At 35.7% G+C, this 69,268-nt stretch overlaps 10 protein-coding genes across 15 annotated transcripts in view; 7 read left to right on the plus strand and 3 right to left on the minus strand.

Moving 5' to 3' along the window:
• The window catches only part of LOC110419820 (putative lysophospholipase BODYGUARD 3), a 4,121-nt gene extending 2,522 nt beyond the window's left edge, over positions 1-1,599 (minus strand). Inside the window, exons 1-2 of one of the 2 annotated variants that reach the window (XM_021432940.2) lie at positions 209-1,596; positions 1-85 (exon numbers count right to left, since the gene is read on the minus strand). The exon at positions 1-85 is cut by the window's left edge and continues 244 nt beyond it. In XM_021432940.2, the coding sequence (XP_021288615.1) occupies positions 1-85; positions 209-785 (662 nt within the window). In that variant the 5' untranslated portion in view covers positions 786-1,596. Of the gene's footprint in view, positions 86-208 lie in introns of both variants that reach the window. The other variant, XM_021432950.2, reaches the window with a different exon arrangement.
• Positions 1,600-6,532: 4,933 nt separating this feature from the next.
• LOC110424070 (GDSL-like Lipase/Acylhydrolase superfamily protein) lies at positions 6,533-9,488 on the plus strand. Its single transcript, XM_021438564.2, has 5 exons — positions 6,533-7,104; positions 7,845-7,975; positions 8,048-8,293; positions 8,619-8,877; positions 9,024-9,488. The coding sequence occupies exons 1-5, from the start codon at positions 6,837-6,839 to the stop codon at positions 9,263-9,265; spliced, it is 1,146 nt and encodes a 381-aa protein (XP_021294239.1). The 5' UTR covers positions 6,533-6,836; the 3' UTR covers positions 9,266-9,488.
• A 3,126-nt stretch (positions 9,489-12,614) lies between these two features.
• LOC110420559 (beta-carotene isomerase D27) lies at positions 12,615-15,063 on the plus strand. The gene is made up of 6 exons (XM_021433918.2): positions 12,615-13,222; positions 13,581-13,673; positions 14,002-14,063; positions 14,275-14,381; positions 14,486-14,581; positions 14,691-15,063. Exons 1-6 carry the CDS (start codon positions 12,845-12,847, stop codon positions 14,738-14,740), a joined length of 786 nt encoding a protein of 261 aa, XP_021289593.1. The 5' UTR covers positions 12,615-12,844; the 3' UTR covers positions 14,741-15,063.
• Positions 15,064-17,409: 2,346 nt separating this feature from the next.
• LOC110410559 (endoglucanase 1-like) lies at positions 17,410-20,325 on the plus strand. Its single transcript, XM_021420319.2, has 7 exons — positions 17,410-17,678; positions 17,770-17,979; positions 18,340-18,540; positions 18,634-18,726; positions 18,799-18,960; positions 19,041-19,152; positions 19,309-20,325. The coding sequence occupies exons 1-7, from the start codon at positions 17,463-17,465 to the stop codon at positions 19,803-19,805; spliced, it is 1,491 nt and encodes a 496-aa protein (XP_021275994.1). The 5' UTR covers positions 17,410-17,462; the 3' UTR covers positions 19,806-20,325.
• A 755-nt stretch (positions 20,326-21,080) lies between these two features.
• LOC110423694 (Lung seven transmembrane receptor family protein) lies at positions 21,081-22,860 on the plus strand. The gene has a single exon (XM_021437999.2). It carries the CDS (start codon positions 21,281-21,283, stop codon positions 22,589-22,591), a length of 1,311 nt encoding a protein of 436 aa, XP_021293674.1. The 5' UTR covers positions 21,081-21,280; the 3' UTR covers positions 22,592-22,860.
• A 5,498-nt stretch (positions 22,861-28,358) lies between these two features.
• BLT (branchless trichome) lies at positions 28,359-31,038 on the plus strand. Of its 4 annotated transcripts, XR_016351217.1 has the most exons (3): positions 28,359-29,707; positions 29,949-30,134; positions 30,245-31,038. XR_016351217.1 is itself a non-coding variant. In XM_021423165.2 (2 exons), the coding sequence occupies exon 1, from the start codon at positions 28,665-28,667 to the stop codon at positions 29,703-29,705; it is 1,041 nt and encodes a 346-aa protein (XP_021278840.1). In that variant the 5' UTR covers positions 28,359-28,664; the 3' UTR covers positions 29,706-29,707; positions 30,245-31,036. The 4 variants fall into 4 exon arrangements, 3 of the variants coding, with proteins under 3 accessions (XP_021278840.1, XP_021278857.1, XP_021278848.1); XM_021423165.2 differs by lacking the exon at positions 29,949-30,134 and having other exon boundaries at positions 30,245-31,036; XM_021423182.2 differs by lacking the exon at positions 29,949-30,134 and having other exon boundaries at positions 30,335-31,036.
• A 2,678-nt stretch (positions 31,039-33,716) lies between these two features.
• Positions 33,717-36,226, plus strand: GRF8 (growth-regulating factor 8). Its single transcript, XM_021432698.2, is given in 6 exon segments — positions 33,717-34,239; positions 34,242-34,394; positions 34,506-34,658; positions 34,743-35,052; positions 35,276-35,733; positions 35,736-36,226. Coding segments are annotated over 6 exon segments (1,425 nt in total). The 5' UTR covers positions 33,717-34,022; the 3' UTR covers positions 35,870-36,226.
• Positions 36,227-37,133: 907 nt separating this feature from the next.
• LOC110421018 (protein IQ-DOMAIN 17-like) lies at positions 37,134-40,048 on the minus strand. 2 transcript variants are annotated; one of them, XM_021434462.2, is made up of 6 exons: positions 39,688-40,048; positions 39,107-39,254; positions 38,690-38,986; positions 38,346-38,594; positions 38,108-38,245; positions 37,134-38,001 (listed from the first exon to the last, which is right to left on the minus strand). In XM_021434462.2, exons 2-6 carry the CDS (start codon positions 39,230-39,232, stop codon positions 37,222-37,224), a joined length of 1,590 nt encoding a protein of 529 aa, XP_021290137.1. In that variant the 5' UTR covers positions 39,233-39,254; positions 39,688-40,048; the 3' UTR covers positions 37,134-37,221. The 2 variants fall into 2 exon arrangements, with proteins under 2 accessions (XP_021290137.1, XP_021290128.1); XM_021434453.2 differs by lacking the exon at positions 39,688-40,048 and having other exon boundaries at positions 39,107-39,630.
• Positions 40,049-41,098: 1,050 nt separating this feature from the next.
• On the plus strand, positions 41,099-42,570 carry LOC110420949 (Glutaredoxin family protein). Its single transcript, XM_021434384.2, has one exon. It carries the CDS (start codon positions 41,291-41,293, stop codon positions 42,362-42,364), a length of 1,074 nt encoding a protein of 357 aa, XP_021290059.1. The 5' UTR covers positions 41,099-41,290; the 3' UTR covers positions 42,365-42,570.
• An 11,570-nt stretch (positions 42,571-54,140) lies between these two features.
• LOC110413004 (NAC domain-containing protein 43-like) lies at positions 54,141-56,261 on the minus strand. The gene is made up of 3 exons (XM_021423689.2): positions 55,823-56,261; positions 55,440-55,711; positions 54,141-55,249 (listed from the first exon to the last, which is right to left on the minus strand). The coding sequence occupies exons 1-3, from the start codon at positions 56,175-56,177 to the stop codon at positions 54,470-54,472; spliced, it is 1,407 nt and encodes a 468-aa protein (XP_021279364.2). The 5' UTR covers positions 56,178-56,261; the 3' UTR covers positions 54,141-54,469.
• Positions 56,262-69,268: the final 13,007 nt, after the last annotated feature.

A 69,268-nucleotide genomic window follows, 5' to 3' on the forward strand; every position in this document is an offset into this window, starting at 1 on the left:
GAAAAGTTGGGAAATAAAGTTTCAGTCCAAAATGCTGATGATGAAATGAAACCATGAATGAATAACACATCTTCTCGTGCTTTATCTGACATCACAAATCCAATAGCAAGCTTCAAAAAACTGAATGTAATAAATGAAAGGTTAATATGAATATGATGATAGTTATTTAATCTTATTTTTGGCTAATACTTGGTAGAACTCCATTTACCTTTTGGTCCCTGAGCTTTAACAAAAAGGGTGTCTTTGCTAGAAGAGGTCCAAGAATTACAGAGTTTACAATCGCAATCAGACCATCTAGGAATGGGATGCAATTGCTGCCCAACCATCTTGCCCTGAAGCATTTCCACAATGGTAGAGTTAATGGTGAACGTTGATCGCACTGTTCCTTTCTTGGTCTTCTCGCAAGATTGTATGATGGTGCCATCCAATTTGAGCTTCTTTAGCTCATTGACGGTCAGCTTTGAGACCTCGGTCACAAGAGAAGGACGTGAATAGAGGGTATCTGAAATGTCCTCCAGCTGTAACTTGCTTGGAGTGAGGCAAACAATCTTGGACTCGCCCTGTTCCGAGACTAAGATCTTGCCGCTGCCAGTGATGGCTTCTTTAGCAGAGGAGCAGTAACAAGGCTTCCATTCAGCTTCAATGCAGAAGTCAACCACTTTGTAAACAAAGCATAGAATGAAATCAACAAGGTCAAGAAAACAGAAGACAATGAAGCTCACAGCCTTGTTCAGAACTCCTCCTATTAATGTTAAGACCGATCTGATTTTGCACATTACATCCATTTGAGAGAACCCCTCTTCCCAACCCTGCCTCAATAGCTGATTACACTCCAAGAAGAAAGAGTTAAAAGAGGTCAAGAGAGAGACAGAGAGGAAGAGTTACAAGGACAATGTAAGCCGCTGCTTGGGCTTTTTAGACTTGAAATGACTGAAACAAGTTAAGGCGCCTCCGCCTAAAACTATCTCATCCCTCGTCTCTGTTCTCTCATAATATGTAAATCCTACACTAACATAAATAGAAAGCCAACGGTGGAATATATATATATATATATATATATATATATATATATATGTATAGGGGTATATAGGTCCTACAATAAGTTCTGTGAAAATGGATGACGGAGCTATTCCACCATATGCGACCTTCTTGACCTCTACCCTGATACCCAAATTTTTTGGTCATGAAATGGAATCGTGTGGGAAGCTTCTCTTAAAGCTTAATGGGCGAGAGAGAGAGAGAGCATGATACAAACTAACAGGTGCGGATAAATGAATTCATTGTTTCACTTAACATCGTTTGTTGGCCAAGGAAAAAAAAGGGTAGGTGGTGGTTGAACCTACAGGGGAAGAAAGAGTGGTTACAATTCTTCTCCTTAGCCAAATATTCAGCCTAAATTTAAGCTTTCTTCCCATACCTCCTCAAATAAATTTATTTTTTTATATTAGATGTACGTGTTTTTCTCCCCTTTTTCTCAAATCCAGGGGTTAATTAAGAATTAGGAAAAGATAAAAGAACTAAGGGCACAAAATCACTTTCTTGCCACCAGGAGATTCGATTGTAAGTCACCGTTTATCTTCTTTCTCATCCACAATGTCACAACTCATCCCTTGTTCTGGAGGCTTAAGCGAATCATTAATGTAACTATTATTTTTTATTTCAAAATGTACAATTTTCCTTTGTCCAAAAGCCTCTTGTATTTATTGCATGCTTTCTTCTCCACATGACTTTCATATTCCCTTTGGTAGTGACACTCGCCACCGTCTTTCTTTGGGGCTAATTAATGTTAAGTTATTTGTTTCTTCTTCCTTTGCTTTTGGGTTAGCAATTGGTGGATTCGTTTAGTTTGGTTTATCCTAATTAAAGATCAAATGAATTAAATATTTTTTTTAAAAAAATTGATTAAATTTAAAGAATGATCAAATTGATCAAACATTAAATTAGTTCGATCGATTTAATTTTAAATCAAAAGAACTAAAATTTATTATTTTTGTTTTTTTATAAATTACAAACATTGAAATTTATAAACTTCGTCTATAGTTATAAAATATACCAATAATCTAAATATAAAAAAATATAGCATTTATCCTTTCACTCATTTTGCCCATAAGCCATCAAGTTAACATTCAAAAGTTTTAGTCTCTATGTTTTAACATGCAAGATTTAACATAACAAAATTAATAAAATTAATGTCTACAAAATAAAACCATCTAACACAAGATAATCAACCATTGCACATCATTAACTTAGTAATAGGAAAATATAATTTTATACAAATTTAAAATATATAAAAAAAATATTAGTTTGATCTTAATTTTGATCAGTTTAGCTTAAAAATTTTAAGATCGAAAATCGATCAAATAAATCAATTGAATCAAACTTTTTGAACCAATAGAATCAATGGACTAATTGAATTGAAGCGTTTTATTCAAATTACATTTTATTCGGTTGGATTGTTGGTCCAGTCTAATTTTGCTGAGTGTAATTTACTTAAAGTAATGTCAGCAAGGAAGACTATATAATTGGTAATCGTGCGCCTAATATTTATGAGGATCAATGCTTCCTCTTAACCAAGTTTATTAACTCCCCTATGCTAAATTGCGAAAAACATGTGGTGCGTCCATACGAGAAACAGAGAGGCAGAAAATTTTCCACCAAGCGTGCTGCACATTCTTTCAAGGAAAAAAGTCTTGTATGGTACCGTGTTACTCGGGACCAAAATTAATTCAAAAGGATTTCAACATAAACTGCTTATGATCTCCATTCGTCCCCGCTCTTGCCAAACACATTACATACCCAAAGTGAAATCATTAATTAACTTTCAAACTAAGTTAACAACTAGGAGGAAAATTCCTAGTAGAATAAGGTTGTAACCGCTAAATTATTAGTCATATAGTATCATTGATTACTGTTGCATTTAGGGCGGCAACGGTGCGATGCATGCAACGAAATTAAGAAAATGGCACTGTCATATCTGTCGCATCTTTCCGAAAGCCTTGTACTTGTAATTGGTTTAATTAACTTAATATCCGGTCACTGTTTTGCAATTTGCTTTACCAAACTAATTCGGTTTTCCGAGATATCACTTCTTGTGATTATGATGTTTCAAGAACAGCAATCAGCAGATTTAATGAGCCTCTATTCGTGGTGAGCTATAGCCTTCAGAACCTTTAATTTCTTGTTCATCTAAAACACGGTTGATGTCATCGATCTTTCGTGTCTTCCTATGGGCCTAAAATGGTTATAATCTTGATGCTGACATGCAAATGGGCATTACCAACAATTTCCTGCGGATTTAACTGGCAAATAGATGATCTTGTTGATAGAACAACGTATGCTTTATAAGCCAATCGGTTGGATGTTTAAAGATATGCATTATATAATTTTAAGTATTTGTAATTAATAAAAGGTATTTTCTTATTTTTATAAAATCATTGATATCTGCAAGATTATATAAAGTTCATGAAATGTTTTATGTTTTGCAAAAGGAATTATATGGTGTTTTTTTTTCTAAAAAAGTAAAATTATAAGGTGTTATAATTATGATATACTTTTTTTTAAAAAATTATAATTATGATATACTTAGTGTTTCAAAGTATTATTCTTAATTAATATTTTATCAAGAAATAAATACTGATAAATAGACACATAGTTATATTCCTCACATGCAGGTTGAACTAACATATGGATGTTTATTACATGAATAAGTTCATATAAGAATTTCATTTGGTAAATAAATTCTTATATGGCAGTTTTTTAAATGATCTTTAAACTTAAAATTATCAAGTTACCTTATACTTTGATACTGTCAAAAATTATCTTAATCAAAGATACTTAAAAAATGGTGGATATTAGATACAACATGAAACACATGAAAGTAAATAAATGATCAATTAAAAATCCATCACCTTAAGTGAAATTAAAGAAAATATTCTATTGCATATTGACATGTAATAATTCAAGAAAGTCTCCGACCAAAGAAAATAGAGATGTAACAAAAAGGTTTGTCAATTCTCTAAAATTGAGTTTGACTGTGAGATTCAGGCGTTAACTTGTCAAAGACAATATATAGTAGATACTACATTTTATGTCTTATTAGGATATTAATTAGCCTTTGTCGAAGACAAAATATTAAGATAAACTATTGCTATGTGGATTCTAGACCCCAAAAGCTGCGAACAAAATACACCACACACACACACACACACACACACATATATATATACATATCTAGATTTTCTAGTTCTGACAGAATCAATTAATTGTGCCTTTGCTTTTCAAAAAACAAAAAAATTGCTTCTAGTTAGGACCATAATTCTCCATCAATGGACCTGCTTGCCATGCATAGCACTATAATAAAAGGGATATACGAAACTCCTGTTATTATATATGTTGTTTAGAAGATAGTGGTTAATTGTTCTATTTATTCAATTGGACAGCATTGAGTTGTATATTCTTTTATTTTAAAATCTAAATTATCAAGCCTATTAGATGAAGGTGTAAATAAGGGGGTCGTGCAAGATTTGAATGCTTAAATGTTGATAAAATACCCAAATCTTAATTTGTGTGATGATGCTTTACAAGGGTCTATAAATTAATTGTCAAAACTAGTTTCCATGAGGCTTTGTTTAATGGAAAGGAAAAAATTTGAAAATCTCTAAGTCTCAAATTCGAATATTATCCTATGTAAGTTTGGTCTAATTTTATATTGATTTTTTATGAATATAATATGTGATATATATTTGATTTTAAGTGAAATTAAAATAAATTGTGAAGACTAAAATACTCGCAATAATATTGGGAGTCTGCACTTTCGTCAGTAAGAGTGAAATAATGCTACATATGCTTGTAACAAAAAGATGTTAGAAATTCGGACCGTAGGACTGTTTATCGTATATGAATAAATATTTTACAGAAAATTGTGAGAAATAATTATTTTCATAAGTCTAATTTAAAAATATCATTTATTATAATTTTAATTATTTTTAATCAATTTTTAACATGACTTGATAATAATATCTTTTAAACAATTTCAGGTAAATTAAAATAATTTTGGTCTTTTTTATCCTGTCATTTAAATAAAAATTTCAAAATTAAATCTCGATATCTCTCTCTTATTAAATACTATCTATTTTGTCATCCAGTTCTTTCTCGTCATTTCAAAAAGTAGGGATGACATCAAAATATGTATTTTAGATTATTGAGTTTTTTGATTTATTCATAAAACTTCAAAATTAAAGAATTGAAATTGATTAGACATATCTGTAAATTAAACACTATATTACTTTAGTAATGTAAACTTGATTGAGAGCAGACAAATCATTTAGTTATTAAGTATTGCATTACTACTTTTTAGACATTGTGCCACTGGTTTTTAGGTATTTTAAGATTGATTTTTATACATTACATGACTTAATCATTATTTCTCTGATTTTTAGATATGTGTGGCTAGTTTTAGGCATTGTATTACTGATTTTTAGACATTACGTGACTTAATCATTATTTTTCTGATTTTTAGATATTGCGTGGTTGGTTTTAAGTATTGTATTACTGATTTTTAGGTATAACCTAACTGATTTTTAGGTAATACCTAAGTCACATATTGTTTAAAAGCTAGTCACGTAATACCTTTCTAATCACTCATGCAATATTTTAGTAATTGGTCACACATTGCCTACCAACCAGTCACGCAATGTCATATCAATTAGTCACGTAATATCTAAAAATCAATCATTTAATACTTAAAAATCGATTATGCAGTACCTAAAAATCAGTTACACAATACCTAAAAACCACCAAAACTATTGAATTTCATTGAACAAAATCAATAACTTCAAACAATGTATCATATTTCATTTAACAACATACTCAAAGGTTTTTTTCATATATCAAAATCACTTCAAAATGCTTAAAAATATTCAAAATGGTCAAAGATTTTTCTTCGTGTATCAAAACCATTCCAAAATGCTTAAAATGTTTAAAGATTTTTCTTTTTAGTAAAGAATACTCTAATGATGAATGATCTGTTAAGAAAAGCTTAAAGGATATGAATCGATTTGAAGCGTAAATCTAAACATATAAGTCGATTTTATTAAAGATAATTTTATTCAAAATTATAAAAATGACTATTTTTAAAAATATATTATATATAAAAAAATTTTTTGAAAACAACCCAATATGCTATATATTTGATTAAGACAGATGCCGAAAAGAGAAGGGAGGGCATAGAATGTCTCAAAATGTTGTTACTTTTAAAGAGCAATAGCTACTATACTATTCAATCTTAATTTTTCTTTCAGAAAACTAAATCATATATATACAAAAGAAAACTGCAGGAACAAACAAAACACAACAAAAAAAATAATTGTTTAAGAAACAAATTATAAAGTAAAAAATTGGTGAATTTTGACTTCAAGAAATCGCAACCAGGTAATGGTGCAAACAGGTTTCCACCGATCTGTATATCATCTACATCTAGACTAGTTAGATCTAAAAGTTATAAATATAGGGTTTGTTTGAAGGTAGGATGCGTGTTCAGACCTTCGGTACTTTTAACTTGTTTTGAACCCTTCAACAAGTCCTTTGAATATTATTGCTTGTAAGATTACGTTTTTTCTTTCATGGGCAACCTTATTTTTCTGTTGAACTTTTTTCAGGTAAACTTTTCTACTGGACCACATAATTGACCTAATCCTTCCTAGCTACATGACCAGTTCAAAATTTTACCTGCTCTCAAGGACACTGCAAACTGTGCTTCCCTAAGCAAGATATGAAATAATCTGCAAGGACAAAAGGCCAAAGCTACAATTTTATATAATCATGCAAAATAAGTAACAATGCACTTGAAAGAAAAAATGAAGACCCTCAAGATTATTCTAAATCCTGTTTTCTTCATTATATTAATTCTTCTCTCCTCGCATGTAGTGCCCAGTTTTTCTTTCACCTCTTTTGTGTTTGGAGACTCGTTGGTTGATGCCGGAAACAATGATTATCTGCTCACCCTCTCAAAGGCTGATTCCCCTCCTTATGGAATCGACTTCAAGCCCTCGGGTGGGCAACCCACTGGAAGATTTACCAATGGTCGAACAATAGCTGACATTGTAGGTAATGCCAACTTCATAATCTTTAATTTGTAATATTCCCGGTTAGCTTTGAGATCTTCAATTAAGATATGCTGGTAGAGAGGTATTGAATTAGAAATGAATGATTGTCTTCAATCATTAATTAGCCTATCGTCTAGGCACACTACGGTTTGGGCTGACTCGTATATATTTACCAAATCTCGTTCTTGGCTTGGAGGGCTCCAGTCCTGTACGTCTAATGTATGCAAGCCGATCACCTAAGCTTTGCGCCTTCCTAATGAAACCTAATTTGGCTTTGCAAAATCAACTGAAGTACTCTGGCAACACTAACTTTAGCTTAGCTGATATTGCCGGTGGTATTAGAAGTTTGTCGAGGTTCGGCCTTCCGGCCTCTAGCCTTTGGCTAGAATTGATATGAGACTAGTAACCAAACTAGAATAGTTGAATTAATGTCCTACGGTTCAGTAAAAAACATTAATTCCTTTTTTAAGTTTTATCTACCTGTACCTAGGCATCAGCTTGTATAGGAATTTAATTTGTCAAAAGCAGTGTTGAAATATGAAAAGAAATGCTGAAAGAACTTCAGAAGCAATTAATGCCAGGCCAGCTATTTGGTAGAGGGGAAGAAAGAAGGAAGTTGGGCACATGAAATTAATATCACAGTGTCACCATTTATCCTTGAAAGTGATGTTTCAAACTGGCTACGGTTTGTATTTTCTTTTTCTTTCAACATCAAATCTTTTTTTTTTTTGGATGAAACAGGTCAAGCTCTCGGAGCCAAATCTTTTCCACCACCTTACCTAGCCCCAAACACTCAGACTGAGGCGATTCTTAGGGGAATCAATTATGCTTCTGGGGCTTCTGGAATATTGGACGAAACTGGGTTTTTCTTTGTGAGTACTACATTAGGTTTGTTTAATTATAAGTAAAAAAAAAAGTTTTGTAATAAGAGCACTTGTATGCAGATTGGAAGAATTCCACTTAGGGAGCAAGTGAAGTATTTCGAGCAAAATCGAAATTATGTGGTGAATGCGATGGGTGAAAATCGTACCAGGGAATTCTTAAAGAAGGCGATCTTCTCTCTCACAATTGGGTCCAACGATATATTGAACTATGTCCAACCATCAATACCATTTCTGGGACATGACAAACTCTTCCCCACAACAATATTCCTAGATTCCATGATCTCCAACTTGACCATTCAACTAAAGGTAAGAACAATTCTCGACACCTTCAATAATTTTACTTTAGAGTTTGGGAGTCGGATAGGGGGTGTGCCCTGTCCACTTATTGGGAAAATAGCATTAACTCACTTTGATAAAATAGCATTGCTGAAAGGGCAGAGCCATATGTGCATTGTTCCCAAAACAATCAGTCCCAAAAATAAGCCGATAGAAATAATGATATTATGAGTAAATAATTTCAATATTTATTCGGACTGTAACTTTTTTTTACTGTTTAAATAGCTCTGTTATGAAAATAAGAATTCTTTTGATAAAATCATGTACATTTACTAATATGCCATCACTTATGTAGCGGTTGCATGAATTGGGGGCTAGAAAGTTGCTTGTTGTTGGGGTTGGACCACTGGGTTGCATACCTTTTGTTCGAGCGTTCAATCTATTGCCAAGTGGAAAATGCTCTGCTGAGGTGAACGCATTGATCCAAGGCTATAATGAGAAATTAAAAGAGCTTTTGAATCGTTTGAATCAAGAGATGGGACCTGAAGCAATATTTGTATTTGCAAATTCTTATGATATTTTCATGAAGATCATTGTTAATTATCATCAATATGGTTAGTGTATGTTATTTTTATTATTTAATTTTAATTTTATAAAAAAATGGAAATGATATAAAAAATTAAAATCAAGCATAATAATTTAGTCATAATTATCAAATTCTAGTTCGCTAATTAATTTTTATGCGTTTGGACATTTGTAGGGTTTGAGAATGCTCATGAGCCATGTTGCGGTGGGTATTTCCCCCCATTCATTTGCTTCAAAAGCCCAAATTCAAAAGCAAGTACTTCAGCATTGTGCAATGATCGATCCAAGTACGTGTTTTGGGATGCATATCACCCCACCGAAGCTGCTAATCTTATCATTGCAAAAGAGTTGCTCGATGGGGATGAAGGCAGCAGCTCCCCTATCAATATTCGGAAGCTTTACAACTACAATTCCTAGTGACCTGCTGAGAAGCCTAGAGCAGAAAGATTCGCAATGTTGTAAAATAATTGAAAAGAGTTCTTATGCATATAATTAATGCTTAATGACTGCTGGTTGACAGGTTGAGAACAAAATATGTAATGAGTGATGGGACTGTTTGATAAGAACATAAAACAATGGAGGTCTACCTAGGAATCCCTGTTCAATTCCTCACCTAGAAATTATACATTCTAGCTAGCAATTATCAAACTTCAGCTACAACAAAAGTCAACTACTGCTTTTCTGACTCAGCCATTTAAGTCCAAAGAGGGAGTCAAAACTCAAACACACCTCCCAAACCTTACTCTTTGCTCCTCGTTTTGATGCTCACTATCTTTATCAAGATTCCATAAATCAACTTATTACTCATCAATCATCAATGAATCATTCTCTCAAGCTGCCCTCTCCCTGTAAGGCAATTCCCGATTGTGACGCCTTTATGCGCTGTTCTTTTTCTTAAATTTTCAGTAGCCGTTGACTTCTTGTACCGAATCATGTGTCACTGTGCCATATAAAAAAATTAGACATTTAGAGCTAGAAGAAGCACTCAAGTAGCTGTTTTCATAAATTTTGCCTTCCCAATGCTTATGATGAACGGGAAAGAGAATTGATTGAATTTTCTGTAATTGGTCCAGCCCTGAAGTCCCTTGATTGTTTTCGATATCAACGGTGGTTTACTACTGTTAATAATGGGCAAAAACATTGACTGTTAATTGAAAGTGAAATGCAGGGGTTAGCTGTCCTGACCATGGTTGGGTGTTCAGCCTGCATTGGTTTACGGTGGCAGGGTATGGGACATATGGCGTACGTTAAAAAAATATTCAACCACAAAAATGAATGATGAAGAGCCAAAAGTCATGAACGGCGGAGAGAAAGAGAGACATCGGCATGTGATTTTCGGTGGCTAAATTGTTTTTCTCTATGCTCCTGAGAAGCTCAACTGTTTTCAGAAGATCATGTGCGTGGGTGGTTAGCAGGCTGGCCCTGGCCAATGCTTAGAATTCAAAGGTCAAATCAAATGGACAATTTCGTAGGGAAGGAACTACGATACCAACAGTCAATAGACGCGCTAGCAAGGGGCAGAGCAACGGCAACTGTGATTTTCAACTTTGGTGATTTGGGTGGGCCTTGCTCTGGGCTGTTTGTCCACAATCCAACCCAATACTAAAATCCAACACCATATAGGACTTTCGCTTTTGGGTCTACAGTCCACCTAAACCTAGAGAAAGGATTAGGGAGCCTGCGTATGGAAAGAAAACAAAAGGGAGCCCATGGTAAGTCAAAAGATTAACCCATGGAGGCTCTGAGTCTACATGGCGCCAGGCCTTCAGTGTCAGATCGGTTCTGATAGACTTTTGCGACTCCCAGGGTTAACCCCTGGAATTTTTAATGTCGATTGGAATTATCATGTGATAAGTCCAAACGGCAAGCGTTAAACCTATAGTCTCTTACCAAATATTTTTCCTTTTTAATAAATAAATGTAAAGCCTTAAGACACAGACATAGATATATTTATGTTAGTTGTTTAACCAGGTTACTATCCTTGAAAAATTATGCTGCTATTGTCAATCAGTTAGGGGTGAGTAAAATCAAAATAAATTATTTATTTATTCAAATTAAATATGATTTTATTAAAATAGTTTGATCTGATTGATTTATTTGATCAATTGATTTAATATATTTAGTGCAATTGATTTTTTAGTTGGTTCTAGGTTTTAAAATTTTTAAACTAATCTACTCAAAAAAAAAAACCAAACTAATTCTTTTACATATTTTTATATATATTAATAAGAATTGATAATAAATTTAATTAATAATATATTTAAAATATATTAATTTATTATATATATATAATAGTAATCATAGTAATTTAATTTTAGTTATATATATTTATTTAATTATAAATTATATATTTTAAATAATATAACTTACATGTTAATATTATAATATATGATAGTAAATATCCTATATATTAATATGTTATAATTATTACACCTTAATAATATTTTGTAATATAAAATGTTATGAATATATATATATGATTATATAAATATTATAATTACATATTTTTTTAATTTATACATAAGCATTACTTTAACTTATAATAAATTTTATTTATATGATTACACTTAATAACTTTATTAATTATCATCTTAGTTTTTATAACATATTGTTTATAATTAATTATTATTTATACAAATTTTGATATAAAACATTATAACATATAAATTATGTCATTAATTTTATTTATACATAATAAAGTAATATATTATATATATGTATATTTAATTTATACATAAGTATTATTATAACTTATAATAGACTTTATTTATATGATTACATTTAATAATTTTATTAGTTATCGTCTTAATTTTTATAACATATTGTTTATAATTAGTTATTATTTATATAAATTTTGATATAAAAATTAAAATATTATAACATATAAATTATGTCATTAATTTTATATATATAATAAAAAAATTATATATACATATATTTAATTTATACATAATTTGTACATCTTATAACTATAAATAAAATTTATAAATTTTAATATTATAATTTATAAAATAAATGATAAAATTTTGATTTATTGATCTAAAGTCAAACTGATTAAATTAATTTTATATTTAATTAATTTAAATTTTTTATATTTTATTAATTTTAAATAATTTTTTAAAATTATTTAATTTATTTAATTCTTAGATATGACTCACAAATCTATCAAATTCACCCATTTGCTCACTCTACTATTAGCTGTCCATCAACTAAGCTTTGATTGACAATTGTGAGTCGTGATGGACAATAGCAGAAACTGTGCACAACATGAATTTCTCTCATAGGTTTTTTCAACTATATAATTATTGGATGCAGATCTCACAGTTTTGATCGATGAGCATTTTGATATTTTTCATCCCCGTGTTTTGAACACAAGCCTTCCCGATATTTGAGTTCAAATTCGCGACCTCGAGGTTGGCTTGGCTCCTTCCCTGCTTCACAAATTCCAGACACCAGTTGACAGCAAAGTAAATGCGTGGCATCTCTTTAAGCCTCAGAAATCTACTTCTGATGAATTAGATCTTCTGAAGGATATGGGACCATCACACATCTCTCTACTGTTATCTTCTTCTCTGGAATTCCACTATTAGCCTTGCGAAAACAATTATTTAATTTTTATTGGCAAACTAAGCTTCGAGGATGAAATAAAATTGCTGGGGGTTACTTCAGCCATTCCAAAGATAAGGAAGTCAGTAACCAATGAACAAGAGGAACAAAAAAAGGGTAGTAATCTGCTCTCAGTGATATTAATGTATGGCCATCAATTTTTTTTATGGAAGCCATGCAATCTCATCCAACTATACAGTCTTTACCTTTCCTGAAATTTTGTCCTAAACTGCTGTTTCTAACTAAAGTCTCCTAAAACTGCACAGGTGTATAAGTTGTAAACAGAGTTTTAACTATAAAAACCCCGGCACTTTCTGCTCTTAATGGTTATGAAATAAAGACTCGGGCTGAGTTTTTAGTGTTGTTTCTGAGGAGAAAACAACAGATACCATGGTGGCTCTAGGCCTCCAAGCTGCACATTTTACTGCTCCTCAACAGTTTTCAATACGACGACACAGAAATTTTAGCAATTTTATCCACTGTGGTATTGCAGAGCCGTCTGGAGAGCCAGCTCCACTGGGACAGAAAACAAAATATAACGATGGGTTGTTTGAGAAAGCATTTATGACTCTTTTTGCCCGCAAGATGGAGAAGTTTGCGGCTGCACCAAAAGCTGGGGAGGTAGCAAAGAAGGGATGGTTTGAGTATGACTATGAGAGTTTCGTTGAGGTGTCACAGAGGGTAATGCAGGGGAGATCTCGCTTGCAGCAGCAGCAAGTGGTCCGAGAAGTGCTCTTGTCCATGCTCCCTCCAGGTGCACCAGCTCAGGTGAGCAATTCTTAATTCCCTACAATTAATCAGTAAATGTTTGTTCAGTCCTTTTGTCTTAAAGCAATTTTCATGTGAACTTTGGCGTGTGTCCTTATACACCTTCAGGATTGAGCTAGTTGACTGGGCAGTGGGCAGGAACCAATTTGTTCTGATTGAGTGTGATTATGGACATCTTAAAAGTTAGTAGTATAATAACAAATTATGAGAAAAATGATGAGACTGAAGTTTTGCCTTCGTTTATTTATTTAGTATTTATTTTCGGCTTATTTGATAATATGTTTCAAATTGTATATTTATATGTGTTTAAGTTAATTCGATCAAGACGCGTGAGAATAGCTAGTTGCTATTGATGCAGTTTCGGAAATTGTTTCCACCAACAAGGTGGGCTGCGGAGTTCAATGCTGCACTGACAGTTCCTTTCTTCAACTGGTTAGTTGGCCCTTCTGAGGTAATAATCTTCCTCAAATTCTTATATGATTACTTTAAGGTATATTCTTAAAGCTTAAGGATAGAATATCTACTCTTTCAAGAGTAATTGTCTAAAATCCATGCTTTTTGTCATGTTCAGAGCATCTGACTGCAACAGTCGATACACATTTCTTATTTCTTGTAGATTAATTCCCCTTCTTTTCAATGTAAGGATAAAGCATATATCCCCTTGATCACAATCTTGAATGGTCATATCCCAAGCTACACAAGCTTGATGTTCAACATCTAATGTTCATATATATGTTGTCTGCCATTTTGGCATATTCTTACTGATGAGAATCTACCAGGTTGTGGAAGTGGAAGTAAATGGAGTGAAGCAAAAAAGTGGAGTTCATATTAAGAAATGCAGGTACACAACTTGATTTATTCGTATATGAATTCATGGGGCAATGACCATATCCTTTATTTAACGTTCATAATGTTGAAATAGAAGTTGTAACACTTATTCAGGAACTAAATGAATCAAGTTTCTTGAAAACTAAGCAGAGGACTAATCTTTGTCATTTTCATTTATTTTGGAATATACTTATGCAAATTTTCTGAATTCTCCTAACAAAAAGGTACCTGGAGAATAGCGGGTGTGCTGGAATGTGTGTGAACATGTGCAAGATTCCTACTCAAGATTTCTTTACCAATGACTTTGGGCTTCCATTAACCATGACTCCCAGTATGTTTCTTCAATGTTGCTCTAGCTTTACTGTTTATGCCCCTAAACGATGGTTTTTCTGGGTCATATTGATATGGTTTATAAATGAAACTCTTCACTCTCAGATTTTGAAGACATGAGTTGTGAAATGATCTATGGACAATTTCCACCCGCTCTTGAGGAAGACCCGGCATCCAAACAGCCTTGTTTTGCCGATATGTGTAAGTTAATTTCAGCTTCATTCTGGGAAAAAGTGGTAGTCTTCTTTCTCTAACAATGGACCTTTTCTGTTCTTGATTTTCTGCCTTCTAACCATTACATAATCTGCAGGTTCCATGGCAGATCCCAGCTCTAGTGTCTGCCCTAAATTACAAGCATGAGATGATGCTCTCCCTGCCTTCTCTAATGGAAGAAGAAAACCGTACCAGTTGAAGACTTTTTCCTGTATCCTGTTACTCTCCATCTTCAACATTCATACATCTTATAATTAAAACAAGAAAAGTACACAAAGCTTGATTAATTAAGAAAGAAGAAAGAAGAAAGAATCTTAGGTGACATCATCGTTCAGGAAACAATGTAGAAACCGCTATGTATAGACTGCATGGATAATACTACCATTTTCTATTTGTTTGTTTCAATCAACGATCAGAATTTGCCTCCTTTCTTCAAAAAGATAAGTTTAAAAGTAAATATTTCTTTTGCTTTTGTTAACTCTCGGCATATTTTACAAACTTTTAAGTGATTTATATTTTCGTCTATTCTTGGAATGAATGACTTATGGGTATCTCTACATGAAAATGTTACTGAAAAAGTATTTAAAACGCTATCTAAAATTTTATTATCTTGTATATTTTTTGTAATAGCTTTAGATTACTAAATTCACATAAAAAAATTATTGAAAAAGTATTTAATATACTAAAAAAATCTAAAAATTTTAGTAATCCTTATGGAATTTCAATAACTAAGGTTACTTGAATCACATATAAGATAATTGCAAAAATATTTAGAAGCTATCTAAAATTTCAGTAACTTGAATGTATGTTTCATTTCAGTAACTTTTGTGTATATATTTTTTTAATAAGTTTAGATTACTAAAATCATGTTATTGAAAATGAATTCAAAAGGCCAAAAAAGAATACAAAATTTTAGTAAACTGTGTAATTTGTATTACTACAATTAGACAAAAGGTTGCTGAAAAAATATTTATGTTATTAAAAACTCAGTACCTTGTACATATATTTTATTAATTTTAAATTACTAAAATTATATAAAAAGTTGTTGAAAATGTATTTAAAAAGTTGAACAATTATTTTCAAATTTCAGTACTCTGCATACAATTTCAATAATCCAGGCATTTATGGTCAGTCTATCCGTAGGCCCATGGACCGGACCTGTCATGGATTGAGCTCAGACATAGTTTCTTAGGTCCAAATTCAGCTCGACCTTACTCGATTAATTTATTTATTAAAATATATATTATATTTTTGTTAAATCTACGCATCTGAGCAACAAGTCAAGCTATTTATTATTATGTTTTGTGTTTTTTCATAAGATGAGGCCACGTGCTTTGCTTAGAACAGGAAGCATTGGTCTATACAGAAATCCAAATGTCATGATCAGGATATTAGAGGAAAGGTTATCCGTATAAAATACAATAACTTGCAAGGAAGAGAAAGCTCTCATTCGGTGATGTAGCCACAATACCTTAAAAATTGTCACCTGAGAATGGGAGAAAAAGGCTAGTGTTAGCATCGGCCAATGTCACAAAATCTTACCATGGTGCATGCGAAGAAAGCGGGGAAGCTGATTGCCTCTAACCATTGAAAATTTGAAAAAAAAGGCCATAATTAGCTTCCGGCTTTTCTCTGATCGCCTCTTGACTCGGGTGGCGTCCACGTGAAACTGCAGAGAAGTAAGTTCAACAAAGAAACAAATTAGCAAACTGATGCAACTTTGCATGTGTTGCATTTCCCATGTAAGGCTGCTTAATTTGGCCAGGATCATTCATCTTTTGATAGAAAAAACAACACACGTGAAAGACCAAGTATAACACAGTCACGATTAACATTCATACTATCTTGGGAGTCGCATTTTCCACGTAGTCGAGATGAATTTGGCGAGGACCACCGGATCAATTTATCTCTTGACAGTAAAAAGCACGCGTGACGCATATCTTGGCCCAATCGATATAAATAAATTGGAGGAAATAACAAAAGATCACAGGTACAGAGAAATTAGAACTGGAAATCTTTTCTGTGGTCAATGTAAAGTCCTGCAATGAGACTAACAAATTTTTAAGAGAGGCTGCTACCTATGATTAGGTTTCTGGGTGGTCTCTTAAAGTCCAAAAGAGGAGGTCCCAAAAATCAAGCCGCAGAATGAGAAAGAGCTTCCCGCCAAGAGACTTTCTGAAATCCTTGACCAACCATGTGAAACTCAAAAACTTAGAAGAGTTTTCAGGGGGTAACCTCTCCAAGTTCCAATCACATGATCTATGGAATTATGGTTGGACTTTCGGTCCCCTGTAACTAATTAAACTGTTCATGCATTCAACTAACAAGCCGCAGCTTTTTTCTGATGAGCCTCAGCTATATATGACATTTGAGGCCTCATGTGGACTCACGTCTTTTACCATCCGTGACTTTGTAGCCAGGGACAAATCATATTTCTACAAAATCAAATACCCCGGCATTAATTACGGTATCCAAAGTTCTTAATTCGCGCAGTCTTTGTAAGACTTTTGGGATAATATTCCCTCTTTTACAAGTAAAAAGATTTCAATAACTCGAGAAAGAATAATACGTAATTTATGTTTTTGTGTCTGTATCAAGGCTTCCACGTTCCCATATCTTGGTTTGGATAAAGTTTGCATGTCGTCCTCAGAACAGAACAGATCGTCCAAATTTACGCAGTTGATCCCGTGAGCTGCATGAATCTTTCTTCCCCCCATCTCTCTCCTTCTTTCAACGTCTAACGAACTCCCAACTTCCTGCTTTTTCTTTTTGTCTATAAATAGCTCCCCTCCCAAGACACATTCCCCACGCCACAAGTATTCTCAAAGCCTGGAATCTGCTCGGAGAGGCAGACTTTGAGAGCGAAAAAATGGCTCCTGCTATATTTTCATTCACAGTGCAGATTGTTTGTTTAACTCTTTTCTCTCTTAGCTTGCTTTGTACCGCCTTCACTTCTCATGATTACTCTGATGCTCTCGAAAAGTCTATTCTCTTCTTTGAGGGACAGCGGTCTGGCAGGTTACCGCCTAACCAGCGCCTCAAATGGAGGGGAAACTCCGGTCTGTCCGATGGTTCTTCCTATCATGTATGTACAACTACAGTTCCAAATTCATTAACAGTTAGAGTAAGCATTGATATACTAATTCATTTGGTTGCTTTTTTGGTGTGGGATTCAGGTGGACCTCGTGGGTGGCTATTATGACGCTGGGGATAATGTCAAGTTTGGCCTTCCAATGGCCTTCACAACAACAATGTTGGCATGGAGTGTCATTGAATTTGGCAGCTCAATGCAGAACCAGATTGAGAATGCAAAGGCTGCCATCCGCTGGGGTACAGATTATCTTCTAAAAGCAGCTACTGCCACCCCTGGCACCTTATATGTTCAAGTGAGCGAAACGGACTGCTTAATGCTTACACATATAATCTCCAACACAACTCATGCATGCAACCCCGAATATTAATGGGGAGCAATGTAACTTTAAAAGAATTTTAGCAAAAAGCAAATGGAAGTAAACGTTGATAGAGGTACATTAAGGTGCAGCAGAGAAGTCTCATCATAAATAACAAATCCTCTCTTATGAATTGGTGAACCCTTGAGCAAAACAGATTTGGGAGGATCAAACAAGTAGAATGTCTTTATAGCTTTATTGAGTCATTGACAAATCAGAGAGTGAAACTTCAGAAAGATAACAAGAAAAAGAACAAAATGTGCAACAGCTCATTATAATATGGTTCTCATGTTGCAGGTGGGAGATCCAAACATGGATCACAAGTGCTGGGAGAGGCCAGAAGATATGGATACCCCACGCAATGTATACAAGGTGTCCACTCAAAACCCAGGATCTGATGTAGCAGCCGAGACAGCTGCTGCATTGGCTGCAGCTTCAATTGTGTTCAAAGAATCCGACCCTTCCTATTCTGCCAAACTGCTTCAAACAGCCAAGGAGGTAAAAACATCAACGTAATAGCTGGCATTCTCTTTTTGACATTTTTCTGTTTCCTTTTCCCCTGTTTACAAGAAGCTGATTCTGTGGATGCAGGTTTTTGACTTTGCAGACAGGCACCGAGGCTCTTACAGTGACTCTCTAAACTCAGTGGTCTGCCCATTTTACTGCTCTTACTCTGGATACCAGGTAAGAAACACCCTTTCCCTTCTTAATCTGTTTGAAGTTAACTATGATTATTAATCAGAATACTTTGAATAGGATGAGCTTCTCTGGGGTGCATCCTGGATCCATCGAGCCTCACAGGACAACTCATACTTATCATACATCCAATCCAATGGCCACACGATGGGGTCAGATAACGATGACTACTCCTTCAGTTGGGATGATAAGAGAGCTGGAACAAAGGTCCTTCTTTCCAAGGTATTTTCAAGAATCTCATCCTTGCTCCTCCCCCGAAAGACATCAAGCGAGAGCTTACCAATTGTGGGTGATTTTAACAGGACTTCTTGGAGAAAAGCACAGAACAATTTCAATTATACAAATCACATGCAGACAACTACATATGCTCCTTAATTCCTGGAACATCTGGGTTCCAGGCCCAATATACACCAGGTGAGAACCTTGCAGGCCTATTTCTTACTCTTAACTGGAAGTCTCAATTTCACTCATATCATTTGGAAGTTGTACTAATTGCAAACCCTCTGCATAATTCAGAGAGGAACTGCTTCCACCATATGAAAAAATGTCTAATATAACCTTATTTTGCAGGAGGACTTCTCTACAAAGCAAGCGAGAGCAATCTACAATATGTCACTACCACATCTTTCCTCCTCTTGACGTATGCCAAGTACCTTAGCGCAAATGGTGGAGTTGCCACATGCGGGACTTCAACTGTAACAGCAGAGAGCCTCATAGCACATGCGAAGAAGCAGGTGGACTACATTTTGGGTGATAATCCAGCCAAATTGTCTTTCATGGTTGGATTCGGAGGGAGGTATCCGCAACACGTCCACCACAGGGGTTCATCTGTACCATCCATTCATGCACATCCTGATCGCATCACCTGCAACGATGGTTTTCACTACCTCTATTCTAGCTCACCCAACCCGAATGTCCTCGTTGGAGCCATAGTAGGTGGTCCTGATAGTAAAGACAACTTCGCAGATGATCGTAACAATTATCAGCAATCGGAGCCAGCCACGTATATCAATGCACCATTTGTCGGAGCTCTTGCTTTTTTCTCAGGGAAAGCCACTGCAAACTAAAAGCTAGCATCCTTCTAATGTAGCAGTGAATATGAGAAGAAGAGAAGCTGATGTAGTAAAAAGAAACGCTTCCATTTCCATATTCTATCTGGGAGAGAATATTAATTTGTAACAAATTTTGAAACCATGCTTTCCAGCATGGTATCGTTATCAGTAATGTCAAGGAAACATCATTACCTAGAGCTCCTGCCATTGCAGCATTGGTGTTGCACCCATGCTTACCATAGCAGAACATCAGAATATGCATCCCTCATTTAAAACTTTAGATGGTTTTTTGAATGAAATATGTATAGCCTTGAATTTCCGATGAAAAGAAGCAGTCCAATGAACTGGGTCTTCAAGGCCAAATAATCACCCGCTCCACACGAAACTAACCGAGCAGCTCCTCTTCTAGGTGTGACTCTGTCAAGTAGGTGATAAGACCCATACTAGAAGCCTTGAAATTTTGGGCGGTGAAGTTTCCAATGAAGTATTTGAAAGAGACTCCACCATCATTCTTTCTCCTCTTTTCGTTCTAAGCCCACCATAGAATAAAGAAAATCTTTGTATCGTATTTGACTTTTAGTAGAGCTAAGGATTTTTCAAACACGCTTTTCAAGTGATTGAAATTTATTTCCATTCATATTGAAATATTTATCCACTGATTAATGTATACTTTTTTACTTAAAAAATAAGTTTTGAATTTTTTAAAATTAAAAAATTATTATTTTTTCGTTGCTTTTAACATGTTCCTTTTATCATCTCAAAAGACACACAAGAAATACAATAAGCTTTTAGAAGCTCTTGACAAAAGATAATCCTGGCAATGAAATGCCCAAAAATTGGAGATACAAGACAAATGCAAGAGAGAAACAACTAATAATATCTATAGAATCGATAGATACCAAGTGTTAACGTTGATACCTCTGAGAACCTCAGATTGAACAATCTGATATTGTATGCTGCAATTGAGCAATCAAAACCTGCTAATCACGCTTATGGCATGTCCCCGTACGTCCCAATTTTGTGATAATTGGCTCCAACATCAACAACTCTCACGTTTTCAAGATCGTTCGATTTTTCAAGGGCTTGCCACTTACCGCTTTGGGGAATTTTCTAGCTCTAGTTACCCTCCCTTGCCCCCGCATCAAATTACCATTATAACCATAGTCACAACGGCACTCCCTACAATAGTTTTTTGGCAGTTAAAGCCAAAACAGAGTATGATTGAGTAATTTCACTAAGCGTCGAAAAATTCTCGGCAATTACTCCAAATTGTTCCTCCCACCCTCAACCAGTAAAAATCCCAGCACAAACAAACGCACATAACGAGTTGGTTCAAGTGTTAACATTCCAAAGTCAGCCTTTGTATATAAAAATAAAATAAAAACCCACCAAAGCCCCGATCGGAAGGGGGAAAGAAGAAATCACAGATCTAATTCTCTTTGTAGGTCTGAAATTTTCTCTCAGATCTACACCAAATATTCCATTTCTCCATGGCGATCTCTCGCTGTCTTTTATCTTTTCTTTTGATCTCTCTTTTGGCTTCGTTTGGTTTTGCTGAGATCCGAGTCACGGAGATCCGATCCGATGGCCGCCCCATAATCCCTTTCGACGAGTTTGGGTTCACCCACACCGGCCGCCTCGAACTCAACGTTTCTCAGATCGCACTCTCGAACCCGAACCCGGACCTCGACTTGTCCAAAGTTGGATTCTTCCTCTGCACACGTGACGCGTGGATGCACGTGCTCCAGCAACTCGAAGACGGGGAAGTTGGTTGCGCTCTCAATTCCGATCTCGTCAAGGTCGTCTACGACTTCAAGTCTCTCAACAGCAAATCCAGCTTCGACACCGTTTACCTAGAGAATGACGCCGATCAGTACACGCTCGTCTTCGCTAACTGCCTTAGTCAAATCAAAGTATCGATGAACGTTCGATCGGCGATGTACAATCTCGACGGCAAGAAAAACCGCCGCGATTACCTTTCCGCCGGCAAAACAATTCTCCCTAGGGTTTACTTCCTTTTATCCCTCGTTTATTTCACTCTCGCAGGGATTTGGATTTACGTGCTTTACAAAAAACGACTCACCGTTTTTAGAATCCATTTCTTTATGCTGGCCGTTGTTATTTTGAAAGCGTTTAATCTAGTATGCGAAGCAGAGGATAAATCTTACATTAAACGAACTGGAAGTGCTCACGGTTGGGATGTTTTGTTTTACATATTCAGTTTCTTGAAAGGAATCACGCTTTTTACTCTGATCGTTTTGATTGGTACTGGGTGGTCCTTTTTGAAACCTTACTTGCAGGACAAGGAAAAGAAGGTTTTGATGATTGTGATTCCGCTTCAGGTTGTTGCTAATATTGCTCAGGTTGTTATTGATGAGACTGGACCTTTCGGTCACGATTGGATCACGTGGAAGCAAGTGTTTTTGCTGGTTGATGTTGTTTGTTGTTGCGCAGTGTTGTTCCCTATTGTTTGGTCGATTAAGAACTTGCGTGAGGCAGCTAGGACGGATGGGAAAGCTGCAGTGAATTTGATGAAGTTGACTCTGTTTAGGCAGTATTACATTGTTGTGATCTGTTATATTTACTTTACACGAGTTGTGGTTTATGCCTTGGAGACAATTACTTCATATAAGTATCTTTGGACCAGTGTGGTGGCTGGTGAGTTGGCAACACTTGCGTTTTATGTGTTTACGGGGTATAAGTTCAAGCCAGAGGCACATAACCCGTATTTTGTGATTGATGATGAGGAGGAAGAGGCTGCAGCGGAGCAGTTGAAGCTTGAAGATGAGTTTGAATTGTGATGGCATTCATTGAGAAAAAAAATTGAGAATGATTAAAGAAATGGTGCAGAGAATCAAACTGGGATAGTTGAGGTAGAATGACATCATCAAAATGGGTACCAGTGTTAGAAAACTGTGGTAATTCATGCTCTTTTTCCTTAAGTTTTTTTGATCTACTGTACCGTTGTCTTTGAAGTTGATAGGTTATTTTATAAACTTTTATGTATGCTTGTGAATTTTAGAGCATGTGTAACTACCAATACAAAATTTATGCTTTACTTTTTCTGCAACTCCGTGTGTGTTATTCATTAATTATTACTCATTAAGGGAATATGTTGTGAAACAAAGCAGTTCTAGTAATCTCAAAATTCTATTGAGACTTTGTTTTGAGGGTTGTATTTTTGGTTGACAAAGAGATTGACATATGTTACTTCTGAAAAAATCATGTCTGTGTGTAAAAGTTGCATAGTTCATTTGTCACGGGCCTACACTTTCAACCTAAAAGTTTTATCTAGCAGGTGGAGGAAGGCTCATACTTATAAGTCGAAGACTGATCTCATCTCTTACTGATGTGAGATATATAATATTTTACCTCATCCAATTGTGCAACGCTCTTATTGCACTGGCTTTTTCATACATAGAGAAAAGGGACTCATTTTGGTTTGGGCCTACCTTGACCCTAGTATTACTTATGGGGTCTCACATTAATGAAGAGTTAGATAAACTCTTATATCACTCCTCTCAAGCTCATACTTTCAATCCAAAATACACATCTATCAGGTGGAGGGAAGCCTTTACTGATGAACTTAAAACTCATCTCATTTCTTATTGATATAGCATCCTTGACACATGCACTTGCCAAGAACCAATTACCAAAGGCTCCTTTAACGAAGAGTGGTTGCCACACTACCACTTGGAACTCTGTATTGAGTTGCATCCATTCTTAGGGGCTTTTATTGTTAATATATGAAGTGAATGTGATATATCAAATGTGCTTCTAACTGACATCTAGTCATGGCAAGCCTGCTTTAATGAATCTAAACTAGGTATCTGCTGAATCTGAAATTAATTTTGAAGAGCATTGCAATTTGCATGTAGCCACCTGAGAACACTGATCCATTTAGTTGTGGCGCACTTTCCACCACTGTCAAGGCTTCATGCCATTTGTTAAAATGCAAATTGGTAACTTTAGTCAAACTAATACCTGTATTCCTTCACAGAAAATGTAAAGGAAAAGGGGAAATGTTGTCAAGTTTGAGTTTTTTAAATTTTTATTTTCCCTTTCTGCAAACAGGTAGTTATGGTAGTCATTCACCTCATGGGATTAGAATGATCTGACTGATATAGCTTCCATAGAGTTGGGAAAAGTGCTCGTGGAAGTCAGTAATGATTGTATCCTTGGTTAATTTAATAGTTTATCACTGCTATAAAATCTTGTACATGGTTTGCATTGGATCTTTCAGGCACGGGTTTAAGTTGTGTTGTTCTGCCTTTAGAATAGGTCCCAGTTGGTGCCTTAATCTTAGTTAAGCTCTATTCCAAGACAACCTGCTGCACATCTTGCTCAATGCAATATGTGCTCATTGGGGTTATTACTTGTATTGTTTTAAAAGAAAGTATAGAAGTGATCTTTTGAACTTGAAATCTAATTTGGGAAAATTTCCTTTTTGATCCGACATTTTCAAACACCTATCCGCATAATTATGAGATTTACTCTCAAAAAATGAATGAAAATTTTCAGACTGCTAGGAAAAGTGTAACTACCCCTTATGTTTTAGGCAATGTGGATAACCAGTTTATGCATTTATTTAACTTTGGCTAAAGATTTGTCTTATCTGTGCTTTTGTTCTATCTGATTTGCTGGATCTCAATTGCACGCTTAAGTGTGCTATCTTGTGCACAAATCATGGATTCCATCTTAAGGAAAAAAAAAGGAAAACAGAGACAGAATATATTTCTGGTATTTTCTTTGCAAAATATGACTTGGAGTTGGTGTGGGCAGAGAATGTTGTGCTATTTTAGCTGTAGAGCTTTCTGAAGTAAATAAGGAGGGTTTGCAGTTTGAAGATACTATATTGACCTTTTAATGAACTCATACTAACAAGTTGCTTAAATTTAGCTAATTGATTGGGATCAACCTAACTCCATATGCCATGACGAGAACTAGCATTCTTTATAACTTACATGTTGAATAGGAGTGTAATTGGCACAATATATATTAGATTACTTTTCATGGTCCATGTTTTATAGTAATAGTTTCTTAAACAATTTGAGATGATTTTTGCAAATAGACAACTTTTTAAATTCCAGGTCTGTGCCATTTATAACTTGCATATGCATTTGATTTTGACTGCTGGCATATGTTATTTCAGAGATTCCTAACTTATAGGTTGTGGACTGTCCAGTAAGCAACATAGTCTGTGTATTTATTTCCTCTGCTTACATTTAGAAGCTTATTCACCTAGGAGGTAGGTTGAAATAGGCATGTGGTCGTTGTCTGGAATTCGTCTAGATTAGCAGCCAAGATATTTCATCAATTACAGTTGCGACTTTTGGAATGGCCTTTGGTTTTGCATTGTGGATCTATTAGTAGTGAAGCCATGGGGTCAAAATCTATCCATTGGCAATGGTTATATAGGATTGATTTAGAGGTCTATATTGTATTTGTTTGTTCTATGAATTTAGTTCACTCAGACACATATGTTATATAATCTTGTTGATACTCATAAAATAGGTCTATGGAAATTTCTGGTTCCGCTTGGTTAATCAATTTTGTCGTTACTCTTTTCCGTGTTAAAATGCTGTCAGTTGATTGAGGGTCTGGTTAAGCTTCTGTGAACACGAAGCTGTGGTCTGTTCTCCTGTATTCTCATCACCCTTTTGGTTTAAACTTTATTCGATGAAGGTTATATGAAGTTGACGGAAACATGTTATAAGATAGTTAAAACATTTGACACTGCGTTGCTCTTCGAGTTGTCTTCTAAGTGTAATAGAGTCACGGTGCACATTAATTTGTAAGATGTTATATGCTTTGATCTGTCTTCATGGCTATCTCACTTCAACAAGGGATATCAATTTTCACAGTTCATACTAACTTGCAAAATAAGGTATTGTCACGGTTCTCAGTAACTTGTAATGTATTGTCCATTTGCATGTTATGACTAATTTTAGTATGCAGTTAATGTGAGAACATGACATCTTTTGATACATGATTCATGACTTCTCATAGAAATCAAGACTTGTTCTTCTATGTGGGATTAATAGGCCCCCTGTGAAATCATGAGACTATTTTTGCATGTGGTCATGAATCTAGAACCAGTGCCTGATGTCAATTGTCACGCACGGAAGGACACCCTCTATCATATCCTGTGTCAAGGTGGTCTTCTGGACAAAAAGGTCCGCCATGGTATGTAATATGGGCTGTGCGGACACCAACTACAATAATTACATAAACCTCGTGACAACATAGAAGGGCAAAGGTCCACTAGTTCTGCCAACGGTGGTTGAGATATCGGAGTTAATTGGTTGATCTTCCTTTTGTCTCACAAGTTTATACGTTATTTTTTGCCTCCAAACGGTGATTTCTTGTGTTGGCATTCAATGTTAGTCAACTATTTAACGGTGGTTGCCGTGTTGTCTTCTTCTGATAGTAAACTCGCTAAAAATCAGTTACAGCTCTCTGAAAAACAGAACGCCAAAAGAATCACTCTTCAACATGCTGAGATTTGGTGCTTCTCTTCTTCCTACAGCCAATAGGTGGTAAAAATCGTTTTCTGATATGTAGGGTTGTAGGCCTGAAATCGGAATGTAGAAATTCGGCTATGTACTTTCAAGACAAAATGATGAGTTTTCGAGAACCTAATGCTTCTTAGATGATGAGCCAGTTTTCATTGGGAATAAGGGTATATTTTGTGACATGCCATTCTCCACATTTAAAGTTTGCTTAGGATCCTTCCATTCATCTGTTCATCTCATGTGTAAGCACATGCTGACAAATTTTCTTTTGCATAAAGCCTAATAAAGTTGTGTCAAACCAAAATCATAATCACCAATTATTATAATTACACTCTTGTCGCCCCATGGTGTAAAAATGAATAGTAGTTTCCTTGGCAGCAACAAATAGTCGCATTTACTTCATGACTTTAACCATATCGGAATGTGGTCCATTTTACTTGCCCCACTTACATCTTTTAATCAGCACTTCTTCTCCATGAACCACAAGAATTCACTCAAGAGCACACCCAATCCTTATCTGCAGAAAGATTGAAGTTCTTGGCACATGGGAGGTGTATTACCTGCCAAGTTTCGTTTTGTTTTGGGAAACGAGAAAAACCCACTTGCTAGAAAACCTCCGAGTTTTTGAGCTGCCCTTGACCAAAGCATCTAATGATCTTAACATGTTCTGAATTTCAAGTCAATGATACAAGGAGTGCATTCACTGATTAGGCCAACTCCAGAAGACTGATTGCCAAGTTTTGTCATGTTAGTGCCAAATAACTATGGGCAAGTCATATTTCAAGCTATTGAGATTTTGTTCTTAAGGTTGATGACAGTGCAGCGGACCCTGGATAACACATAAAGGGGGACATCCACGTGCAGCCTGTAGGAATAAATAGACCATTGTTCGAACTCCATGATAGCCTATATGTCCTTTGCGGACTTTGCAAGAGCTAAGCAGTCTTGCGTCGGATGCCAAATTTTGATTAAAATCGTCCTCCTTTTGGTACATTGTTTGTTTTCTGCAATCCAATCAAAGACAACAAGCAAAGCCACATATAACACATTTTGAAGAAAGGAAATTTCAATTAAACTTTTGGACCTCTCAGCTTCTTTTACATGCTAATTGTTTTTTAAAATTATTTATTATTATTATTATAGGAGGAAAGCCCCTGGTCTTTAATGAGTTATAGCTTACGCTGCTGTAAAGGAACATTAATCAGTCACTTGCATCATCAAATATGCATGTGGGGCTGTTGTAGCTGAATGATTGCTCTGAGATACAAACATGGTCGTTCAGTTACTAAAATCCTCAGGTAGGCCACCCAATGTTAAAAAATTAGGGGTGATGAACGAGGGTGGTAACTTCTTCTTCTTCTTCCTAGGTTTTTTGGCAGTTGATGGGGTTAGCTATCAGGGCTTTTTGTAGAGGGGTCATACACCCTGTTAGCTGAAAGTTGAAACTTTCGGTTTTCCAGAAACCACGTCCCCAGAGAAGATCAAGATACCCCACCAACATGTCCACTGCCAGAGGTGTAAATTCTCCAGCCAGAGAGGCCCTACTCTATGACAAGAAGTAGAAACAGGAGTGGTTTGGTGGACCATGCGTATTCACTGGACTGAACACAGTCGTCAGATAAAGGAAAACATGTAACTCAAGGAAAGTTTAAGGTGGCATTCCATTCCATCTATGGAGACCGTATTAAGCTAATCCTCACAAGTTTATATAGCCAAATCTTAGACTTGCCGCTTCAAGTTTCATCGGTTGTGAAGTCAAAACTGCCGATGATAGATTGTGTTTTAAGTTTTCATCTGCAAATTAAATACAGTTTAACTTGTTAGTTTAAGTTTCTGATTGCAGCCACAAAAGCGAGGTGCTTCATCATTAAGACTGTCATCAATGCATATGATTAAAACAAATTAGTCAATTAAATTTCTCAGTCAAAATATCACCCTCAACTGTTTTGACCAGTTCCCTGTGCGTGAAAAGTCAGCTGGAAATTTGTGGCCTTGTCACCGTAGATACTCTACTTTGTTTTCGCATCCCATGGAGTGGCCGGTTTGGGGGTGCTTATAAAAGCACGACAGAGTTAAAAGGAAACAGGGGCAGGGCAGATGGAGTTGTGGTTGTGGACCGATGAAAGTAGGATATAGAGGCAAGACCACCTCCGCTGGAACTAGTTTTAATTAAGATGAGATGCATGTGATGTATCTTTCGCTTTTACAATCACATCTTCAAAGCAAAGTTCCAGGATAAATAATGGGCCTACCCGATCGCTTTATTGACAGGGAAAATCCCCATTAGAAAAAGGAAAAGCAGCAAAAGGGAAAAGAAAAGCTACAAGGAAAAAGCTCATATAGAGTGAAAGGAGAGGATATGGAGGAGGCGATGATGATGATCAGCAGCCCAGATAATCCCAGCAATGTGACCATTCCTCAAGAACACATCACCACCACCACTTGCCCTAGCTGGAAACTTTATGAGAATCCTTTTTATTATTCTCACCATCATCATCATCATCAACAACAACAACAACTATGCCAAAGTAGCAAGCATCCACGTCAAGTAAACTTCCCTCTCTCAGCTCGAAAGATCGCAGCCTCTTTCTGGGATCTGACCTTCTTCAAACCAGTTATGGAATCTGAACTAGATATTGCTCGAGCCCAGATCATTGAGTTGAAAGCTGAGGTAGAGTATGAGCGTAAAGCACGTAAAAAGGTAGAGTCACTCAATAAGAGATTGGCTAAAGAACTTGCTGAAGAAAGAAGGGGAAGAGAAGCACTGGAGAGAGTATGTGAAGAGCTTGCAAGAGAAATTTCATTGCATAAAGCAGAGATTGATCGAATGAAGAAGGAATTCGAGGAGGAAAGAAAGATGCTAAGGATGGCTGAAGTTTTAAGGGAAGAGCGAGTTCAAATGAAGCTGGCCGAGGCCAAGATTCTCTTCGAGGAGAAGTTACTAGAATTGGAGGAAACTAAACGTACACAAACTCACACTTCAATTTCCAGGATCGAGCGGAAGAATAAAGAAGATAAAACAGCATCACTCTCTGCCAATCTTTCAGGGAAGTTTTCAAGGTTAGTTTTCAGTGAGAAATCTTGTGATTATAGTAACATCGGTGTTGATTCAGGAGAGTCAACAAGATTTGCATTGAGCGAAAAGTCATCATCCTGTTACGATAACATAAGTAGTGGTGTCTCTTCATCCTTGGCAATTCAGCGCAAAGTATCTCCAGAACCTGAAAATCCTCACATAAAGCGAGGGATCAAAGGATTTGTCGAATTTCCAAGAGTAGTTCGAGCAATTGGATCAAAGAGTAGGCATTGGGGTACAAAGCTGGAGTGCCAAAAGGCTCAGTTAAGGATTCTACTCAAGCAGAAAAGCCCCATCCGATCAAATAGTCTTATTATGAGTTGAAGGTATCGTTCCCTCGATCAAAACCTCTACATCTCCAAGTAATTTGACTTTTGTTTTTTTGGCTTAAATTTTGTTTCTTCCTTATTTTCTTGTTGAATTGATTCTGCTAATGGGTTACTGCCCGCTACCTCAAATATCTTGTTCTTGAAAGATGATAAGAATAGAGTAAATATATGCTTTGGGTTTGTAATTTGTTGTAAGGGTGTCAGGATGTATATGAGTTTGTGTTCATTAATATTTTAGGATTCGAAATTGGAAAGTGTTGGTATGGATCTCAGCAAAAAAGCGTTGGAAACTGCACAAAATTTCATTGCGAAGGCTGAATTTTTAAGTTAGTAATAGACATCTGCACATGGACTTTATTGCCAAGCTGTTCGTGGATCTTGACATGGATAAAAGTAATGAACATTTTCTCGCACAAACTTTAGGGTAAGGGAAAATTTAACACTCTTAGGAGACAGATCACATGTGCATTAAAACTGTTCTTTCAAGTAAAGTGAAACTAGTTCAGAGGCCCCTTTCTATTTCTTAAAAAACAGCAGGGACAACGATAAAGCAAAAATTGTGCAAGGGTTACGAGATGCTTAAGGAACAGTGGCAATCTAACATGGAATCTAACTTAGCTACAGAAGTAGCTGAGTGTAACGCGTGTCCCGAGGGTTTTGACGATTCAGAGGGTCATTTGGACATTTCCCTATATCATATTCAGGCGAAGGAGAAGGAAGGGGGGCAGGATAGAGGAGAGAGAAGAGGGTTCGAGGCTGATAGAGGAGAAAGGGGCAGAGCTAGCGACAGAGCACATGGAAGCGTTTATGGGTTCGGGGAGAGGAGAGTTCTTCGGGCTGCTGCTGCTGGAAAGGGGAAGAGTGGAGGGTTGGTTGGTTCAGGTTGCAGAGGAGGGAGACAGCGAAAGGGGGTGCGATCTGACGATCGAGCCGGTGAGCTCCTTCTTCTCAAAATCACCACCATCTAATCTACGGCATTGAATTAAATAAAGAGTAGATTAGAGGCAAAACAATGGCGGCTTTTCATAGACTAGAGTAAGTTTTGCTTTGCTTCAAACAACAACAAGTCACTGTTACCCAAGAATTATCATGGAATGTGGACAAACACAATTGTGGTTAAAGACCATAGATATTTGGACTTGTTGACATCTCCAGATCATTGCCTTTTATTTGAGAAAGTAATACTAGTCAACCAAAATTTTGTGAGACCCTAACGAGCAGATCCCTTCCAAAGAGGTTATTCATCGAAAATTTATCCAAAACTTTAGTGACAAATCGAGTGTAAATGTAATAATCACAAGACAAATATGTAGCCAAACAAGGAAATCGAAGTTCTTGTTTTGTCTTTTTCCTACACCAACTATGAAATTCAACCTCCAATGGTTTGGATAATTAGTGGTTATATCTTTATCATTACTATATATAATATAATTAGCATATTTATTAATTTCTTATTTCATCTTGAATTAATGATTTTTTATAAAATTAAATTATTGTACTAAATATTATGTATTTTTTTATCAAAGTTCTTATAAAAGTAAATTTACCTTAATTGATAATTTTTTATTAAATTCAACTTAATTATACAAAAAATTAGAATCTTCATTTATTTGACTTGTGATGTTAAACATTTAATGAAATGGTATAGGCAAGTGGTTTATTATCTATTAGACTTATTTTCTCTCTTTCCTTTTTTTTAAAAAATAATTTTTTTTTTCAAAATATATATGGAATTATTTCAATGTAAAGTGGTGTCAAAACCACTATATGGTCAATGTGTAAAACATATAAGTAACATGTGACTAAATGGAGATTAAATGCTTCATTTTTCATATTTTACCAAGGCGTTAATATATAACTTTTTTTTAGTGTTTTTTGGGTAAATATATAACTTTTTTAGTTTATAATTTCACAAAATTAATATAGAAAATTATGATTTTATCTCAAAATTTGCCTTGTTAAAATATAGGACTCAAAGTTGACTGATGAAATAAATTTTACTTTAAAAGTTGACTAATAAGCATATGAAACAATAAATTAGGATTAAAGCTAAGACATAATATAGTTAGAGTTTGATTTCAACTTCAAATACTTTCACCTATCTTAGTTATTAGGTGGAAATTTATATCCCACAGTATGTTTATTATATTAAAAATGGATCTGTTTTTCCTTCAGAAATAATCTACAGGTGAATCTTATTCTTTAATTTGGTTGCTAAGCAAAACATGTACTTACCAAACATAATCAATAAAAAGATTTTGAAGTAGCGGGCAATTGATTATTACAATTCCAGAATAAGTAAATCATAAAAGTATTAAAACATTATTAAATCGGATGGATTTACCCTCTTAATTGACGACTAACGATTGCTTAATTCGACGCTAGTGGAACACCCTGGTATCTTACCTTTTTCGAGTTCATATCATCATTTGAATAACTTGGAACAAATCATGCCATATTGCTATTTCATTTAAAGGCAAACTCTTAATGCCATTTATTGGATCATGAATACTGATAAATGCAACTTTGGCTGTTGAAATGCATTAATCAATGGCTATTTACCGAGTAAACTATGTATGAATGGTAGTTCGAATTGGTAGGTTAAGAGGCTTGAAAGCATGAAAATTAATGTACTTCCCAAATCTTATTATTATTCATCATCTTCACAAGATCTTCGAGAACAACTCTTAGCCATATTCCCTGCACTCTGCTACAACTTAATAAATTCTCTTCTCTAACAATTGAAGCCCAGAAACAAAAAATAAAGAAAATTGCATGCCTCATTATTTTGTTGGTTACAAGCAATCGAGCCAAGGAGATTGATCAAAGCACAAGCGACCCAGAGAGCAACCCTTTACTCGGTCATCGAGAGCCATTTATTGCAGAGGTTAAAATCTAGCCATTTATTAAGGCACTGAGATTGACCTTGGTTTGTGTGATACCATATGTATCATGCCTGTTTCGGTCTTTTACCTAAAAATCAAGTGGAAATTCTTTTTCTTTTTATTCAACTAAGTTAGGATTTAGGGGTGCCGATTCTAACACAAGTTTATTTGATTTTTTAGCAGCTTTTATTGAATAAGATTAAGGGCCCCTTTTGATATAACGGTGAGATTATAAATATATATATAATAGTGACTGTGAGATTGATAATTAATTTAACAATGAAATTGAAAATTGTACTAGTGATATGGAAATCAGCCAGTGTACCAGTTTTCCTCCAGTGCTGTGAGTATGGTTACGACGGTGAGGGTCGAGCCACATCAGACTGGCCTAAGACAGTACGATTAATTCGTAGTTGTAATTATATAATGTAACATGTTGTTCACGTGAAACAAAAGTTTAATAGAATATTTTATTAAAATATTTTAAATTTTTATTTGCATATTGGATGTATTATTTTTTTTAAAAAAATAAAATTTAAGTTTCTCCCTTTTTTAAATAAAAAAATTATTTTAAATTACTTCCGTACTCTTGAGTTATAAATCTTATAAAAATAAAAAACTATCCAAACCCACGCAATAATTTGATGAACTCAACTACAAAATGAGCATAATTAGGATGCTTCTCAACTGTTAAAACCTACTGTACTAAAATAAGATAAATTCTTGGTCCAAATTTAATGCACAATTTTAGGAAGAGTATAAATATTAATAACACAATAGCAATTTAGTTACGGCATCACATCAATAGGCTTTGGTCCCCGCACACGCTCACGAAACCATGTGGACCCCTTCTACTTTTTTTTTTCACGACTCCCGATGTTGGCAAAAGCTAACGGCGTTAACTTTTGACAGAGAAGTCGGTCAACTTTGTCAAAACAACTCTTTAGCACCTTGAAACTCACAGCCAATAGAAACTCAGTCTGGCAAAGAAAATCAAAAGTCAAACCCATTTCTGTCCAATCAACTATGACTGGTTGGTGCTTGGATATTGTAATAGAGTCTTTGGGGGATTTTCAAACACTGTTAGCAAAAGCTAACGTTGGGGATGTCTCGGTGTTTTTGTCCGTGTCGAGAGAGAGCGGAGTACAGTGAAGTGGGTTTTGTCTGTATTCCGTAAGGGGTGCGAATGTTGGAAGCTTAGGAAGCAAAGCAAAACGCATGGCTGAAAATGGCGGCACCGCTGCACCATAACATAGCTAACTTTTTATATATTAGCAACAAACAGCAGCTTGCTATAGAGAAACAAAGGGGATCGATTTGCAGTGTCGTGTAAGAATTTTTTTGCAGAAAAGAGTGAAAGTAGCTTGGGGTTTAAGGTTGTCTTGTTGTGGTTTTTTTGTAGATGGGAAAGGTGGCATTTTGATGACATGGGTACCAGGAATAATGCTTTTGTGGGCACAGAGAAAGAGTTCGGAACAAATCATTGTGATGTTGGGTTGGCTTTGAGGATGCAACAAGTTGAGCAATCTTGCCCAAACAAGAGCTTCATGCCAATGCCTCATCATTCTTCTCATCATCAGCTTTCACTATCGTCTTCTTCTTGTTGCGGTGATGGATTTGATGGAGGAGCTTGTGGTGGTGGCCCATTGTTTGCAACACAAGCAATCAGGTACCATGCACGGGCGAATAATACGATGTTGTCGGTGCTGCTCTTGCTTCTGCTGCTGCTGCAGTGGTTTTCAAGTCTCTGCATCATCACCCCTTTAGCGCTGACCCTTCTTTTCACAACAATTGCTCAGGTAAAACTCTTCTTGTTTCTTCACCCATAACTTTCATTCATCGTTTTCTCGTATATTTCTACGCTTTAAAGAAAGAAAGTAGAATAAGGCATGGTATTTAAATTAATCCAGGAGAAATGGCAGCGCCTGTGAATGCTAGAGTTCCTTTCACAGCAGCTCAGTGGCAAGAGCTAGAGAGGCAGACTATGATATACAAGTACATGATGGTCTCTGAGCCTGTCCCTTCCGAACTCCTTATACCCATCACCAGAAATCCTTCAAATGGTAATGTTTTCATTTTTTTTCTCCTTTTGTTCAATGTTATCAATGCAGTGTCAAGTTGTTAGCTTTTTCTTGTTGTGTTAACAGTGATAAAGGGATCTTTGGAACTGGGGTTTTCGGGAAATAGTTCGGATCCAGAGCCATGGAGGTGCAGAAGAACAGATGGGAAGAAATGGAGGTGCTCGAGAGACGTGGCTCCTGATCAGAAATACTGTGAGCGTCACTCTCATAAGAGCCGTCCCCGTTCAAGAAAGCCTGTGGAATTGCCAAACCACTCCGTTAACAACAATGACCACAAGCCACATACACTTAACATGGCATCTGACAAGCAGCCGCGTCAAAATCCTCATTTCATCTCCGATGCTCATTTATTGTCATCTTCGTTTGATCAGCCTAGGTGGGCTTTTGCTTTCGATTCCCAATAATTTGTCTGCTCTGAATCTGAGAAACCAAATCTTTATTTCGTGTTATTTTCTTACATCTTAGTATATCTGTTATTCTTATCCGCTAATCAGTAATCACTATCTATGAGTATGAATGCATGATGTGGAATTTTGTCTTTTATAAGTTACTATTATACTACTAATAAATTAGTCATGGTTAATGGTTTACCCGTGAAGGTGCTTGGAGTGGTTCATAAAAGGGGAGACTACGGTTCCTTTTGCTGGCAATTCGAGCCCAGAGTGGCAGCAGTTTCAGACACAAGGGACAAAGTATGGGCGAAATGTGAGTGAACACCAGCAGCAATATTATAACGACCATCGCCTCAATTTGCAAGCTCAGCATCTAAACGAGCAGTTCAGCCCTGGTTTCGCCTCTTTGGGAGGAGCCTCGAATCTCAACCAAACACATTCACAAGAGACAAGGAGCTTTATCGATGCATGGTCAACAGCAGAGAGAGAGGTTGCCGAAATGGACGGCATTGGGAGCAAACGCCCTCTTTGTTCCAACGAGAAGCTACCGCTCTCTTCTCTTACACTGTCAATGTCTGGTGGGAGTGGAAACAATCAAGAAGAAGACGATGAGAACAGCCAAATGTGTGCTTTCGACAACATGGGCTTAGCAGCGGAAAATGGAGGGCTTTGAGACCCCAAATGGCGAATCCTGTCTCATGGATGGGTTCGCCGCCTGGTGGACCGCTGGCTGAAGCATTGTGCCTTGGTACTGCAAGTAGTCAAAGCACAAATGCAAGTAACTGCAGCAAGAGCACATGAAAAGATAGGCGAGGCCCAACTTTATATTAACCTACGGATAAGCGCTTTATAAGTTTGATGTTGTTTGAACATTTGTGTATCGCACAAGTTTTTCTTTTTATCTTTTAATTTTAAATTTTCAATGTTACTGCTGCTACTTGGAAATTCCGCTGGTTTATTTGGATCTATGCATCCAATCTTTTGGAAATGCGATGATTGGTGAATGCCCTTTGTTTCTTTTTGGTTATGGAAAAGGGCATGCTCTAGTGTTCTTGCTTTAGCATCCCTAGCTCATTCATAGGAGTCATTTTGAATTGTAGTGTAAAATTCCAGTAGACGTTTTAATTTCCAATAAAACCAATACTATCATTTTTATCATCAGAAGCTTGCAGGAAGGGACACGTTAGCAATCTATCACTTGTCTTTTTTATCACTTATAGTAATTACAGTCCTATTTATGAATAAGGAGTATTAATTGGCATCTATTAGTGTCAAATCTTTTTCTATATCAATGTGTATCACAACGAAACATTGCTTGCTTTAACCTTTTCGTTTAAAAAAAAAAAAGAAAAGAAAAAGAAAGAACCCTTGCAATACTTCAAGAAAAAACAAATATAATGGAGGTTTCCATCAATCAAGAAGTAGGATTAATTACAACCATTACCAACAAAGCAAAGTCTGAATCTTCATATAAATCCAAGAGACATTTTCAACTACTTATACCAACTCAATTCTCATAGTCTCAGCCTAATCCTGGTCAATTAATCTAAAGAAAAATAGTTAACTTGTAAAAAAATAGCTCTAAAAACTCTTAAATATTATCATGAAATTAGATGAAAATAATAATAAAAAAAGAAGCAGCAGCAGCAAAAAAGATGAATTAATGAGGATCGATTTGATAGGGATGGACACATAACATGCTTTTAATGAATGTCTAAAAATTCACTTTTTAAAATGATCCTAATGCAATTAAATCCCTTAATATTATGGTGGTTCTTTTACAGTGTGAAAGTTTTGCTGATTATTAATAGGCTTGGAGGTCAGTTCCATAATACAGACAAGCAGGCCATGCTCCCCACTTGGCCACTTTAGGTAGGTTCCTCCCCATGGCCAGGGTTCTGCAATGTCTTGTCAAGGGTTTGTCCCGTCCCGCCCTTTAACTAGCCAAAAAAAAAAACGAAAAAAACAGAATTCTGATTTTGGGCTGAACGTGTTATTGGGCTCAACCTAGGCACGACAGAAGTTTGTTATAATTTTCCACGCAAATAGATAGTATTTCTCAATCCAAATGGCGAGTTAATTTCAAATTAGATAAAATAATGGCTAAATATCATATCCTCCATGAAAAGCATACATCATTACGTCTCATGTTCTCATTTCAACCACCTTAGATCAGTAGTCGAACATGGAGAAATTTCACCCCCCAAACTCTCTGTATAATAGGAAGAGAAGAATGATTCTTTCTCCATGCCGTAGTGCCCCTCAAATGCACTCTTGAAGCTGGGGCTTCTCAAGTTCTGGCTATAGCTACTACGTCCAATGCCAACATGACTTTCAGAAGCTGGATAAGAAAGTCTCTTCTTAGCTAAAGATCCACCTCGTTCCCTCTCAGGAGTTGATGGCCTTTGTTTTGGTGTACTTTGGGACCTTGCCTTGGCTTTTGCGGACTCAGTAGCGGCCATATAATTGGGCACCGTGGCAGCTGCATTTCCGTACCGAGATATTCCATTGTGTGTGCAATATGTGGAGGCCAAGCTAGGAGTGTTTGCCGCTGAGTAGTAGCTTTTCTCTTCTTTAAGGCACCGAGGGCTGGCTGAACGCACTTGCAAAGGCTTTGTTTTGCAACGATAAGGTGTGGCTGGATATTGGTTAAGAGAGAAATTGTGGTGTTCTCTGTCCATCGGAGAAGCAACAGAGTGTGAAGTGGGAAATTGTTTGTGATTTTGATACTGGGATTTTCTGATTGTTGGAGAAGAGTAGGACTGTGGCTTATAAGTATCAATTTCTACTGTTTTTATAGAGTCTCTTTTATCAGTTGATACCCTACTGTTGCTTTCCCATTGCTTTGTGGCCATCCACCTATCAAGCCATTTCGTTCTCTCCTCTAGCTCCTTTTCATCTCCCGCAGATGGGTTTCTGCCAGATCTCCATATCTTCCAGATGCGTTAAGATTATTAGCTCATTATTACAGAGCAAAAACATGCACCAGCACCAACACTCAAGAAATACTAAAAATAATAATAAAAAAACGAAGCCAACCTGTTTAGAGAAAGCATATGCAAGGGCTTTTTCACGTTTTAATGCAGCTTCCTTCTTGTTTTGCAATATTGCTTCGATCTCTTCGCTTGTCTGTGGCCTGTCGTCCCACTCATCCGTCGTACAGCTCATATCTCTGGACTGTGACATAAAACCATTCAAACATAAAAGAGCATACCTCCAAATGAAAAGGATAAAGAAATTTATTACTAAAAGAAAAAAAGTTACTAGACTTACTTACCATGGACTTTCTACTACGAATATCTTGCAAATATCTAGACTCCCAGAAGGCATTGGTTTCAGCGAACATAGACTTTCTGCACCCTTCATGTGAAAGCCTTGCACTCTGTTGATCGATCTCTCGGTCTTGTACTCGGACCAAAGATTGCATGCATTTTAGTGCCAACTTTGCTTGCCTTCTGACATTGTGTCCTCGCACTAAAGCTTGGAGCTTCACTAGCCCCTTCAGTGCATGCAATGCTCGCCTTGCCTTCATAAAATTGGTGAAAAGAGAGGGAGAGATAGTTATAGAAGTTTTTAATAATGACTAATGATTAGTATTGGTCATGATTTATCTTCACTTACTAGGTAGCCTCTAAAAGCTGTTTGAATGACAACAGCAGCATAGTGTTCTCTAACGTTAGTATGATTGGAAGGTTTGGAACTAAGCCTAACGATCTCAACAGCTGCTTGAGTTGTTGCCACAGCAGCTTCAGCTGCTGCTGCAACGGCAATTGCGTGCCTTTGATCTGCAACATCCAATGCAGAATTCACAGGTGTAGTAGTACTGCAGGTAGCTTCTGTTGTTGTCTTTGCTTCCCATTGTTGAACATGATTGATATTACTAGGCCTTCTAAAGAGCCATCTTCTCTTCTCCCTCTTCTGCACAATCCCAAAAAGACATGCATCTGGAAATCAGTTGACGAATATATAGTATAAATGGAAGAGAACTCGCTAAACACAGAAAATAATGATAGATGTGGTTCTTAATTACTATACTACCTTTTCTTCCTCTTCCTGGTCACATTCGTCTCTTCTTCTGCTACTCTTTTTCTCATTATCTTTAGCTGGTGACCTGAGGGCCTTTTTCACCATTGACAACCACGAGCTAGCGGCTTTCTTTCCCATGGTTAGGTACAAGAAAACTTTGCTGCATTCAAAGCAAAAATGAGGGGATAATAATAGGGAGATACAGGAGAGGGGTATTTGTCACAATTGATTCTTTCACCAATTATGAATATTTGTAAAGGAGGAAAATGAATGAGAGGGAGAGGGAAAAGAAGATGATGTTTATTTGTTGCAGAATCTAACAGGGTACGAGCTCCAATATATCTGCAAAGCGGTAGGCGTTTTCTAGTGGCATGGGAAAAAACTAATGGGGTGAGTGTCAGATATTTGTCACGAACCCTGTAAAATATACTACTACTACTACCACCACCATATTGTGATAGAAGAAGACATGAGAAAGGAGAGACTAGAGCGTTTAATGCTGCATAAGAATCCAAAGTCTCTTGAAACTTGTTAGGTCTTTTTGATTGATGAGCAAATGCTTTTATTTTCTCTTTAAAAACAACTGACCATACCTTATTGGCTTCACGTGTTATCAGCAGCAAAAGGAGCAGAGATCCATAGAGAGATTAGGTTTCTTATGTTTTTGGCATTGAAAAATTCTCGAAGACCACCAAACGCCTTAAGTACCAACTTGAACGGGGGAACCCCTTTTCTGGGTAGAATAGAATCAGAATGAGTTGGCTTCATTTCCCGGTAGACTTGTCAAAATCATGCTTGGATTCTCCTGTCTAGTTCCGCGAATCGTTTCTTGTTTGCAATAGAAAATAAGGACAAAGGAACCAAAAAACGTATACTAGTATTAAATTCATCTTTTATCCAAATTTTGAAAACCCCCACAAATAGATTTCGTTGTCTCTTGCATTTCTCAACATCATCTAGATTACTATATTTTCCGCTGAAAGGAGCCTCATGAATTTCATTCATCTGGCTTGTTATTTATTTTGGGAAAGGTGAACCATGGCTGACCACGTAGTGGAAGCTTTTATGTACATAGAGATGCAACCACCATTCAAATTGTGAAATTTCATGCGAATTTGGAGAAGCAGCCAGGACCAAGTGGCCTCGGTGGGAGATGGGCTGTTGGGCTGGGGAAGAAGACCACTCATAGTTGATGTTGGCGTTTTTAAGTTTCACTTGCTGTGTATTCCAGTATGCATGTTTTGTTTGTTTGTTTAAGTAGCACGCCTGATTAAGGCTGTGCTCTCGGGTCTAGTCTCAAGTCCCCACATTTGCTGTCCTTTGATGTACTTTGAGGCTGAGCCCCAATAATTTATCACATGCTTTGCTCAACTCCCTGGAGTTGCAGGTACCTCAGCTTTGATGCATTAACTCTTCAAAACTCCATTCTGTTTTTTGTCAAATGGTTAAAAAGGGTGCCCCCTTCTCTTTGTTTGTCAATTCGGTTAAAGCCTTAAACAATTGCTAACTAGTTTAAATCTTCCAATCACAACACCATTCTTAATTCACATATAAAAGGAATGTTATTAAGACTGTCTTGGTTTGCTTATGGCTTCAAATTAGTTCTCAACAATTTTCTTAGATCATTTGTCAATCTAAAACAAATTTGGGCTAGGCCCAGTTGGAGGCCTTTGTCCACAAAACTTTGGGTCAAGGCGTGTAGCCCATAACGAATGACCCGGCCTACCAAAGGGTGAGGCAGGACGGATCTCCCCGATGGGTAACGCAATCAAAACCCGAATTAAATGACAACGTGGGCGGAGCCTTTCAGTATGGACCAATAATTTGAATTAGAAATTTAGCGCCCAAACCTTGGGTGCCAATTGCCCAACAGTTCCATCCCGCCCTTCCCCCCCAAAAATTTGAAAAACTCGCTCTCTCTCTTTCCCTTCTTCTTGAAAAGGTAAGCTTTAAAGTTCCTTCAAATATTTATTTAATAAATCATTCAAAATTTCATTACTTATATCTTCAATTAATTATCCACTATCTTTCCATCAAAAATAAAAATATCCAGTACATTCTCCACTCTCGAAGCTCAAAAAAAGTAATTTCCTGTATCTTGCCTTCGTCTTCATTCTCTGTCACTTCAACAACACTTCAATATCACATTCTCAAAACAAACTTCAATCAAGATCTTCAGTTTCTGTTTTTGGGGCAATGGGGTGTGTTTCGTCTAATTTGCTGAACCAGGAGGACGAGTTCACTCAACTGGGTAGCTCAGCACTGGGTCACCACATCGTGTCACTCACTTCCACCACGTACGGGCTCCTCACTCTTGATCCGCCGCCACAGTCCACCACTACGCCGCCCACCCCACCACCTCCTTTTACCCTCGGATCCACCTTCAATGAGTCCAAATCACTTTGGTCCGAACCTAGACCTGTCCCGATCCGACCCGAGGTCATTAACTCCTGGGAGCTCATGTCCGGCCTCGATGCGGACAGCTTCCGTTTCTCCACGATTCCCAACAAGGATAATTCAAACCCTAACTTTAGCAAAAACGAAAGTGTTTCAAAACCGCCGTTTTCTCGATCTTCACTGCTGGAAAAATTCCAGGCCGACAGCTTCGCTTTTCGAAACACCGTGCTCCCTGAAAAGGAAAACGCCAATCCTAATTTACATAGAAACGGCACCGTCTCTAAACCGCCTTTTTCGCGTTCTTCCCTGCTAGAGAAATTTGACTCCGGGAACGATGCAGTCTTAGAACCATCAGCGCTCGACAGGTTCGAACAAATATGTCCGCCTAACGGGGAAAACAGAGCGGTAATCTATACGACGACGTTGAGGGGAATCCGTAAGACATTCGAAGACTGCAATGCGGTTAGATCGGCCATTGAAAGTTACGGGGTTGTCGTTTGCGAACGGGACATTTCGATGGACCAAGGGTTCAGAGAAGAGTTAAGGGAATTAATGAAAGGGAAAGAGAGAGAGTCGACGAACCAAACGACGCCGCCGCGAGTTTTCATAAAGGGGAGGTATATTGGAGGAGCAGAGGAAGTGATGAGAATCGTGGACGAAGGTTGGTTTGAGGATTTACTTAAAGGACTGCCGAAGAAAAGAGGAGGGGAAGTTTGTGATGGCTGTGGGGATGTCAAATTCTTGCCATGTTTCCGGTGCAACGGAAGCTGCAAGGTAGCGGTGGTGGTGAAGGAGGAGGGAAGGAGGACGGTTGTAGTCAGGTGTACGGAGTGTAATGAGAATGGTCTCGTGCATTGCCCCATTTGTAGCTGATTAAACCGTGGGGTTACTTTTGGTATATTTAATAATTTTCGATATTTAAGTGTTTGATTTCATGCTTAAATGATTTACCTTATATGCTGCTATCTCTCCTGATCAAATCTATATGTTGCTTGATGTTCAATATAGTCTATGCTCTAAGAACAGAATTTTAAAAATGCTAGCAATGCTGTGTTCATACTTGAGACAAATTCATAAAAACAGTCAGTTGAAGATATTATTTTAAAAGGTGATGTGTCAAATTGCTCTGTAAAATCTCTTACAAAGTTTGCTATGGTTGAATAATATACATAATTATTGTTACTCAAGATTAGTTGTTTGAAATGATTGCTGAACTTAAATGAAGTTGTCTTCTACGAAGGTACAAGTAATAAGAGTTTGTTGAATTTCTCTCTATGAAGACAAAGTTAAGAGTTTGTTGAACGTATTTACGAGGATGATGTGTCAAATTGCTTTGAAAACTCTTTCACCAAGTCTATCTGTGGATGACTAATACGTCATACTCAAGAATAGATGCTTGAAAAGATTGCCAAACTTGCATTAATGATATTATTATTATTCTGTATTCATGGCTTCAAGTGAACAGTATGTTCAACCTTAATGTTGTGGAAATTGTAAAATTATCTTTAAAGAGTTGGCTAAGATTTTACCTAATCAATAGAATAAGGAAAGAAAGAAATCAAGCACACCCACAACATAAGAATTTACGTGGTTCAGTTTTCTGATGATCTACGTCCACGGGCACAGCAACAAAAAAAGATTCACTAAGAAAAATCACGAGATTACAAGAACAGTCTCAAACTCACAACTCTTATTCCATGTACACCCAAATCACTCTCTAAATCTAAGTGATTATTATTCTTTAACTCTTTTTATAGTACCAAATAATCTTATCCTAGTACAATTAGGATATGTTATTTTAGTCTAACTAGATTAAAGACTATTTAATAAGATATACTAGTTTAATTAAAATTAAACAATCCTAGTCATAGTAAAATTCAAGACTATCTTAAGAAATCTCCACGTTAGGCTTGAATTCACCAAGCTCCACCTTACGAACCAATCTCTATTGATACCACCAATGCCCCAAAAGGCCTCAAGCACTACGAACACCGATCAGGTCCAAGCAATGCTTGAACTTTATCCCAGAAACTGACTTAGTCAACATATCTGTCGAATTTTCATCTGTAGCTATTTTCTTCACTACAATGTCACCTCTAGAAACAATCTCACGAGCGAAGTTACACTTGACTTGGATGTGTTTGGTTCTTTCACGAAACATCTGATTTTTTGTCAAATGTATAGCACTTTGACTATCACAAAACACAACTGTATGTGCTTGTTCAAAACCAAGATCACTAACCAAGCCTTTAAGCCATAAAGCCTCCTTCACTGCCTCGGTCACAGCCATATATTCAGCTTCAGTTGTAGACAAAGCAACGGTTGATTGAAGAACTACTTTCCAACTGATTGCAGACCTTGAGAGAGTGAACACATACCCCGTTTGAGATCTTCTACTATTTAGATCACTAGCAAAATCTGTATCGGAAAAGCCAACCACATTACAACTAGTGTTTGTACTTCCTTCATACACTAAGCCAACATCTATAGTGCCTTTTAAATATCGAAAAATCCACTTCACAGCTTGCCAATGTCCTTTCCCTGGTTTATCCATGAATCTACTAACCATTTTGACAGCATGTGAAATATCAAGCCTAGTGCATACCATAGCATACATAATGCTACCCACTACATTGGCATAAGGAACACGAGTCATGTAATCCTCTTCATCCTCTGTTTGTGGTGATAAGCCAGTTGAAAGTTTTAGGTGTAGTCCTAACGGAGTAGTCACAAACTTAGCATCTTGCATTCCAAAACGTTCTAGTACTTTTTGAATGTATTTCTTTTGTGATAAACACTAATCTCGACACTTGTCTATCTCTAATAATCTCCATCCCCAATATTTTCTTTGCACCACTAAGTCTTTCATCTAACTCACACATGCTGCTCTTTAAACATCAATGCTCTGAACTTACTATTTGCAGCAATAAGCATGTCATCCACATACAACAACAAATAGATAGACGAATTATCTGGAAGCCTTTTATAGTAGACACAACCATCATATACACTTCTAGTATACCCATGTGCTTCCATGAACATATCAAACCTTTTATACCATTGTCTAGGAGATTGTTTTAAGCCATATAATGACCTTTAAGTAGACACACACAATCTTCCATACTTGGAACAACGAATCCCTTAGGTTGTTGCATGTAGATCCACTTTTCAAGCTCACCATGTAAGAATGTTGTCTTAACATCAAGTTGCTTCAACTCAAAGTTAAAATATGCCACTATAGCAAGCAACACATGGATTGAACTATGCTTCACAACAGGAGAGAATATCTCATTGTAGTCAATTCCTTCTCTTTGTGCGTACCCTTTTGCTACAAGTCGTGCTTTAAATCTAGCACTTTCAACTCCTAAGATCCCTTTCTTTTTCTTGAAGACCCATTTGCATCCCATAACTTTCTGGCCTTTAGGTGATTTCACAAGCTTTCATGTTTGATTTGGGTGTAAAGACTCAATCTCCTCATTCATAGTAGTCAGCCACTAAGAGAACTCAATACAAGTAATTGCCTCACGATAAGACTAAGGCTCATTAGTCTCTACTTCTTCAACCACAGATAAAACATAAGAATCAAAATCATGCTCCACACAAGTAACGAAATCATTGAACTTCTGAGGTGCTTTTAAAATCCTTCTAGGTCTATCTGTAGCAATGCTTCATTGTTGTATATGAGATACTAATTCTTGTACCTTTTACGATTCATTCTGGATTTCACTGTCATCTTGCACTGTTCCAGGAGCATTGATTTCAGGCTCCACTTGCTTGTCCACTTCTTGGTCTGATAAGGTTGCAATTCTAGACTTGATCCCATGAAGTAATGTAGACTCGTCAAAGGTAACATCCCGACTTACCATAAACTTGGGAGACTTCGGATCAGTACACCACAACCGATAACCCTTCACCCCAGATGCATAGCCTAACAATATGGACTTTTTTACCCTTGGCTCAAGCTTACCATCACTTACATGAGCATAGGCAGGACAACCAAATATTCTCAATATAGAATAATCAGCAGGTTTACTTGACCAAACTTCCTCTGGAGTCTTTAATTCAATTGCAATTGATGGAGACTGATTTACCAAGTAGCAAGCCATGTTGACAACTTCTGTCCAAAATATTTTAGATAAACCAACATTAGAAAGCATGCATCTTGCTCTTCAACAAGTGTTTGATTCATCCGTTCTACAACACCGTTTTGTTGTGGTGTTTTTATGACAGTGCGATGTCTAACGATTCCCTCGTTTTTGCAAAATAGATCAAACTCACATTTGCAAAATTTCAAACCATTGTCTGTTCGAAAGTGCTTGATCCTTTCCTTTGTCTGCTTCTCGATCAGTGCCTTTCATTGCAAAAAAATGGTAAACACTTCACTTTTAGACTTCAGAAAATACGTCCACACCTTTCTTGAAAAATCATCAATAAAGGTTAACATGTATAATGATCCATTTTTCGATGCCACTTGAGAAGAACCCCACAAATCTGAGTGGATGTAGTCTACTGTACTCTTGGTTCGATGTGTAGCAGTGTTAAATTTCACTCAGTGTTGTTTGCCATAGATGCAATGTTCACAGAAATCTAACTTTTCAGTCTTTTGACCACATAGTAAACCATTCTTACTCAATTCTGTCACTACTTTCATATGCCATAAACGTGTAACATCATCATCAGGATCATGGGATGAGACTACAGATGCAGTTTCAATATTCATGCTTCCCACTAGATGATAAAAGCCACCGGATAACTTACCTTTCATTATAGTTAAGGCTCCTTTAGATACCTTTAAGACACCATCTTGGCCACTGTATTTGTAACCCTTCTTATCTAACAAACTCAAAGATATTAAATTCTTTTTCATGTCAGGTACATGTTTCACCTTAAGTGCCCTTATTATACTATCAAATATCTTGATTCGAATTATGTCAATCCCAACAACTGAGAGAGTGAAATCATCTCCTAATTGTACAGTGCCCATATCAACAGATTGATAAGTTGTAAACCAATCACGCCTAGGACATATGTAAAAGCAGCAGGTCGAATCTAAGATCCATGTATCCTTCAAGTTAGTATTAATAACTGCAAGAACATTTTCAGCTTCCTCAAAAGTATCAAAATCATCTTCAACTGCATTTGCAGTATTTTCAGACTTGTTGATCTTTTCGTCACCCTTGAATTTAGTACAGTCTGGACGAAAATGACCTTTCTTACCACAATTTCAGTAAGTTTTCCCTCTTGATTTAGATTTGGATCTAGATTTACCCTTTTTTTCTAAGCCCTTCTCTTTACCTCTACCTCTATTCACAACCAAACCTTCTGCTTGATTTTCATTCCTGATACCACCAACTTTCTTCTTCAATTCCTTGGAATTTAAAGATGTCCTTACATCCTCAAAAGTGAGAGTGTCTCGACCATATAACATAGTATCCACAAAGTTTTCATATGATGGAGGCAAAGAACATAAAGGAATTAGGATTAGGTTTTCATCATCAATTTTAACACCGATATTTTTTAAATCAAGAATAACCCTATTAAATTCATCAATGTGGGTATTAATGGACATACATTCACTCATCTTGAGAGTATACAATCATTGCTTCATATAAAGTTGATTCGTTAGGGATTTGGTTATATAAATACTTTCTAGTTTAAGCCACACTGCAGCAGCAGATTCTTCTTCCGTGACTTCTCTTAGTACCTCATCAGACAAAGCTAGGAGAATAGCATTATGTGCTTTTTTCATAAGGTCATCTTTCTCACCATCAGATAAATTCGAGGAAAGATGCTCTTTTCCCTTCAATGCCTTCAACGGTCCTTGTTGTACTAACAATGCGCGCATCTTAACACGCCACAGGCTGAAATCGTTTCTTCCATTAAACTTTTCAATCTGATACTTCGTCGATGAAGTTGCCATAGCGAGATTCAGATTGACTCAAGATCTTAATGCTCTGATACCAGTTTGTTGTGGAAATTGCAAAATTATCTATAAAGAGTTGTCCAAGATCTTACCCAATCAATAGAATAAGGAAAGAAAGAAATCAAGCACACCCACAAGAACACAAGAATTTACGTGATTCAGTCTTTTAATGACCTACGTCCACGAGCACAGCAACAGAGAAAGATTCACTAAGGAAAAAATCAGGAGATTACAAAAACAGTCTCAAACTCACAACCCTTATCCCACATACACCCAAATCACTCTCTCTAAATCTAGGTGATGATTATTCTTTAACTCAATAGGGTCCTTTTATAGTATCAAATAATCTTATCCTAATACAATTAGGATATGTTATTTTAGTCTAACTAGATTTAAAGACTATTTAATAGGGTATACTAATTTAATTAAAATTAAACAATCCTAGTCATAGTAAAATTCAAGACTATCTTAATACTTAACGAGCCGAGCTGGTTTTTCAAAGTGTGCATGACTCAAGAGTTACTTTTCAGGTTAACTGAAAACTTAACCGGCAGTTAAGTTTTTGTGTCAATAAAGAGAATTGGTCTGAATGTATAATGTGATAATGTTGCTTGTTAGCCGTACTTATACATGTCATGAACTAGCTAGAGCTGCTACTGGCCTTACTTAAGGGCAATTCAGAAATTATAAGGTATTTCTGAGGACTGGAAGTAAGCATGTTGATTAACCTGTTAAGCGTGAGCTGCAATTTGTCTGTTCATTGTTTATCCTCCTGTGAAAGTTCAGCATGCGGTTGCGGGTTTCTGGAAACAAACTTGGACTAAGAAAATATGCTGCTTGCTTGCAGCTATTCGTTTTTGCAGTCTGTGTGAACTTTATGCCTAATCTTGTTGCCTGTGATATTGGTGCTCTTCACATTGACAGATACTATATTAGGTCAATGGTTTAATTTTTTCAATTCCTCCTCAACTTTCCATTTTCATGTCAGTATGGATTCTGTGTATCTATGGAAATCACTATTTGATGTTGCTGGAGAGGGATTTTCCTCTGTAAGGTTTCCTTTTTAACTGTCAAATCTCCTGAAGTTGACTAAATATCACTTGGCAAACTGAAGGAGCTTGAGAACTGATAAGCTTTAAGGAGTAGAAATTGTTTCTGCCACTTTGTCCAAGAATGCTGGAACGCTAGTTATTGTATGGATCCACCGGTACCTTCGCTATTTTTGTTCTCAATTTTCACCCGAAAATGTTCTTGTTGATCCCAAGTTTTGCTGCCATTGTTTTCCGTCATCACCTTGGAACTCCATGTGAGAGCCTTTTTAGTATACTTACTAAGATTTAGCATTTTTTTTCTTCAACTCAGACTTCCTGGCGAGCATTGAAGACAGTATTTACCACTGATTTCGTAACATCTTTAAGGCAAAATTTTGTCCTTTGCCGTGACCACTATTATCTGTAGTTTTGCACTTAAGAGCTCTATACAGCTTCCCTACACCATGCCACCTATATTATCTGGTGTAGTGGGTATGTTTGCTGAAAGTTTGGTTGAATAACTGGCACTGACTATTGATAACTTGAGCGACTCTGAATTTGGGTGTCAGCAGAGTGATTTGGGCCTTGGTGGGTTTGCCTGGTGGATACACACTGCAGAGTGAGCCGAAGCATTTAGGCCCACACTTCCAGAAAAGCTTTGAGTTTGCTTTCACAGATGAACCTAACACTTGATGTTAAAATCTTGTCGTCATACAATTCTAGACGAGGTAAGAGTGAAAAAACGAAAAAAAACAAAACTAAACCAACCTCGCATTCGCTCTACCAGTTCCAAACCCTAGCCTTGCTCAGTAACCCCCTAAAGACACAAAGATGGAGAAAGTAGAATGGAAAGAAGTGGCTTTTTGACTTGTAATCACATCAGATTGGGGAAATGATTCCATTTTTCCATGATCTTGAAGCGATGGTTTAGCTTCCCAACTCAAAGCCCTACCAATTTATCACAGACTTTCATGATTATAAACTACAGCACCTTCATATCATTCTCCTAGATGTTACATTTTGCCTTATATCAGGCCCCACGCACCTAACAAGATTGATTTCTTCTTTAACCATCAACGAAAACGTGCTTCCACCGTATCCCCTAAGTACGATCCAGATTGCAACTACGTCGTATGACGTCCTAGGTCCCTGTATTTTGGAAACCCTTGGAAAAATCTTCTTAGCTTTTCATCTCTAGTCATGGTTTAGGCCAGCTGATTTGCATCAAAGTTTTTTGGAATTTAATTACTATATGCACGTGAATCGTGGACTAGATGACAAAACAAATTATTTCTATATAAATTATTGTCTTATTTTTATAGAAGGTTGTATCAATTATGCAGTTAAAAAATAAGGATTAATATTCTATGCTGTCAGTTGCAGGTACAAACTTTCAGCATCAGCTGAAGAGTCAAAAGATTAAGATAAACAAAGAGAGAAAATTGCAGACTAAAATATAAAAGCAAATGCCACACTCGTTTTTCTGGGTAAAATAAATAAGATGCCTTGCCTCTAACAAGATGATAAGTGTACAAATAACTATAATGAATAATAGATGGTGGAATGTGGAAATAATTTTATTATCATTAGAGTTAGTCGTCAAAAAATGTTTTACCCAAAAAGCAAAAAAAAAAAAAGTAACGAAAAATTCGTTGAAGAAGACTTGAGAAAGAGAGCACAGGGTTTGGCCCTCAGCAATGTGGCCTTACAAAGCTGAAATTCTTGTATGCAAAAACCAATCAATTCCTTTTGGTGTGGGGTCTGTTCTGTCGGTAATCCCTAAAATTATGGTTGAGCCGCTTTTCATTTCATCTCATGTTTCATACTTTCTGACTCTGAAATGAAAACCCCATCCTTCAAAATGGAAATCCAAAACAAAAATTGTTGATAATAAAGTAGAAATTCTGAAGGTGTGATCCTCGACCTGTTCTGTTCTCAGGCCCTGTAGATGGATCTATTGTGTCTTTTGAAATACTATTAATAAAAACATACTCCTGGCTTATAAAAAAAGAAAGAAAAAATATACTGTAAAATACTGATGAAATCAAACAATTGTTTCCAGTTCCCATGATGTTAACAGTTGTACTATAGAGGAAGACTGAAAACTTTCCTTCAACAACTTGAAAATGTCATAAAAAATTTCAACGACAAAATTATGGGAAACCCTGCATCTTGTATAAGATTTGGAGCATATATAGTTGTAATAATACAATGGTGACCAAAGCTTTCAACATTTTGGACCACGAATGATTTGTTCATAGACGACAAGAGACCATAAACCCATTCAGACATGGGGACGATTTTCCAGGTATCAAATTTTGGCTTTAACATCTCAGAGCGCCCCCCCTCTTCAAAAAAAGTTTTTGGCTTTAACAAATACGACACGCTTTCGAAATGATTCAAAAACAAACAAATAATAAATAACAAAAAATGAGTTTGGCTTTTTATTCCCAACTGATAATTCCCAATCTAGAAGTATTGAACAAAATCAGAGTACATAACAATATTTAGATTCATCAGATGTCAGCTGGTTTCTACGATTATATCCTTACTAATCAAGCTTCTATTTAGGAGACATCAAATTTCTTTTTTTTATTTTTTTCTTCCTACCAGCTCGGAGCAGCAGACGTGACAGGCCACAATTTTTCTGATTCTTTTTTTAAAAAAAAAAATTATCAGATTTATTGAATGGCTGGACGGCTGACCACAATTCCATATCATTTATTTTTAACACAAAAAGTAGTGCACTAATTAGAAACTTGGGTCCATATTGATTATTGACCGTGTGTAAATTTAAATCAGGAAATAATTATATATTGGAAGGGAGGGGAAGTTTAATAACAATATTCTTGGTGCTATGCTGATGAATTGGCATCAAGGTATGAGGTTGAACCATGTGATAATGAATGGGGGGAAAAGTGCTAGTAATTAAGGTCTCCTGCTGGACGAGATAAATAGGTAGGGAGAAAAAGAGCCAAAAAAAGGTTGATTTTTTAATACAATTAAATAAAAGACATTTTTAATGGACTGTATTCTGTTTCTGTATGGAGAGTTCAACTTGCTAATTGTCTAGTGATTAATTAGTATACATTATAACACTTTTTTCTTTTCACAGGCGCATTTGGTAGAGAGCCATCATTGCCCCATGAATCCATGTATAGTCGTTATCCTTCTCATCTGCTTTTTCAATTTTTGTTTTTTTGGTTTGGAACTTGCTAAATTTCGAAGACCCTCTATTCTTTTCTTCTGGTACAAGCACGAGAGAGGAAAGAGAAAAGACACAGTGGGGTTTGAAGCCTGCTTCACCACTCTTCCATCATAAGAGAGACACAATAACCACTGGACCAAGAACTGTAAATAGAAATGGTTTAAAGTAAGTTCTAAGAACTAAAGGGGGAGGATGTGTGTTAATTACTATACATATATATATATCAGCATGGAACGTGGAGGAATGGATATTTACTTCATTATTATTATTATTATTATTATTTTGGCCAAGAGATATTTACTAGTAGTTCATTAAGTAAACTATTAATTATTATAGGAAAATTATTACAATAAATTGGAATGAGATAAACCAAAAGTTTGGGCAAAAGAAATTCGCTTTCCAATTAAAGGATTACAGATAAGCAATCAGTGCCAATTCATGAAGTCAATGAACTCCACAAATTAAAGTGTTTCCGGGACCCTCTATATAATATTGTCTAGTCAATTGGTATTACAATTGCTCAAACTTGACTTGTACCAATTTTATTGGTGATGAAGATTAGGAAAAAGCTGAAAATTAAAACTAATGATTAGTTTGTTGGATCACATGGTAGATTATTGTTTCTTTCTTTAGTCCATCGGCTTCAACATGTATACAACTAAAGGAAGCTTCATATTAGCTACAATCACATTTAATTATCTCTTAACCCAGCCTTTGGTGTGTGGGTGTGTGTGTGTCTATATATATATATATAAATTATCACTTCAATTAGCTAGTATTCCCCCTTTTATATTAATAAAAAAGAAGAGCATTCAAATGAACATCCTTCAAAAGAACAGATAGTAGTTGTCTTGAAACCAGTTAAGCCATTTAAGAAGTGAAAAGATTGAGCAGGCAACTAATGAGAATTGCAATTTGCAAATGCTCCTAAATGATTTTGAAACAGTTGTGATTAAGTCTCACCGATCAGCCATTTTGCACCAGCTGTGCTTGAATTAATCCCCTTGACTGAAATCAAGACACCAAATATTTATGTTCCTTAATTTGCACAAGGCATAAACCAGAAGCTTGAAGCCATCAAGAAGCATTTTCCTATAAGTAGCCAAGATTTCGCCCCTACACAGTTGTCATATTAAATAAGACAACCTCTCCTACGCCCTACTTACATAAAAACATCTTCTTAATTAAAATTGACAAGGATTTAGGAGATGGACCCTAGCTAATTTCGAAGCATGTTGAAAGCATGGGAATAAATTGAGCTATATACATGTTTCTGGTGCAAGCAACTGCCGCATTCAACTGCGAAGCATGACCTTAATTTATGCCATAATGAAAAAGCGACAGTTCCACCTCAACACCCTCAATTTCATTTGAAATTTACCGTATCCCGGTTTGAAAGAGATTAGTCATCCTATTTGGTGTGTGCTCCCCCACTTAGCCCATCTTCATCTCTACCTATTTAGTCAAACTACCAACAATTCTACGCTAAATGTCATTTTTCGAATTTGGAAAAGTCTCATGTGATGTTCAACATACTGTTAGATAGATTCCCGGTTTAGGGAGTTTTGATTGATCTTAACAGTTCTTGATTATTATTCATTTATTCTTAATTACAACTTTTATTTTTGTTTCAATATGCACTTGACTTAACAAAGTAGTATTTGGGTTGGAACTTTTAACTCCTTATAAGAATTTTTACGCCTTTACCTATAAATATCCTCTGCAGTCTGCACTCACCCTGGAAGCTTGCAGATCCGTTGAATGTGGTGGTTGAGCTTAAACCAAGAAATGCTTTCCTGTCTCCCTAGTCTTATTCCAAACACGTAGCAGCATGCTTTGAAACACACATAAACATGTAAAATTTAAACTAGTGCTATTGTATGCCAGAATTTCCGTGATTTGAGAAAGACTGAAAGAGCTTTCATAAAGTAGAAGTAATATTCTCCAGGGTGACCTCAAGTTCTCAACAGGCACCAACCTATTCAATCAACTTGCATCCTAAAGAAGAGTTCCATCCTTTCGTCATATCATCAGAAAGAAAATGAAAAGTTCGTTCCTGATATTAAATTAAATAATTGAACTTTCTTGTCAGTGGAATTTTTTTTAATAAATAAAAGGGAGAATAGTAAAGAGAAAAGAAATCCTTGTTGGTAGCTATAGCTATAGAACAAGACAAAAGAAGTACAGTATGATTTTCTATTGGTCTCGTACGTGCTTTTCTGTTCAACATCTTATCCTAATTTCTTAAAGATGGTCAACTTTTTTCCTCTATATCTTGAAAGGTTCTCGAACGTTAGGTGAGACAACAGTATCTCAAAATCTCAAATCTTCCTCGACACCACCATAACAGATTGATTTTTTTTTTCTCATTTGCATATATGACCACTTTTCAAGTGGATATAATTATTTGTGTTTATGGTGTGAGACCCATGAGACAGATGAGCCCCAGATTCCAGACTCTAAAGTCAGCACTAAGCTATGATTAGCTCTGTCAAGCTTTTTCAAGATAGTTAACGAATTAGGGTAAGACCACAACCCCATTGGGAAATGATTACAAGTAGAAAAGAACATATTAATCGAGTCCCTAGAATAATAATCCGTCCAGAGATGGGCTAGTGGTAACTAGATGACATCGTTATTAAGTAAAGTATAATGAGTTGACAATGCCACTCCATCTCATATTTCACCTTATTTATGCAAAATACATATGATATGTATAATATATTTGTCTATATGTCACATATACCTAATTAAGACTTGAACAATAAGCAGCAGGCTTCTTCGTATGAACTTGACATGTTGGGAGTATACTTCTATTATACCGACAGATGGCATAAGGGGTCTGATGACGACGGTGACGATGACTTCGTCAAGCTCCATAGATCATTCTCATTGCTGTAGACCTGGGAGTTTTGATTTGATCTGTGCAAATTTATGTGAGATAATTGAATATCATCATCGTGACAAAGACTGAAAACCGCATTAGGGTCACTAAAACATGATAGTTGCTTGCTTGTCTCTACATGACCATTTAGCTGGGATGCCACAAGTCGTTCCAGGGTGACCCAGTCATTAACGCCATTTTTGGACTCATTGTTATTCTGAACTGAACCCGTGTCACAAGCACCACCCCCTTGGTTGATTGAAGATGGTTCAGTTTCAGTCAGCATGTCATCGATGGATTGGTAACATGACTTGAAACTTCTTTCTTGATCAAAAGGTGAGCTACCCATGGGAAGTGAAGGGAGAGTTGGACTCTCCAGCCTTGGAAGATGCATAAACCTTTCGTGTAAACCGTCACCGATTCCTGTGTTATTTGCAACGAGCATTCTAAGATTATTGTTGCTGTTGTTGGCGTTGGGAATATTTATGTTGCTCAATGAATCATTCTCCATCTTGCAAGTCCTTCCCATATAGAGAAGAATTTGATCTAGAACCCCATCGTTACCTGAGCAAAGCATCTGTGTCTTTGAATCCAGAGAAGTGGAGGAGGAGCTTTTAGGACTCTCTAGGGTTTTCTGATAATTCTTCTTTCTAAATACACGGCAAACCACCCAGCCATCTTCAGGCACGGAATCTCCAATGGAATTGGAAGCCTGGACCCATTTAATTATTTAATATAAGCGAAGCAGATTCAGGACGGAGCATTTTGCCTCAATTAAGATTAAAAAGAACTACTATATTAATAAAATATCAGCCAGATTTGTACAGAATGCTTGATTAAGAAAGACGGTGATCCAATATTTTTTATATATATATAAAAGGAAACGGAAGAGGATTGCTTACATTAGAGTCCTGGGTGGTGTTATCATCCAGCCTGTACTCGTGCATAATCCAATCAGATTTTTGTCCATGTGGAGCTCTTCCTTTATAAAAGACCAATGTCTTCCTCAACCCAATTCTTCTAAACCCACTATAAATAATCTTATCACGGCCAGTGGCTTTCCAGAACCCGGCAGCTGTTGCACGATTAGTTCTGGTCCCCGTAGGGTATTTCTTGTCCTTGTGGCTGAAGAAGTACCAATCATTCTGTGGGGTGGATCCTATTTTACACTTCTCTGCATAACCCACAAAAAAGCAGAATTCCAGAAACTCCCATGTCAATACATAATCATAAAGAGAAAAATCGGAGAAGTTTAAAAAAGATGTACATAGTTTGTTGTTACTACCTTGTATATCCCATGGCTCGAGCTTGTTAAGATCAACTTCCCGAATAACATCCAGGTCTATCTTTTCATAAGCCACTTTCTTTCTGAGGTAATAGTGAAGAAGCTCCTCTTCTGTAGGGTGAAATCTAAAACCAGGAGGGACTTGAGACTGACCATTTATGGATAGATTCATATCTTCTGACATGAGCTGTCTCAAAATCAGGGAATAAGGTGGCTTTTTTCCTTGCTGAGAAACCGATACACAAAATGAAAACTGATCGGCAAAGGGAGAGAGAGAATAAGAGAAAGAGAAAAAGGAAGAGCAATAACGAGGGCGGGAGAGAAGGAGGGTGTGCGTAAAGGGTAATGCAGTCATGATAATTTATAATGGTGGTAGGGCATGAATGGTCCAAAGATGCATGAAAAGTTTTGGTATCATGGCCATTGGTGTACTTAGCGTGGGGTCTATGCCCTTGAGAAGGAGCCAACCACCTAAAATCTAGAGACCACAGAGAGGAATACCATCGGGAAAAATAAATTCAAAAAAATGGGGGTGATATAAGGGGAGTAGGTCCCACGATATAGGTGGTAAAAACAAAGTGGGTCCCTACACCCAAAAAATGCGTTAGAAGTGTGCCAGCGGGGGGCACGCCCACATCTCAACTATGACCCTCGACCTTAATATCTATTTGAAAAGCACCTCTAAAACCACCTCTCTATCCCTAAAGAATCTCTCTCCTTTTCTCTCTCTCTCTCTCTCTCTCTCGTGTATATTAACATCACTCGTTTTACTTGTGCAACCACCTCAACGACAAGAGAGCAAGAAAGAGATGATGGGGTCGGAGCCACTGAGCTTTCATGGCCCCCTAGACCAAGAAAGACATGATGCCCTTTTTGGCTGGCGACTCGGTGTGTTTTTTTCCTTTGTGGGCAGCCAAGGGGGCTGGGGCTGGGGCTAGGGCTCTATCTTCTATTGTCGCATTTTTCACTCTTATCATTGCACTGACAAACTGCAGGGCACCACATAGACATAATGCAGAACCTACAATAATCAATAGGTTTAAACGAAACCAAAGTACAACGTTTATCTTTTTTATTTTATTATTAACTGCGGTTTCTTCTGTGGTGTACGCTATATCTGGGTACTATGTTTTATTGCTCACACAAATTTGGAAATTCCCACGTGCCCTACTCTTTTGCAGGGAAGGGAGGTAACTCAAACCGATCCAAAACCCACTTCGTTAAGGGAGTCCAGAATACGAGATGTCAGAGGATATGACCATTAATCTCTGAGTCTCAATTTGCATGTTGTCCTTTCATGCATTTTTTCTTTCTTTGCTTTCCATGATTGTACATGGCAACCGCTGAATCTTTCATTTGATCATTGAAAATGTGAGATATATTGTCAATCACTGGAAATGATTTTATTTGGTGAATTTTTTGTTTATTTAAAAATAAACAGTAAAAAGCAAATATTTAAAGTATCAACAAAATTTAAAAGAAATGTTATGTTATTATATTATAGACGTAAATATTGATCGCGCATGACAGTATCTGTTTAGGAGAAACCAGGTGAATTAGGTCCCAAAATTAATCAAATTATTTATAATTTAGTCTCACTTCTTTCTAGGGTCCGACTTCATTTCAATTGGCAAAAAATTGGTAGCTATCTTCTTTTAGATTAAATAATTTCGTACAAAAAGCTCCGCAGGTGAAGAAAGATGTGCTCCAATATGCTAGCAGGGCACTGCTTCATTATTCCATGCTATAAACGTAAAGCGACAAGACATAAGAGAGAACATCATCAAATGTAAAAATGGAGCAATGCCAAAAAGATGCCATGCGTTGCTGCTCTCTACAAATAGAATTATAGTGTTTTTATCATTTTTCACTCACAGCCCCAACGAATTATGAGCTTTCCTTGGGGAGTTTTGATGTAAGGATAAATTACTCTGAGCAAAAAGAAAAATACTCTTTCGATTATTTTATTTTTTATTATTCATAATTATAAAAATTATTATTTTGATTCTTCGATCAATAATTTTCGATGACTATTTCACACGTCTTTTGTCATATAAGTCAGACTTCCATCTTGTGATATATCTATATCAACTTCTTTGTCACGTGAAACAACACATTAAACAATGGTTAACAGCTAAATAAACAAAATAATTAATTTTTATAAATATTTGTGAGTAAATTGTGATTTTTGAAAATTAAATAATTAAAATAGAAATTTTAAAAAATTTAGTAATCAAATAGAGGTGGAGGATCATATAGTTTTAGAAGGGCTGTGGCCCTCTCAAAATTTTTGAAAATTTTTATTTATTATATGAATTTTTTTTACTAGTTCCGAAGAGTAGTATATTTATGGGGACTATGCCTTATAAAATTTTTGAAATTATTTATTTATTATATATATTTTTAATAATTCTCCCAAAATAAGTTTTTTCTTTAATAATTATATATATTTATGAGTTTATGAGTTTAGACAAAAAAGGACGGGGACTACTCACTACTATTGTGCGAAATTAAGAAGAAATAAAGTTTGCTTTTATCTTATTATTTCTATTTATATTATTTAACTATTTATATATTTACTCATTGCGTGAATCCTATATTTCTTATTTAATCATTTATATTTTATGTATTATAGTTTTATATTTATTATTTTAGATTTAAGTAGAAATATAATAAAATATTAGATATTGATTGAATTAATTTTTTTAAGTTTAACTAAAGTATGAGTAAATTAAAAATAATAGACAAATTCTTTAATAAAAAATATGTAAATCGTTTGAATGATTCTCCTATACTTGAGTCACCAAGCCTCAATATTTCAACTTATAATTAAGAACAATATAAATCAAAACATCCAGGTTCAAGTTTGAAGAAATTGATACTTTTCATGTAGAACCTAATCTTGGATTACAGTCAATAGGGGTGGAGCATCCCCATGGCCCTCTTAAAAAGTTTAAAAATTTCTATAAATTATATATATTTTTTAATGAGACCCAAAATAATATTTTATTAAATTATTAATGCAATATGTTATATACATATATATATAATGGACCTTTAAAATAATTTTTATTAAATTATTAATACAAATAAAAAATAATAAAATGACCCTATAAATCCATTTAATTTTACCCTAACTCTTAAATTTTTCCCTTTTAAGTTTATTCATACCTTCTTCCATCTTTGTCTTTTTGTCTTTCTCTTCTCTTTTGTTCTTTTATTGTGAAATTATAAAAAGATAAAGCTTTTTTTATCTTTCTTTTTCTATTTATATTATTATTATTTATTTTTTTAATTTTATTTTATTTGATCATGTGTTTTAAGTTTTTATAGATTTTTTCCTTTAAATTTGTACGAATCATGACCTATATTCTTCTTTTTTTTCTTTTTTGTTATATAATTCTATATTCTACTTGCCATATTTTTTTATTATATGTTATCAATGATTTTAGTCTTTAAAAATTAAAAAATTATTATTTAATTCTCAAATATTATTAATTGTTGCTTAAAATTTTACCAATATGTCATTTTTTTATTAATTTTGATTATATAAGATATTTTTTGATGTATTTTATATTTTTTATTTAATTAAAAGAAAATTATCTTTGAATATTTAGTCTTGAAACAATACTGATTATGTAAAAGAAAATTGTTAATCTTATATATTGTATTTAATTATTTATATTTTATCCATTATTTCTCTTTATCTTTGACCTCACAATAAAAATTAACTAGCTTAGTCCCTGATGGCCAATGATATAGAAATTTCCTATCAATCAAAAAGATATAATTCATTGTGCTTTTCTCAAATGTAGATCATGTCAACTCATTCTTAAGAAGTATTCGATCATCTTTGTCATTTTCAAGCTTTTATTTTGTTTTTTTTATTTACATGTTATATAAAATTATTATCTATTATGAAATTTTTTATTATTAATTAAGTTAAACGTATTAATTTTAAAATTTTTTAACTTTTTTTTTTATTTTGATCGTTTCAACAAAAGTTGAACGCCTAGCCGCCTACTGGAACCAAATAATTAACTCTTGTGATTGATGTACATATGTATCGAAGAATTCAGATTCAACTTTTCTCCTCAATTTTTAAAACGTACTATATAAGAGTTTATATTAAAATTTAAACTGAATGATTATATGCCATGATATTGATTTTTTTTATTCAATTCTTAGTAGCCAAAAACTGTGATGGTGATGGTTTTTATATTAATTATCGAATTGATTTCCACATAGCGGGAGATGAATGTATCTTGGTTTCATACAAATGCATGAAGTCGAGGGGTAACTGTAAATTCCAAAATTTAATGATTTAATATCGTGACTAGACATTTCTTTGTTCTTCTTTATTTTTTTATGCAAATAAATAATGAATGGAAAAGCTAGCATGAAAAGATAATGTTTATGCCTCCTCCCCCCAATCGGATACAAGCGTACAAGGGCCAGCTCTATTTTTTCAAGGGAGACGGCGGGTCTATTCCTTTGATTTTCAATAAAAATTTTTATTTTAAGCTGCGAAGAAAGGAATACTATTTACAAGGTAAAGAATTATGTTTTAGTGCAAAATCTAATAACCCATCCATATGCATAAAAGAAGTAAAATTTCTCCATATTATTTGAGGGACAAACTATGAAAAAAAAAACTATTTTCAAAATATGCAATTAAGTTTTTGCTTGTTTATCACACTTTTATTAATTTAGTTCAATTAAACCATTTTATTTCTGTTTTAATTCAGTCCAATTGCTAACTTATCTGTTACCGGTAACACTCACAAACAAAATTTAATAGAATATATAAGATTGAAGTATAATTATTCCATAGCTCATTGAACCAAATAAAAACATGGAACCTAGTGCACATTTTTAGATCAAGTTCAAGGGTCTTTTTGTACTTTATATACATTACATTGATGACATATTTGAAGAGATTGTATAGAATCAGTAATCTATCAATCCAAAATGTCTGTCAAGTGCATGCTATTAGCCAATTTTTCAGAACTTAAAGAGAGTGAATCCAATTTCTAAAAATTGAAAACTTTTCATAAAGACAGAAAAGAAAGATGGTGGAGACATCTTTAACACTTTAATTTTCATTAAACAAAGAAAAATGACAAGGGAAAAAGATGAAAAACTTAAGAGTTGTATAAGCACAGACTTGTTAAAATATTTTAAATTCGAGTCAGTTGAAGGGAGAGCAACCCAATTGGTGTGGCTACTGACTCAGTTCTTGACTTTATAATAGTAGAAACGATTACAAAACTTGACAAGGTTCCAATTCAAATTTAGGGTCCATACAGAGATGTTTCACAATGGAGAAGTTTTATCTATTTACATGCCTAGTCTTCTGTCAAGGTGAAGAGATATTCAACTTTCCACCTAATATTCTCTCCTGCCATAAGAAAATGGGAACCAATTAAAAGAGAGAGAAAGACCAAACGTTTTGTACAGGGTCCAATTTCTTTCTTAGACTCCAAGGTGAACCTTTCGTGCAAGAATGTATTATTATTCTAGTAGTCTCTCTTCAAAATCCTCGTAATTGAAGTATGGCAGGAAAGAAGAAAGGAGGAATTAATCCACCAAGGATGTAATTTCATCAAATACGAATCAATATTTTTTAAAAAGAAAAAAGAAAAAAAACAAAAAGAAGAGACGAGACGAAGGCTTTGCACATCGGGTCTGGACAAAGATTGTAATACTGTACGATAAAGTAAGGTTAAGTCTGTCATTTAATAAGTGGAAGTCAATTTCCATATTAACAACCTTCGTCACTAAAAGGGCTTTGCGATCTCCATGTGGGCAGCATTTCCCATACAATCGAGTAAGCTGAGAGACTAGGATTTTAATTGTTAACCGACGCACGCACTTTAGCCAAAAACTTTCCAAAACGATAGTGCCGATGGGTGTATGAAAATGTTGGTGCCAATCGATCTTTCCTCTCTCTCTCTCTCTCACGTAACGGTAGCACTACACATATTCTGTTATGACTGATGAGGGGGTGTCAGTTTCTCTGCCCTAATCATGATCGTTACTCCTCTAAATTCCATGGCTAATCATGATTTTGGCCGACAATTGATGTAACAACCACTTCATACTAACCTGCACTCGACATCTCATCTCTCCTTATCACCTTCCATCTTCTCGTTGTAGGTTGGGTGAGGTTGAAATTTACATTAATTAATATTAACCTACGCTATACTACTAACTGCATTCCATTTATATGATATTAGCTTTCTTCTTTTTTCTTTTACGACTTAAGTTGACAAATCTTCCCCTGTCGTTGTGGTTGTAAATGACGTGTATTGTGACGGCAGGGCGGCCTAATTAATTATATATATATTATTACAATTAGATCTAAGAAAGAATGTGATGATTAGGACGATTTATGATTTATACCATCAGAGACCAAATGATTCTGTAAGGCAAAATCCTGGTAGGTGATGTTGAAGTTTGCATGAGAAGCAATCTTATGTTTTAGGAAGTAGGAACCCCATGCTTCTGCTTTTGTCAATTATGGTCTTCTTCTGACGCAATAATATCTAAGTTCGTAGCTTCTTAATTTAATTTCTTTGTTTTTTCTCTTTTGTCCAAACGCTGTTCTCGTTTATGTAGGTATATCCCAGTGCCAATTTGTAGAATTCTGCTACTGTATCAAATTCTAGTAGTTGAACTATATGTAATTCAAAATTGTAATGGGTAAAACCTTCGGTTACCTATGAATGATTTGTAGCTGACATAAAACGAGTCATTAACTTTTTTTAAAAAAAAAAATTATATTTTATTTAGAGAAAGGCTGGAATGCCATTAAGAGTCTTAAAACTTCAGCGGCAAAAGACTGCTTTGGACATGGACACAACTTAAAAGAGTCTGAACTATACGATTGTGCAATACTTCATACACGCCCAAAAAGATTTTGACGGCACCCACATGCAAAAGCCAGGCGCCAGAAAAAACAAAGGCTGCTCCTCGCTAGTATCCCTAAAACCAGAACAGAGTGAACCCAAAGGTAGGCACCAGAAAAACCAAAGGCTGCTCCTTCCTAGTCGACCTAAAGCCAGAACAGAGTGATTCCTCCCAAATTAAGGCACCTGAAAAAAAAAATCCAGATGCTACAAAAATCGGGAAGAGTCATTAACTTTAATTTGGTAAAATCATAAGTAGATGGTGGAAGATTTACATCAGGCTGTACAAAGATGCACTAAAATGAATTTTTATTCGATAGCATTGTACTCTTCGAGCTATGAGACTATTTTCTCACTTTTGGCTAAGACTGAAAACACACACCCTGCCATCACCAGTTTCTAATTAAACTAGTTTCAATTTAAAATTATGAATATGATTATTTTTTACTCAACGACTCGACTAAAATAAAGAAAATGACTCTCCCCATATCATTAATATTCTCTCAATTTCTACTGAATGTGGAAATTTAGCTCTCTTCTTTTCTTTTATTTTTAGTGGTTAAATTAATTTTGAAATCTTTGATTTTATTATCATCAGAAAAGATTTGACTCGATGAATCAAGTGGCATGGCACTTTCAAAATCAAGCATTATACAATTCAAGGAAGATTTACATACTATATTACTAGGTGGAATCTTGTGATTGCGAAACAACAACAGAGTTTTAACATTTGTTGAAGTCTTAGTGACGACATGTGGTTTACAATGACGTCGGGGGGTTATGCTTGTCACATCGTCAAGTGAACATCCTAGACCAAAAAAGTGTACAAGACAAAGTTACCTTAATACTTTATACCAGTAAAATATTTTTGCCGGATTTGCATGTTTGTTCTAGAATCTATTGTATAAAAAAAAAAAAACAAATTGTAGACTTCGGTAGGGACTTTGCGTGGGAGATGCCATTACTAAGGAAAAGTATTCAAATTAGTCAAAATTTCTTCGTAACAATATTGTGGGAGTCTTTCTTTTCTTTTAATTGCCTTTAATGACCTCCATAAACACCAGAGTGATGAGCTGTTTCTAGGTTAAAGAGTCTTGAATGTAAAATTATTTACTATTTTAATAAAGAACCTGTAATTAAGGCCGCTATTACGATTTGCCTTTTAAATTTAGGATAATGATTTAAAGATTGCAACCAAAACTGTTAATTTATTTTCCAAAAGAAAATAAAAAAGGTTGTCTGACTGATTGGAAACGATTAATTAGTTTGATGGCATGTTGAGCTTTGAAGAACAATCAAGTGAATGATGTTACAATACATCTAACTATTCTTATTTACATATATAAATGGGCACAGGATTTTCAGGTTTTTTTAATTACAATATGCAAATGGAGAAAGAGATTCTGCAACCGAGCATTAAACCGATCATAGCAGCAGCATCCCAACTGGGTTTGAACCTACCTTCGAGGCATACCGACTTATAGGGCATGTTTGGCCTTTAGATTATTTAGCAGATTTAATAACCCAGACTTGCACTTTTAACTTTTTTCTTATATAATTCATAGAAATATTCCCATGGGGTAGAAACTAAAATTCATTCCTCAACTACCATTAACTACTTTTAAATGAATGTTTTTCTTGTTTCACCTTCTTTAAATAGATGTTAGAGATTAGAAAACTAATTATTGTTCAACCTCCTTAGAGTAAATAGCTAGAGTTGCAGATGATCAATCTATAATTCATCATCATGAACACTTCAAATAATCAAAAACCAATTACACAAGGAATGGTAAACAAAAACTCAGGCTAGGCTTAAACTGCTGAGTGCTTACTTCAGTTGGGTGCATGCGAAAAACAAGAAAATCTCTGCTCTTAGAGATTCTTTTGCAAGTTAGTCTTCTAATAAGACACAGAAGATTTTTTTTTTCTTTCCAGAAGTAACATGTAGCATGGCTTTGAGGAAAATACAGCACCAGTTAGGGGAAAGTTCACAGCTAGCAGGCAAGCAAGCATATAATTAAGGCCCCATTTTTACCAACCAAAAGTTTTGATCAAAGATGATTTAACAACAACCACCGCTCCATTTCCCGGAAGCTTCTTAAATTAAACAGCGAAATTTTTCCTAAGCAGAATCTTGATAAAGCTGCTTTACACAAAAGTAGCATTGATAGAGCAATTATTATTGAATCATTTATTTACAGGTGAGGATTATAGACTAATGGGGGACCCTTTTTATGAAAAACACATGATGAGAGAACAAAACGCCTTGGCCTTTGGGGTATATACTGCCTGCTTTCACTATTAAACGGGCCAAGATGGGTCTTTTTGCCAACTTGTTTTTTATGCTTCTGTTGTATATATATGTATTTTCACATGGCTGGAGACAATGGCCTGGAGTTGTTCTCAAAATCTAGTGGAACCCAGAAGAATGTCAAAATCTTACCTTTTGCTTTCTCTCTTTTCCTTCCGCCTATCGCGCTCTTGAAATACAATATTATTTTTCTACCATGAAAGAATATTGATGGACATCACTTCAGTCATCATCACGGAATGTTCAAAGAAATTGATAACTGTTCATAAGGCTCCCCTGTATTTTCCTGACTGAGCATGAACATAAAACAGTTGGCAATCTCTTCATCAGTTTGTCGCAAGGGTAAGAGAATATCTGTGATGCCATATTACTTGTTCCTATCCCTTTTGTGTAATAAACCAGTGAATGCCCGGTAGGAGTTATGTTATTGACAGGGGATGACATATTAATATGTTAAACTGGCTTTTGTATATGTGGAAAGGTTCTAATCTTGTAAAATTGCACATAATACCTTTTGCAAAACTTTGGAGAAACTCTCTGTTCTCTAATTGATGAAGACTCGTTGAGTTTAAGCAATCACATCCATGTGCCATGCGTGTAGTAAATCCTTTTCATTTATGTATTTCACACATACGGAAAAGCAACTTGTGAAATACTACATGAATAAACATGATCAATTAGATATACTTATTACAATTTGTGATTGCCGCCTTAACATTAGTGTATAAGTGAAGTTGTAAGTAATCCATTACTCCAATGACAAATTAGACTCTGACAGGTTACTATAAATTTTAAGCAATGTGAACGAGAACGTTGAAGTTTCCTATGAAGGCGATGCAAGATTATCAATTAACCAATTCGGGAAAATACTCAGTGAAAGGAGTTGGCAAAGACTAATCCGACAGGGTTATTACCGAAATTTCGGTCATGTTTGCATAATTGGAAACGTACGTTTATTGACGTGATGTAGGAACCGGCAACATACCCTGTGGACAAATTCCAATCTCCGACTTATTTGGACAAACACGTTTATGCATAAAGATATGGGACATGCCTCATATTCAGCTACAACATATATTGCAGCGATCTCAACTCTGTTGTTTCAACTTTTTATTTTTCTTGAAATACTTGTATTCAACACATATCTCACAGACATGAATATAAAAACTCCATGTTTTCTGCTTGGTGGTAACAGCTTGATACTTTGGTCTTAATGCTTTTATGTTTATGATCTCCTGCGTAGAGGATAGATGCTTTGTTTCAGGCGGTATCTGTTGTGGGTTTTGGTTCCTGTCCGTTAATTGTATCGTTTTATGGGTGCTTAAGCCTTATTTACTGTTACTGGGGTACCCCAAGGGGCCCTCGTTAGTTGCTGGATATAACGGAACAGTGTACCAGCAGGGTTTTCTTTTAGAATTATATCTTGATTGGTTGAGTAAAATAAAAATAATAATAAATATAAAAGCCTGATGATTTATCAAATATATATATATATATATAATGTATTGATGTTTATTTTGTATTCAAATAAGTATCGTATAATATTATTTACCTTGTTAATTAAAATTTTGTAAGTCAAGAGGCTTCGTACATCAATCCTGGCCGGGCCTAGTAGCTTTAATTAAGCTTCGCTTTTACATTACAAACCACAATTGAATTCTTCCAACTTTCAGTACATTTATTTTTATTGAAAAGCTTCATACTTTTTCCTCTTGGGGAGTATCAGTTCCAATCATTTTTCTATATTGGACAGCCCAACCATAATTAGCTTTTAATGACCTCATGGTTAAGAGAGAAACTCAATTAATTGAATTGTACAAGTCAAGAGAGATATTAATGAAGCTTTTTCAGCAATAGATGATGAAACCTTCAATTTGACAAGGATCAAATAAAATAATGATGCATATTCATAATTGATGAAGTGATTTAATCCCAATAGCAGAAGCGGAGGTACAAATAAAAAAATCAAATGAACTGAAAGTAATTAATTAAAAAGAAGGAAAGAAAGATATGATCTTTAAACATCTTTATAGAAAGTATGATGTATGGATTAGAGGGAACAAAACTAGACATCATTTATATTTGGATGTGAAATTTAGTTGAGTTGATTTGTCAATCCTATTTTTAATTTTTTCTTTTTTCTGGAGCCAATTTGTACATACATTCATAGCTACAAACATGCAAGCGTGTATTGCTCCTTTTCCACCCCTTTTCTCTGTCGGTTCAAACCCAGAAACCCCACCCTTGAATTTGCTGAGAATGGAGATATCATCAAAGGAATACCATTGATCACTTGTGCAGTTATAAGCTTATGATGACCGTCAAGATGGAAAACTATTTGCTTGAAGCAATCATTTACCTCTCGTTCAATTTTCGCCTACAAGATTCGGTAGTTCTGCTTTGTTGAAAGATATTGTGGAAGTTAACCATATATGATATATTCAATGCAAGTAATAATCAATTGGCACCTCGACAGGATGTTGAAATAAGGGTTGGTGGGCGCACACGTTAAAGGTGGCAAACAATTAACTTTAAAAACATGATACTTTTATTTTGGAGTGCCTTTTTCTAATTAAAATTTCTAGAAGGCTTGAGCTAGCTAGCGATGGTATGTTTGTTATAATGTAAGATCAAGCAAATTTGCATGACGTGCATGTGTATTATTGCTTAGGGACCTTGGCTACAAATGTTAATGCAATTAGCTAGAGATGCTAACCTGCATAATATAGGCATAGTGCATAGTTCTAATTAGAGATAATAACTCTATCTCTTTCTATATATGTTTATATTTATATAGGTAAGCAAGCCTACTTTGATGTGAATCATTTCCAGTGAGCCCTCAGGGTGGCCAGATATTCCCATATTTTTCTTTGCCTAATAATAATAAATCATTTCACTTTTGAATGAAGACAATTTAGAACATGCATGGCTTTTCATATCGTACATATTGATATATGCATGAATTGACCAAATATTGTGTAATAAAAAGAAAGAAAGAAAGATTGCCATGAGAGACAAGAAACGTAGAGGGTGTAGAGAAATCTAAATGCTTTTTCATGTGTTCAATTAATTTCGATAACTTTGTTAGAACTTTTCTGAACGTTAGGCGATTCTTTAGGTTTTCCTTTTTTTTTTTAATTTCAACGAGGAAAGGGAAACTTCATCCGGTGGCTCCCATTTTGAAACTATTAGAGTTTGTTCAGATAGCGCTGCCATTGTTGAAAATTTTGGATTTCCTCTCCAAATTGGTCGATCGCCCCCATTGCCCCACCATAGACAATGAAAAAAAAAAAAAAAAAAAAAAGAAGAAGAAGAAAAAGAAGAAAGAAAAGAAAGCAAACTTTGATGGTCCCTTGATAAGTGAAGGTTGTGTTGAAAGGTAGCCTGGTGGTTAGCTTCAATAAAAAAGAAAAAAAATATCATCAGTGTCATATTCATTGTAATTAAAATAAATCCTAGTGATTTTTCACCCCGATTAACCAACTAATTGAAGAGCTTGACGTGACAACGGCGGTCATTTTCGAGTCATAGACGGATAAGCTCAAACTCAATAATGATAACGTTTTCACATCATTTATGAAATAGCATTGCTTGACTAGCAATTGCTCTCCTTAATTTGTTTGTAATTTTAAAAAGAGTACGTATCAATGATTTGCGCTGAAAAATTCAAGGGTTTTGATGAACCGACTAATATGCCAATTCCCTGTTGGTCCATTCATGAACTTCTAAGATGGGTTTAAATTAAATGGCATTCAATGTTTGCAATAAAATGGAGTAATGGGAAGCAGGTGTAGAAATTATGTACCAATAATGTTTTGGTCAAGTTCAAATTGCACCCAATCACTTTAATTATCACTCAATCAGAACCAAGACCTTCTACGGGTGGAAAACACAGGTATTGCTACGGGTAATTTTGTTGCCCAATGTGACGCCCCGTATTGCCAAAGTGGTTAGGAAAGTGACAACTGCAATTAATGATGTTGGAACGGAGCCTGTACATGGCAGACCATGCTGTGGTCCTTTGAGTTTCGAGTTTTATTCTAGCCCCATATATATTCAAAGGAATTTCAAGCACCTTGATACGGGCCTAAGCCCATTAACTAAATAGGACAAAACAAGTTGGGTATTTTGAATTTTCCCAACTTATTCAGCAGACGGCCCAAACTTGTGAAAATCAAAACTGTCCGAATACCAGCCTCCATCTTAACGGCAAGCTTCAACCTG

Source organism: Theobroma umbraticum, unplaced genomic scaffold (genome assembly GCF_002168275.2).
Source record: "Theobroma umbraticum cultivar Fairchild unplaced genomic scaffold, ASM216827v3 scaffold_30.0, whole genome shotgun sequence".
NCBI classification, from domain to species: domain Eukaryota; kingdom Viridiplantae; phylum Streptophyta; class Magnoliopsida; order Malvales; family Malvaceae; genus Theobroma; species Theobroma umbraticum.

Excerpts from the sequence above, each read along its gene's own strand:
- BLT (XM_021423165.2), top strand. The coding sequence starts at position 28,665 with ATGGAGGAGGCGATGATGATGATCAGCAGCCCAGATAATCCCAGCAAT.
- LOC110410559 (XM_021420319.2), top strand. The coding sequence starts at position 17,463 with ATGGCTCCTGCTATATTTTCATTCACAGTGCAGATTGTTTGTTTAACT. Across the intron at positions 17,679-17,769 it reads CCGATGGTTCTTCCTATCAT|GTGGACCTCGTGGGTGGCTA; the intron begins GTATGTACAACT and ends TGTGGGATTCAG. Across the intron at positions 17,980-18,339 it reads CTGGCACCTTATATGTTCAA|GTGGGAGATCCAAACATGGA; the intron begins GTGAGCGAAACG and ends CTCATGTTGCAG.
- LOC110421018 (XM_021434462.2), bottom strand. The coding sequence starts at position 39,232 with ATGGGAAAGAAAGCCGCTAGCTCGTGGTTGTCAATGGTGAAAAAGGCC. Across the intron at positions 38,595-38,689 it reads CAGCTTTTAGAGGCTACCTA|GCAAGGCGAGCATTGCATGC; the intron begins GTAAGTGAAGAT and ends AATTTTATGAAG. Across the intron at positions 38,002-38,107 it reads CATATGCTTTCTCTAAACAG|ATATGGAGATCTGGCAGAAA; the intron begins GTTGGCTTCGTT and ends CGCATCTGGAAG.
- LOC110420949 (XM_021434384.2), top strand. The coding sequence starts at position 41,291 with ATGGGGTGTGTTTCGTCTAATTTGCTGAACCAGGAGGACGAGTTCACT.
- LOC110424070 (XM_021438564.2), top strand. The coding sequence starts at position 6,837 with ATGCACTTGAAAGAAAAAATGAAGACCCTCAAGATTATTCTAAATCCT. Across the intron at positions 7,105-7,844 it reads AACAATAGCTGACATTGTAG|GTCAAGCTCTCGGAGCCAAA; the intron begins GTAATGCCAACT and ends TGGATGAAACAG. Across the intron at positions 7,976-8,047 it reads ACGAAACTGGGTTTTTCTTT|ATTGGAAGAATTCCACTTAG; the intron begins GTGAGTACTACA and ends ACTTGTATGCAG.
- LOC110423694 (XM_021437999.2), top strand. The coding sequence starts at position 21,281 with ATGGCGATCTCTCGCTGTCTTTTATCTTTTCTTTTGATCTCTCTTTTG.
- LOC110413004 (XM_021423689.2), bottom strand. The coding sequence starts at position 56,177 with ATGACTGCATTACCCTTTACGCACACCCTCCTTCTCTCCCGCCCTCGT. Across the intron at positions 55,712-55,822 it reads CGAGCCATGGGATATACAAG|AGAAGTGTAAAATAGGATCC; the intron begins GTAGTAACAACA and ends TGGGTTATGCAG. Across the intron at positions 55,250-55,439 it reads ACACCACCCAGGACTCTAAT|GCTTCCAATTCCATTGGAGA; the intron begins GTAAGCAATCCT and ends AAATGGGTCCAG.
- LOC110420559 (XM_021433918.2), top strand. The coding sequence starts at position 12,845 with ATGGTGGCTCTAGGCCTCCAAGCTGCACATTTTACTGCTCCTCAACAG. Across the intron at positions 13,223-13,580 it reads CTCCAGGTGCACCAGCTCAG|TTTCGGAAATTGTTTCCACC; the intron begins GTGAGCAATTCT and ends CTATTGATGCAG. Across the intron at positions 14,382-14,485 it reads TCCATTAACCATGACTCCCA|ATTTTGAAGACATGAGTTGT; the intron begins GTATGTTTCTTC and ends CTTCACTCTCAG.